The following is a 72089-nucleotide window of genomic DNA, read 5'->3' on the forward strand; positions in this document are numbered from 1 at the left end:
GTGATTTACTGACGTGTATGTACTTATTTCATTATTGTTTAACGAGGAGTCCGCTTCTTTGGCATTTGTCCTGGGTTGTTGGACCAATTACTTAATTCTATTATGGGATATAATTAGGCTTAAGGAGGTTGGAAATAGGATTCTAATTTCTTGTTTGTGGGCTTTGTTTTATTTTAACAAAAAGAAATTGGGTAAGTGGGTCTTCTTTATTTTAAAAACAAAAGAGAGGTAAAGGGGAAAATCCTAGCCCAAGTAGGTTTTTGTTTTAAAACAAAAGAAAAGGGAAGAGAAAACCCTAGCCCCCCAAACCCACCTTCTTCGTGATACACTCCCCCCCCCCCCCGTTTTCCTTGTTTCTGTCCTTCCTTCCATCGCCGACCCACTCTTCAGCGGCGTCCATCTCCAATGGACGGCAGCAGTAGGCACGCGGCTCCGAGCAACAGCGGCGCGTGGCATCGAACGGCGTTGGACGCGCAGCTTCGGGCAGCAGCGGTGGAGGTGCGGCGTGGGTGCGGTCCGAGGCATTTTCTGGCGACGCATTTCCCCCCCCCCCCTCGCGAGCGGGTTCGGTCTCCCTTGGTGGTCAGAAATCGCTGCGCGGGTCCTTGCTGCACACAGCGTAGTGGGTATCGATTTGGTGAGTTTTTGTTGATGAAATAGATTGAACAGCAGCAGTTTTTGCTTTCAGTGCCTACCCATAACCATTATAAGCTCGATTTACGCAACCCACATTTATTTGAGTTGGGTCGGAGTTACTCGCACCTAGACGAAGGCGATTTTTGCGGTAATGGATGTTGCAAGACCCCTTATATTGAATTTCGTTGGCTGGAAATTTTGTGTTAATTATTTCTATTGTTTATTGTTGATTAGGTGTTGAATTGACGCAAGATCTAGGTGCATAGCAGTGTGTAAGTAGCACCAGGGGGTGAGTGCGTGCGTTATTGAATGTTAATGGAATGGTTTTGTGCTGATTTTTGTTAGAATAGTTTACTTCGTGTGTATAGAAATTGTTAGTTTTGGTTTTGTGGACGCCTAGTGATTGTTGTTGAGTTACATGTCACTAATTCTATTGTTAGACATTATGAGCATGCATGGTTTCTTGTCATTGAATGTGACTGGTCAGTTCTGATTATTATGGTTGGGAGAAATTGATCTATGACGTTTGGAAACATGTTGGGATGAAATACATATGTTGATTGTATGTTATTTAGTTTTATGTTGTTTAGTTGGAAGCTGTTGGGTAGTGTTTTGTTTCGTACGTCTAAAAGTATGCTGAACAATTGTGTTGTGACTTGGAATGTGGGTGACTTTCAAGTTGTCTTGGAAGGGTTAGTGGGAGTTGACTAGAGTGATGAGACAGGTTAGCTATTGATATCATGTGGGTTGTCGGAAGTGAAAACGCATACTAGTCGTTGGGATACACAAGGCCATGTAGTGGATGATTTGAGGGTTATGTGGTAAAGTTTTAGCGAATGACGATGTTGCGAATGCATGGTTTATCTTGTAATGAAGTGGATCTACCGGTGTTGTGGCCTTGTGGGCAATGGACGAGGCGGTTAAGTCCCTACTGGATGTCAAGGCTCCTGGGGTAGAAGGCCTTGGGGATAAATGACAAGGCCGGACACCAAGTTTTCTATAAAGGAGTATTGGGGTCTTGGGGATAAATGTCAAGGACCAATACGCTGGTAGCCATCGGTACCTTGGGGATAAACGACAAGGTCGAACATCAAGTTCTGTAGAGGAGTATTGGGGTCTTGGGAATAAATGTCAAGAACCAATACGCTGAGTAGTCATCGGTACCTTGGGAATAAATGTCAAGGACCAATACGCTGGTACCCATCGGTACCTTAGGGACCAACGACAAGGTCGAACATCAAGTTCTGTAGAGGAGTATTGGGGTCTTGGGAATAAATGTCAAGAACCAATACGCCGAGAAGTCATCAGTACCTTAGATATAAATGTCAAGGACTGGTGCGCAGTTCAAGGCCTTAGGGATAAATGGCAAGGTCGAACGCCAAGCTTTTGTAGAGGGAGGTCGGTATCTTGGGGATAAATGTCAAGGGCCGATACACCTCAAAGAGTTAGACTTGGAGTACTAAGGTAAAGGGTAGAACAAATTTTAGCTCGAGTGGGTCACAGGTTAGTGGTCGTGTAGTCAAAGTCCTGGGAGTCCTGGTGTTTGGATGCTTTTATGGTAATGTTAATGTACTGTTATCATCTCTTGTTGCCTGGTTGTTTGTTTTGCTATTGTGTTTGATGTCGCTGTGATTACGAGCATGCTGTTGTGATTAGTTAGGGAGAGCTACTTACGGAGTATTTTATATACTCACCCCCTACCTTAATTGTTTCAGGTGCGAACAGGGCCCCCGACCGTGGTGATGACGTGGAAGAGGCTTGACTGAGGAGGGATCACTAGTTGTGTTGGTTAGGATGCCGGAAACTGTCGTTCATTGCGAGTAGCGTGAGAAACTTATAGTTAAAGGTATACTAGACATTGGGTTGACTCACGGAACGTTTTCTTTTTTCCTTATTCATTCTTAGTAGGCGAACTAATGTCTTCCGGTTATTGTTATTATTCGAGCCACTGATGCACTCTGGATTACTTGACTAAATGATTGTTTTTTTTTAATTTGGATTGCTAGCCACTGAGGCGAGCACGAACTTTTAGTAATTGATTGTGTTGTGAGTCTCTGCTTATATTTAAGGTAACTGTTTCACGTCTTTGTATTAAAGGGTGAAGGGACAGGGGAATGATCATATTATTTCAATATTTCAGGATGTATTTTCGAGGGCATTACACTTTATGTTGCCCTTAATGGGAGGGGGGAGTGAATAGGTAATATAGTGACGTCATCTCGTTAAGTAGTGAAATTTGGGGGTGTCACATGCGCGCCTCTTGTCCCGCATGCTCGCTCGCTTCAATCGCTTGCTCACATGTTGCCTTAGCTGCACGCACCCTGTAGTCGCCTACCTTCGCCCGCGCACATGCTTGCCAATCGCCTACCGCTTGCCCAGCACATGCCGCCCGTGCTTAAGCGCCTGCACGCCTTTGCCTTGCCAATGTCGCACTCGCCACCTACCTTGCCAAGCCCTTGTGCGCTCCTAGCCTTGCTGCCGTGCCCCACACGTGCGTCCACACCATGCCACCCGCGCCATGCCGCCGCTGCTCCATGGGCGCCACTCCCTTTGGCACCAAATTGGATGTTGCTTGCCACCCACTTTGTTCAATAAGGAAATTATTTTCTTTCTTTTTCCTTGGTTTTATTTTAACAAAATACATTTAAGGAATAACTTCCTTTGGTTGGTTAGCAAATTAGTGGATTTTAGAAAAGATTTTTATTTGATTTTCCTTTGGTTTATTTATTTTTATCAAAATTAGTTTTAGGAAAGAATTGCCTTACTTGATTAACAAGTTAGAAATTTAAGGGAAATATAATTTCTTTTTTTATTTATGTTTAGGTTTATTTTTATTTTACAATTTCCTTGTAAAGGTCATGAGCCTTAGCCTATAAATAAGTTTCGTCCCTCATGTTTTAGACATCTTGGAATCATCATGGAATAGAAAGTTGAGAGTTTTGTTACCTCTAGCCATATTGTTTTTCCTTTGTCTGGTTGAACTTAGGAATTTATTTTTTACCCTTAGAGCATGCTTGTTTTATTGGTTACCAAACTCGTGGAATCTTTGAGCATAGTGAGTATTATGTGGTAACGATGCAAAGGTAATCCCTCTAACCCTTAGTCTTTCAAGTTGTAACCATCCATACGATTAAGTTCAAGTGGCTTGAGGCTCGAGTAGTCCAATACGCTTGGGTTGTCACGTATTATTTGGTATCAGAGTTGGGACTTTGAGACTTCCAAGAGAGAGTGAAAATTTAAAACTATATCAAATAATTGAAACTAACCTCAAATTTCAGGCACATTTTCAATAATTTAGCCAAAGTTAGCGAGACTTTTGGTCCGTAGGAGATATAAGGGATACTTTGAAGAGAAAAATAGGAAATAAAAAACCAAATAAAATAAATTTAAATTAAAAAAATCTAAATAATTGAGTTCATAAACAAATTTGAAATCTAACATTGATTGGAAATTCGAGTCTGAAAGTATTGAATTACAAGAATTCCAAAATTAACTCATCTCCCGTTTTTTTTTTTCTTCTCCCTCCGACATTTATTCTTCCATTTTTCTCTCCTCTTCTCAATCTCTCCCATCTAAATTTTTTTTTACTTGTGTCTACGAAGTGGAATTTCTCCCTCCAACACTCACCAAAAACCGACTACAAACTGATCGACAATCGGTTGGAACAAACCTTAATATATTTTTAATTTCTGACCAATCAAAATTGAATTTCGATTTTGGGTGTCAGTTTTGGCACAAAACCATCCATCTATTGATGCTCTATCCCTAATTTGAAAAAAAAAAAAATGGAGGTTTTGACGTGCGTGGTAGAATGAGAGAAGAGAGACATTTTGAAAGGTCAAGAGGAGATATTTTTTTCACGTATTCTAGAGAAAAGTAGCTGAGAGAAATTTATTGAAGATATTTTTTCATTTAATTTTTAATTTCAAATTTATTATTTGTTTAGCTTTATGTCATTTTTATATGTTTGTGTTTTTTTTTTATAATGAATAATAATTATGTAATAGAATTTAAAATGACCGAAATAAAATTTACCTCGTTGATTAAAAATTAAAAGAAATTTTGTTTTCGTGATAGTTTTTAACTGTCACAAAATTATACGAAATTTGAAAGTTGGCATTTTTTCCCGCCAAAATCGTGCTTCACCAATTTGTGATTTTTAACTGTCATTGAGTCAAAAAAAAAATTACAGTTTTCGTGACAGTTTTTAACTGTCGTAAAATTTTAAAAATCTGGAAAGTAGCTTTTTTTCCGCCAAACAAGCGCCCCACAATTTGTGACAGTTTTTTTTCTCCCAAACTTTTTTACTATTCATAACTGTTATAGAAGCCCAGTTTTCTACTAGTGGTTAGAGAAAGAACGAAAAAATTATAGTGAGAAATAATTTCTAGAAAAATCAAGATATATTTGTTAGAGAAAACTAAATAACTAAAAAGAAAAATAAATGTTATAGTGAAAGAAAACTAGAAAAGAAAAAATTTAGAGGGAGAAAAGTTGGAGATATATTTGCTACAGAAAAGTACGTTAGAAAAAAAAGTTAAAAATTAAAAAATGCAAAACTTGAGAGAGAAAAATGTTTGAGAAAGTAGTAAATTTTTAGAGTGAAGAAAATGAGAGTAATATATTAGATAAAGATGAAAATTTTGAAGAGAGAAATAATGGTAAGTACTCGAGTTTGAAAATTTTAGATAGAGAGAGATTTTTTGGAGACCAAAATTTAGGTAGGAAAATTTTAGGGTAAGAAAGAATTTTGTTAGAGAGAAATATGTCAAAAGAAAAAAAAAAAGTAAAAATGATATTTTTAAAAACAAAAACGTATTATTAAAACGAACTTTTTTTATTTTTGAATTTTAATTAGAAATTTAAAAACATTTTGAAAAATATATAAAACATAAAATTGAATAATAAATGATTATCGAGCTCTTAATATCTTTTTCTAAGTACAACAAGGACAAAAATTTGAACCCATGACTTTTTTGGTCAGGATATAAGCTTGAGATAGATTCAGATCAGGCATTTAAAAAATAATAATAATTAAAAAGGGAAAAGAAAATGTCATTGTGAACATTTATATAAAAATGAATCTTTTTAGTACGACAAATGAGATAATGAGATATTAATTAGATACGTGTAGAATTTATATAAAAATGAACGTTTCAGTTATAGTACAATGATGTGTTTTTGTCGTTTTTTTTTTCAAAATATTACCAAATTTATAGTTAATACAATAACTGAAACTTTAGTAATGATAATTATAAAAATTTTTAGGGCCAAAATTTTGAGTGTCGTGGCCATAATAGATAGTCTTTCTATTAATGTCTAATAATGATATAAATAAATATCAAACTTTATTGTGCGAGATGATTAATCATTTTATTTATTTTAATTGAAAAACATCTACTACAATAGTACTAAGAAATTTTTCTGGTCGACAACCAACCTTATCATCTGGTGTAAGACTATACATAAAGGACATTTCATTTTCAACAATTAATAGCAATCGATATTTTAAACAATTTTGTGATGTATTGAATGCTTCTTTTTTTTAGGTTGAAAAATCAAGTTGAATATAAATTTGGCATAAACATGAAAAGAAATAGAATGAGGAGACATATATATATATATATATATTTTATTTTGCAAATAGTGTGGAATGATTAGAATTTTAATAACAATTTTCATTCCCGCAAAAACTAGAGCAAATAATTTGGAAAACCAGTTGGATGGATATAAGTAGGGCTAAAATTGGCCCATTTGACTCAACTATATGGCCAATTGAATATTTTTTAAATTGTCTGCAATTTTTCTAGTTCAATAATTAGGGGTGGGAATCGAATGATATCAAGGATGATGACAAAAAAAAGTTTCACTATTTGTTAGTCTGACTTGTAGTATTAATCATAATTTTTCTATTCATTTATAATCTATAAAACTACGTGGCACCTCTTGTATCAATAAAAAATATACGTGGCCTTATCGTTAAACTTAAAAAAAAAAAAAAATGAATGGGTGCACTGCATCTATCATTTTCAATGGCAAGACCAAGATAAGCTTAATTGAAGAGTTTATAGGATATATATATTTCTTTCTTTTTCAAAGTACAAAGTGGAAATTTGAACGTAGAACCAGTTAGAAAAGACAATGATACCTCTAATTTAAAAAATAATTAAGTTGCCTCGTTATTCCAATTAAAATTTTTATCTTAGATTGATTTGTTTGTTACCAAGAATGGTCCCGTATCTTTTTTTTTGAGTAGTACTTTTACTCAATGATGTGTTTTCATTAAAAAAAGCACTTATAGGTTAACAAACATAGTATAAAAATTCTAGAAAGTTTTTTATTTTTTCGAACAACTAGACATTAAACTTCTAATCTCTAAAAAAAAAAAACGTGAAAATGAAATTAAAGCTACCTCATTAGTCGAAAAAGGGAATTGAAGGCATCTCCTTTGTAAGAGAAATGAAATTAAAGCAACCTCCACTCGTCGTACGTATCTTTAATAAAATTTAGAGGGAGATTTGCTTTCACTGCTCCATGGGCAGACCCATAGGCCATAGCCATGGCTCCAAATGGTAAAGAAGCTATAGAAAGAAACTAATCCATGTTCATCCATGGTTGTGGGTTGGCCCAACAGCTTCAAAAGCTACAACACCATATGTGGTGGAGATGTTGCTAGTACTTCATGTGAATTGCCAATGGTATGACCATGCCCACGGTGAAAACTGACGTGGCACGTAGTGTGCGGAGAAAAAGTGGATGAAAGTCTAAGTATTATACCTCGCCATGAAGTATCTAATCTAAGTTCCTCTTACCATATGTAACCTAAGAGTAAGTCGGACCCAAAGCAACAAGATTATCGGTGAACTGCTCCTAAAACTCACCACCCACCCTCTCTTCGCAATTCACTGTGAAATCTACGTGACATGTGAAGTGAGAGGTGGGTGGGATCCACTCTTATACGCTTATAAACACAAAAAGTAAGCTTCATAGTATGATACGCGAATTTGATTGCTTGTCATCAGACAAGTAGATCTAAACTTGAGCATCGAAATGTTTATTACTTTTTTGCAGATCGTTCTCAAGAGTGATCATTTTTCGGTAGAAACAAGTTTTTCCATGGTGGTGGCTTACTCATTCATCTATGGTTTGTGATTCACCATCTATATCAAACAACTGATTTGTGCATCTTAACTATATCAAATAACTTTAAGATCGCTTTGTCAAACACATTGGCTTTTGGCTAATCCATCGGGTCCAAGAAAAGGGTTTATTAGAATTACATTATAATTAAAAGCAAGAAAAATAAATATAATATTACATTTATAGCAATAATTTTTAAAGTTATAAAAATAATTCAAATTTTAAGACAAAAACTTATTCTTTAAGAAATCTTTGTATGTGCAAAATTATTCAATATGTTATTTTAGTAGAAAATTATAAATATGAAAAGAAAAAATGACTTGTACAATATACTCTGTTTTGAGCTACTTTGTTTTATATATTTAGCTACCTCCTATAATTTGTTAATTATATTATTAAGTCATCATTTAATGATGCTACCAACGAAAACTATATAAAATCACAACTCAACATTCCTTTATAGAAACGTTTTAAATTTACCCATTCCTTTCTAAAAAAAACCCTTCCACTATCCACACCCAGTTGCCTTGATTTTGAAATAAATAAATAAAGCCAGTTTGTAAAAGGAAAAAAAACACAAAATCTAGAAGTGCCAAAAAAAAAAAAAAAACTGATAAAATCAAATCAATTTGATTGGAACAAATTTGGTTGATGTAGATCGGTTCAAGTTAGTTTTATAGATTCGTTGAATTTATATTATTGAGCAATATGTAAAGAATTTCAACATCAGATTTCTATGTACCTTGAACCAATAGATTGGATCTCCAAAGAAATCCGAAAAACATATCATCCTTAGAGCACACGAAGTTCGGAAGGTAGAGATCGAAGGCGCTCATAGTGTCGTGTATCAATATTCATGAGATTCCATCTTAAAATCAATTGACAATTGGAGTAGTTCAGGTCTATTATAAACCTTTGTTAGGTCTCTTTTCTTTTCATTGTGGAATTTTAACATGCCCTTCAAGATCGTAGCTCTTTTGGCTCATCGATCATCCGCTTTCCACCACTCCACTTCTCACTCCGTGATATCTCGAGTACGACACAATCTGGGGAGAAGATACTAAAGACGCATTTAATACTCGTGTGATCTCTCTTGGGGCGTGTCACGATCTTAGGAGAGAATGTCGTAGACATATACTGCCTGACTGTGAGCTACTCCATGCACATGTTGAAGGTAAACTCGCTTCCAGGTACCCATAAATCTCGACTATTTTTTAGATTAATCAACTCAGACCTCTACTAGCTCGAGCGTCGGAGTGCCCACGTTTCTTTTGCAGGTCTCTTCGCCACTGGGATTCACGAGACGTTTGAGTTCCAATTTCGTGTTCAAACAAATTCAATTCTGTTTTTGTTGATGTAGAAATTTGACCTCCTAGGATTCCGCCAAATTCGCACCAATATTCTAGAATAAAAGGGATCTACAAGACTTGCAAAACATAATAGTACTAAAGACCGGTGTGACTCTTGCCACACAGGCTCTGATGCTTAAGTCAAAATCGAAGTGGTTGAGTGTAAAGTGTAGGGTGTTGTGAGCATATCTAGGGTTTGGCTTACCCTTGTATTTATAGAGGTTGAGTCCTATTCAGGATCAACTGAACCCTAATCCTCCTAGAGTTTACATTCGTCGAATCCTTATGCACTCAGGAGATCACAGAGTGGGCCTCACGTTGTACTATTCAGGGCCGAGACCAAGTCAACTCGGACTGGGCTTGCACGGGGGTCCGGATTCGTTGGAGAGGTTCTAGGCCACTGGGTCGAGAACCCCTCGGCGCCAAGTAGTGCTCGGTGCCGACCTCGGCTCGGCCACGACTGGCCCGGGTCGCTGGGCCACGACCCACTTACCTCTTCGGGTTCGGTCCTTCTTCGGGTTTCTTTCCTCTTTTCGGTTTGCTTAATCTGATCTCTATTTTCTTCCTATAACAGTTTTCTTTATTAAAAAGGAGGAAATGGAAACTTTACTAAATGCCCTTTTATTTCTTTTGTATACATTCTTTTATCAATTTCTTTGCAATTTTCATCTAATTCGATCCCTGATGCAATTTTGAGATGAGATGCTATTAAACCAAGTAGTGCTATACTCTCTACCTCAACCTTAGCCAGCATTTATAATGAGCCTAAATCTTAGCAAATATTCGAGCAATTCTTTGCAGCTAGTCAACCTTCATCTCAACAAATATTCTTGCAAATCTCAGCAAACTTTCCTCCATTTATATGAGCAAAATCTGCTGTCATCCAAAGCTATTTTTGGAATAATCTCTGGCCATTTCATATCTTCATCTTTGGCAAATTCTTACCTAGGTAAGTGAATTAATCTGGGAAAGAATCTTTAAATTCCATAACCGTTGGACCTATGCAATGCTGCCATATTGCCTCATTATGCAGCAACTTTATTTTGTTTCCTTACATGGTAGTTTGTCTTTTTTACTTTTCTCTTGTGTCATATCTATATGTATGAGTTTTAGCCTAAGGCAAAGCCACAGAAAGGAATACAATTGGTTTTTCTCTTTTATTGATTCAAACTTTTTTAAGTCTCTTGCTAAATCGTTTATGGTATCAGAGCTTAGACACAGAATAAGAAACCAAAGGTCTATAACACGACTACAACTTCAGGTTCTTTGACAATCCAAACTTTCCACCAATGTTCTAACCTCATCTCACTAAAGTTGAACTTCTCCAATTATCTCTTGTGGAAATCACAAGTTCTGCCTCTAATTAGGACTATGAACCTTGAAGATCATTTGGAGAAAGAAAAGGCAACGAATGGAGATGAAAATGGAACCAAGGTGAACAATCTTCAATCCAACACATGAAAGAACAATGATGGCCTGCTGACATCTTGGCTGCTAGATATCGTTTCAAAAGATGTGTTGGCAACGATAGAGGAAATCAAAACTGCTCAACAGGTATGGTCTTCCGTTAACAATGACCGAGGAAATGAAATTCATCTCAATGAAGAACTACTAAGTTTGAAAAGGGGAAATATGTCGTTAGATGAAGATATGAAGAAGTTCAAACGTATTTGTGATAAGTTGGTGATCTTGAAGAAACCTCTAGATGATATCACAAAAGTTTTTCATCTGGCCAGAGGATTGGAAGTTAAATACAAAGAAAATATCTCGTACAGCAATGATCACAAAGCCACCTTATCCCACCTATAACCAATTTGTTCTTGGCTTAAAAAAGCATATGAATAGCAGTTGTCATTTGAAGAGGGAGAGGAAAAATCAAGCCAAATGAACTATAATCATGCTTTCTACTCAAATCGTGGAGGAAATAGAAGTGGAAATCGAGGAAGAGTAAGAAACTTCTCTTCCAAGGGTAGAGGATTTCAACATGGCAGATCTAGCTCCTCCCCTCAACAATTTAAATATTGTATTGTGCTTGTGGATAGATTACTCTAGATACACTTGGTTATATCCATTAAAAAGGATATCTGAGTTCTTTACTTATTTTTTGAAATTTCAAAGTATGGTTGAGAACCAATTAGAAAGGAAAATAAAAATTCTCCAAAGTGATGGAGGGGGAGAATTCAAATCTCTTACTCTTCAAAAACACTTGTAGTGGTTGTGGGCCCCCGCAAAATTCTTTCTTCTTGAACTCGCGAAATCTATTTTTAGTACTTTTGATAGGAAGTTAAAAACGAGTGTCTTCTGCGTGCTTTGTTCCCCATAAAGGAATAACAGCTTTGTCTTGATGGGCCTCTCAAAACAAAGTTGGCAGGCAACCCAATCTATGAGTAGGTACTTCTCACCTAGTTCCTCAATGTCGTACTCCTTGGGGTCACCATGCTCCTTCAGATATTTTTGTATCCTTTCGGGTACGGTGCTTTCTATATCACGCAATATCTTGAAAGACTCAAAAACCTCTTTTATCCTCGGGTTAAGATCCTCGTTTTCACAAGGTCATCCCTATACACTTGGTACCAATCTTCTAACCCCTCGAGACTTTCTAAGACTGAACTTTGGTTTCCCCTATTCCGGGCTAAGGCAATTTCCAGAAGAAAATGGAATTCACCATCAATTTAGCTGTTTCACACTCCTCAACAAAATGGGACAGTTGAAAGGAAGCATAAACATCTTATGGAAACAGGTTTGGCTCTATTATTCCAATCTAATACTCCTTTAAAATATTGGACAGATGGATTTCTTACTGAAACTTTTCTTATAAATAGAATATCATCAAAAACTATAAATATGAAATCTCCTTTCTTGAAACTTTTTCTCAATGAAGCTAGCTACAAAAATCTTAGAATACTTGGGTGTAGAAGTTTCTCATATCTAAAAGACTATGCTAAAAATAAATTCTCTAAAAACACATACCCTTGTATTTTCATTGGATATAGTCCATCAATAAAGGTTTTCGATGTCTTGATCCCAACACAAATCACATTTATATATCAAGGCATGTCATATTTGATGAAGAATATTTTTCCTTTGAAAATATTTGTGCTAACAAATCTGTGCAGCCCCTAGTAGTGACTGAATTTTCAGGCTTAGAAGAATGCATGGTTCAAGGAAATGATTGTATTTAAGACATTGCTACAAAAAACAAAACAAAAAATCCAATGTTGAAGTGACTACACGAAACTTGCAAGGACATCACAGTAGATGAGATAAAGCATTACCAAACAGCACCAGAAAGGACTCAATCAATTACCACAATAGGTATGTGGGAAAGAGAACTCTAATCAATCACTACACAAGAAGTAGAATCCCAACTATTCAAAATTTTGCACCAAATCAGGAAGAAGTAATGCACACTACCTATACAAGAGAGTGTTGATCATGATAGCTCTCCATCAAGAATTTTAGAAGAAATAAACTAGCAATTGACAAACACCTCGAGCGACATTGAAACTATGTTTCACACCAATGAGCCCTCAACTCTTCACTTAGTCACTCTTCTCATGAACTCCTTCACATTAGTAATCAATTGGTTATTAACTTGACTCCTTTATGTGCAGGACAAACGAAATCTCTCTCTGTGAGTGACAACCCTCAAAGACTTCATCTCGCTCAATGATAACAAGAAAAAAAATTGGCTTTAAATCCATCTCTTGATCCCACACTTACTATATAAATTCAAGCTATTGAAAAATACAAACAACAACCACTTTCCCTCATGGCTCAGTGCTCCATTACGAACCAAAAAAATTACAAAATTGCCTTGACCATTCCCCACTAGAAGACAGCTATGGAGGAAGAGATGAATGCCTTAAAAGTTAACAACACTTAGGCCCAATCACATCAATATCCTTGGATCCAAGAAATAAAACAAAAACTATTTTGACAAAAACATAAAGACAGAATTTAAATGCAGAAAACGAAAAATTGTAGAAATTAAAATATAATCTAAAAATGTAAAGACATTGGGGGGTGCAGTTGTTAAGGCAAAAAAGGAGGGTACTTCCTTTTCACTAGTCTAGTTGAGCTTCCTTCTAAGCTCTCTTCTCCCTCTGAAGAGTCGCCCATGGGCTTATATTCTTTTTCAGAGCTGCCAGACTGCTCCAGCAAAACTTTCAGGCCAGCAGGAGGTGCAGTAAATGCAGACGGTGTCGCTTCTTTACCTGATTGGCAAAGGCCGACTGCGGCTCTTCCATACGCATTAGCAGCTTTTGGAGCTTTGCAAATTGGGCCATCAAATGGCATTGCTCCACGCCATGTAGGGTCTTGGAGCATCAAACGCTGCAGCATATTCTTGTTTATCACCAGCTTGTCTTTAAGAGGCTTCTCATCGTCAAGGATGGGAACATCTCTGCGGAGGCAGAGCTTGGTGATGAAGTTGGGGAAGAATAGGCGGCTGGTTCGCTTTGCAGCACATTGGCGATCTCCCTGTGTATGAGTTGGCCAACGTCTATTGAGAGCCCCTCTAGGATGCAAGCTAATAGAAGGACCCTGTCCTTTGTAACAGACGAATCATACGTTGTCGGCATGATTCGGCTCTTAACAAAGTAGAGCCAAACGTTAAGTTCGGTAGTGAGCTGACCAGATTTTAGCGAGCGGGCGTATTTGTCTGTGACCTGCCGCGAGGCGCCTTCTACCCCTACAAGCTATAGGGCATGGTCAAGCTCTCTGATAGAGGACTATTGGACAAGCTCAGTAAACTCGGCTCGCGCGTTGCTTGGGAGCTTGAGGATTTTGTTGATCCTCTCTGGCGTCCAATCCACCTCAACCTCCCGTACCACTGTACGGCCCACCCTGTTAGCATAGTAGTTGGAGTAAAACTCTCGCACCAGTTCCGTCAGCACTGGCATAGGGGCACACAAAAATGCTCCCACTTCAGCTTCAATGCTCCCTCCTTCACGAATTGGGGTATGTCTGCCTTTAGAAAGCCATTCTCTAGGTAAAGATCTCTACTCATAATGGTTCTATAGTTAGCCCGCGTCGCTGAGTCCACGAACTTCTAAAAGGATACCTGGTGTGAAGGCACGATGTTGATGTGCTTGGTGAAGCTCGGCGTTGGTGGTACCTGCAAAACAAATGGCACGCTACTGCGCCGCTTCCCCTCAGATGGGGAAGCAAACTTGACCGATTTCCATCTGGCGGGTGGTGGTGGAGGTATTTTTGGGTCTTTTAGCTTTTTGGTTGGGCTAGGGCTAGATAAGAATGGTGATGGGCGTTTGGTTTTACGGGTTCGCGAGACAGGACCGACAGTGGATGCCGTTTTGGGGATCACCGGAGGGTGAATCTCCTCGACGACTATAGGGGCGTGGACAATGGAACTGGGAGTGGGATTGGCTAGGTTTTGTAAGACAGGCGATTGGGCAGGAGGAAGGGGTGGTATTTCCAGTAGTGGAGGCGGCAGGATGCTTGAGATTGAGGGGGGATGGTGGATTTAGCGGGTCTGGCTGGCGACTGGCGGAGGTGGCGGCGGAACCTCCGATTCGGTTGGAGTGTACTTCGAACTAGCCGAAGTATGCTGGGCAGGGATTCACTCACCGAAAACTTCTGGCGGCGGGATCGTCTATCGGTAGACAACCCGATGGTCCATCAGATGGGCAACCCGTTAGGCGACGGCGTAGGCAACCGAACATGCGACCCGATATGCAAAATGCAGGAATACCACAAGTGATCGTTAAGGTACACTTTAATGTCATAGATTGTGCTTTAGGTTAGGTTGAGCATGACTGAACTCACGTTAAATTGTGTTTTAGGTTGAACCTGACATTCACGAGACTCCAACTGGCCGGGGGCTACGGAAGCGTTATTACACGTGGAAGCTTAAAGAAATGTACATACCAACTGGAAAGCGTGGGATGAAAGTGACGAGCCCAGCATGTGCCATTCCTCCACAGTTGGATGAACAGTTCCATAAATGGTTGGATGACCCATTTACGGACAGGAATTCGCAGTCTACTGCAGCTAGAATACAGACAAAGGAATGGTATCGCAATCTACTAGACCAAACTATCGAACTGAAGGATGAAGTAAGGACTTCTTACTCCCTGATTATTATGCATGTTGTGAATACGTTAGTAACATCATTGTTAATATATTAAATCAAACAAGTGATCAATGCGTTGGTGTTGCTTACAGCGAAGAAGTTGGAGAAGCGTCTCCATCTATGTCGCAGGAGATTTGCCATAGGTGACGTACTTCTCTCTGTAAGTAATTTTTACCTTAATATGCCCACATATAAAGTGTCTATTCCAATTATTTATGAAAGTCTTATGTAATCGTATTTATGTACAGACTTTGCTAAACCGTAGAGATAGTTCGTACGCTGCTATGAATTGGGAATCCTAGCCTTGAGGATCAAGTATGAATGGGCTAAGAAGAAAAGCATCTTCTGATACGTGTTCGGTAGACAATCGGACCACAACACAACATGGAGTGATGCAGACATGGTATATACCTCGATTAATATTGGTGGGAACCATTAGGTGATGCTCAGCATCAATCTTGTGAAGGGCGACATAACTGTATGGGATTCACTACAGTCTATCACACCCCACTGGAGGCACTCGAGAAGGAGCTCAAGCCGATGTGTACGATGCTCCCACCGGTACTTCACTACGACGGCATGTTCGCAGTAGACCGGACTTGCCAATTGTGCCATGGAAGATGCGCCAGGTTTGCGCATCCCTACAAAGTAGCACGACAGATTATGGGATATTCTGTGTGAGGTTCTTCGCGTACGATTTAATCGGGTCGAATATGGACTCTCTGACCCAAGAAAATGTTGTACTATTTAGGCGTCAGTACGCTGTACAAATGTGGGTGCGTCGACCCATTTTTTTCTAATAATATATATGATTCAGTACGTGGTTGTACTATCCACTGTCAATCTTCTCGTGCGACCACTGACATAATCTTTTTCACTATCGTTCCATTCTCCACCGAATTTTAGGCATCCTGCAAATAGATAAAACCAGGTGAGATAAGAAAATTTATCAAAAATAAAAGTCATAAAAAATGAAAATAAACAAAATAAACTGTCACTCTGGACCGTCTCGGACCAATCTTGGTCCAAGACAAATCCCGGACAGCCTTGGTTCGGGATTAGTTCGGGATGTGTCCCGATTCATGTCCTGAATCAAAACATTAAATCTCGATTCTCGAAGTCTTCAATCCTGGAACTACACTTGGTCCGAGATAACGATCTGAAATTTGTGAAAATGTAGGAACAATAATTTTGGTCTGTGAGGATTTTGGATTGTTTCAAATTCAAAACATATGTAAAATATTAGTTTAAAGTTTGGTGAAATGGTTGAGTGGAAAGTTAATGTATCATAAATGCTAGGTAAATTCGTCAATCCCAATTTTCCGTACTTTTACATTAAAATATCATATTTCATTCTATTGACTATCACATCAATAGTATATCAGACAATTATATCAGTAATAAATCAAACAGTCATTTCAATAATATATCAAATACTCATATAAGTAGTATATCAAACACTCATATAAATAATATATCGCATTTATATCAGATATACATATCGATTTTGGTAGGACAATATTGTCGTTTTATATGTGAGCCCCGATTTTTTCTTTTTTGGAAAAAATGCTATATTTGAAAACCAAAACATAGTTTCTATTTTACTAATTTTTTTTAACATACCTCAAGTTGGCCTAATATTTATTATATTCTATTACACTAATTTAAGTTTGATTTTTAAAAAAATTAAAAAAAATTAAAGAAAAAATAAGTGTATTATTTAAAATAATAAAAATAAAAATAAAAAGGAGAATCTCCCATTTTATCGGGGGCGAATTCCACAGGGAACCGATCCCCACGTTGGGGGAATCCCGCCCCCATCCCCGCAATTTTGGGATCCCCCCACCCAGCCATCCAGGCACAACCTAAATTAAAACAAGAAAATCAATTTGATTCAAATAAATTTTCTCCATTTCGACCGGTTCAATCTGTCTTTGGTTAGTTTTTATAGATTCTTCAAATTATATCGAGCAATGTGTTAAGAATTTCAACATCAAATTTCTATTTATCTTGAACCAATAGATTGGTTCAGAGTTGGTTTCGCTCAAAAACTAAGTGAAAACCAACCCGCTTACACCCGAGCGGGATGTCGAGAACAGCTGCATATTGAAGAATTCACATTAATGTCCAGAAGCTTTTATACACACACAAGGACCAACAAAAGTAGATGAATCCTCTCAGTAATAGTAATATTATACAAACAGCAAAAGAACAAAGGAGAAAGTTTCATGGAAAGCAAACTTGAACTGTCCATTTTCAACTCTCAGCAACCAAGGATTCCTCGGAAATTGCTGATTCCCCATCACCAAAAACAATTTTGAGCTTGAAGTTAATGCAAGTCAACTGCCGGTTCTTGTTATCTTTCAATAGTATTTTAACCGAATACGAACCCTGTTATATATATTCCAAAATTCAGACAACATTCACGAAGCATTAGAATAAAAGAACAATACTTAGACGCGGACCACTCACTAGGTATCCTCCACAGACCATCATTAAAAAATTGACCGTAGGAAAGATTAATGCGTAAAGGAAAAGAGAAAAGATACTTTTTCTTTTTTCCAAAAAAATAATAGCCTGCCTCCTAACAGATCAGGACCTAAATATTACTCAAGTAATAAGTCAACATGACAATTTACTAATGAGAAGAAACATTAATCTATCAAACAAGACTTACTGGTGGTGTAAAGGGAGGTAAGCTTTGGGAGTGAGCTAAAGAGAATTTCCCAGGTACAACAGGACATGAAGTCACTTCACAGAGATCATGAGCTTCTGAGTGTATATGCATACCAAATAAAGAAACCTCAACCCCGAACTTCCCACCAGAGAGAACCTTATCTGTATGAAAAACATTATAATTGTTAAATGAAACTCAAACCACGTAGCATTCTCGTCCTCTCCTATCTGATTAGGCAGCCTAGTTTATGTTTATAACTTCCCATTAGGCTACCGTCTTATTCGAACGATGAAGAGCATTCGACCAGGTGACTATAGGAAAAATAACTAAATATACTATGTAAGACCAGTTAGTTTCATAAGAGGGATTGCACCTAGCCATTCGAATAAAAATGTAATATCTCTTGCTTTTACTGGATCTTCCTTAAAGTATTCTGAATAAACTACAGTGTAATGAAAAAATTTTACCAAAACAACAAACAACTGGTGCAATATGTATATCACACGCAAGCTTCGATAAACATGTTCAATTATCAGGATACTGCATGAACTCGGTAGAGTTTCTAAATGAGGATAAAAATTGATCAAAAGACGGTAACACCAATGAACATATATGTCAGAAAGTACATATTGGATTAACATTTCTCAGTAAGTTCCACATTACCACATAACTGGGGCAATGAGAAAGTAATGGTGTGTGTTAATGGAGAGAATATCACTCGTACATCAATAGAAATTTTCAGTATCTTTGCAATACTGCAATAATATTAATGAATAAAAACATAATCAGGAGTCTTGGTGAGATTCACATAACAATAACAGAAGGTAAGAAAAATATGTTCAGCTTCCTAGTTATTCAGGGCTTGTCACACAAGGTCGTTCAAAGACAATGTTTAATTCTTCAGCAAAATTGATGAGAAACAAAAAACATCTATTAAAGAAGAGTATATTTGTCGGTCCAATAAATCCAACTTTAAAACAGCAACCTGCGAGAAACCCCTTGATAACAGTTCTCATAAAATAGATTGTAAAGTTTCCCTTTCATCATTCAGATTTTCATCAAAGTCTCGTTATCAAACGCAATCAATCAAAGTCTCATTATCAAACACAATGTACAGAATCAAGCATTTCAAAAATCGTAATAAAAGAATAAAAGAAAAGGGACTTCTTACATAGTTTGTCTCACATGCGAACGAACAACCAGAAAGGACCAGGAAGAATGGAAGTACAACCAAAAGGATAATATATAAAAACATTGGCTACAGCCGAGAATTGATGTGAGCAAAAATGTTCACAAGAAAGTTCTCCAACAACTAGTGATGGAAAAACAAAGTTTAAACCAATGTTTTTAAAGCTTGAGGCACATTAAAGCGCAATAGACTCTAACTTCTAACTTCACCTCCACTACATTCATTCAACCTTGATATTTGATAGAACCCTAACATGAGATTTAAGATCGTGAAAATAAGGGCTCATAATGTCGAATCAAAATACAAAAATTAATTAAGTCTGGATGCTAGAAATCCACAGTTTACATTCAGTAACTTGCAAGACAATAAGGGATCCTGTGATAATCAACGTACAACGGGGTAGTGCTGACCAATAAAACTATGACATCCAAGTCACTGCTAAGAATGAGATTCAGTTGTATGACAATAGGAAGAATATATTAGTCTGTTAGAATATACCTACTCCCGACGAGGTAGTGTTTAATTCTTATAGTTGAAGAAGGTCAATAGCCATCAAAGGAAGGTGGTGGCAAGATTTGCACAGTTAGGGCGTAATTCATTCCTAAATACACAACAAATGTGGATACAGAAGTTGGACCAGATCCATGACAAAGTGCTTCCATAAGCACGTCATAAGACATATCTGATTTGTTTTTGTTGAATGTGTAGAGAGCATTTAACATTGGCTCCCAATACAAGTCGAGGGTTGGATCATTGCAAGCTTAAGTTGTCTTTTTGCTCACTAGAATTATACTTGACTTCCTCAAATTGTTATAAAAAATCTGACAAGAATTCTGCTTCAATACTATATGTTATTTAGTTTTCCATTTCCTCACACATGAAACAAAAATTAAATAAATCGATATGAAAAGAATGTTAAGATCCAAATCAAAAACTAAATTTTATCCCATAATTAAAGGGCAATGGTTAAAGTAATCCTCTTCAATAGTGTTAGGCCATAGTTACAGTATCGAATTAAGGCACACAAAAATTAGCTATACATAAGTTTCTGGGTATCCTTTAGTCTTTACTTACCAAATATAAATCAAATGCTAAAGGCAAGGTGAGATTAAGCATACTATTATGAAGAAAAGTAATTAAAACAACTGGAATATACAAAGAACCAAAGCTTACCAGTTGAGGCTGAAACGGTAAACGTGGCAGGCTTGCCACTCTTCACTGGATCAGGAGATACTTCAAGTGCAGCGACCTTCACAGCATAATTACCTCTCTTATCTAATTTAAATCCACAATCAGATAATCAATTGATCAAATAAAAAACTACACAAGGTCAAAATACAACAACAGTCATGAATCGCTTCTCTTCCCCATAACTTATTTTGCCATGGAGAATATCTTTCTTACTTTCTAGGAATCGCAGTAATCGGAAACCAAAAAAGGGCTAATTCGCGGTTAGGTTTTTTCCGATTAGAAAGAAAAGCTAAATGAAGTGGAAATTGAAACTGAGAGACTAACCGCAATAGTTGAATTTCGCGGCGAAGATGGCCGGAAAGAGCAGATGAACGGCAAAGAAAAGAACAAGGATGCGATCGAACGAGAGCCCTCCGGCCATGGTCACGTCGAACGATCTGAAGAATAAGGAGTGAGAAGACGAAATGGGAAACCCCGCTGGAGAACGATACAAAAATGCATTATGCCGACCAAACGAATCAATTAAAATAATGATGTTTGAAGAAAACAGTAAGATTTTTTAACAACTTACCGTAAAATTGAAATCTCAAGCTGTAATTCATCAAAAAAAAAAAAAAAAAAAAAAACTTTGGAATCAGATTTGAAAATCTATAGTGAGAGTTTTTTGTTTATTTAGTTACGGTTGTTATATTTTCCTTATTTGTTAGTTTTCGCCCTAGATTTTGGGATTTTTTTTACCCACACCTTAATCTTCTTCTTTCCAAAATCCATCCTCCGTGGCACATCTTTGAATCCATACTTCCCTCGTCACAATGATATCTCTAATATTGTTCGTGTTGTTAGTCACTCTTTCCTTCCGAAACAAACTCGATGTCATCGATGGTACTCTTCTGAAGCTAATTATCGATGATCTGCAACAATCATATTGTCGTTGCTTAGAACTCGAACTCTATTTCTGAGTCGATTTCACCTAGCATCATTTTTTTTATTTGATGCACTTTATTTGTATTGATTTGAAGGATTGATTTCAAAAACAAAACGATTCTCGTCTTCGTTGAATTTTGACAAAATATTATAAGAGTGAATTGTCGCGTGAGAAAGTTAAATGATGGGTGTACACCAAGTATTATAAAAGGAGCCTAGCTATGATCTTGAGTTTTAATCATCCCAATTGAAATATAACTCTGGTAGCTTTTATTTTGAGAGAGTGTTTTGTATAATTAGGTCCGATGATAATTTTTGAGCCATGGTTTTTAATATATATTATTGGTTAATAAATTATCAAGGATCCTCTCTTGGTACAGTGGCACGTGCTTGCCTGACTTCTCTGTGCAAGTTGGATTGTTCTTATTTTATATAATTTTGCATTTGACAACCACATAGTTTTAGTGGTTCGGTATTGTCTCATCTCAACAAAAAAAAAAAAAAATTTTAAGTTTGCAGTCTAAAAAGTGACGATTTGAAGATTAATTATCTAATAATTAGCATATATAATAGGGTTTTGGTTTTGGTTTTTTTATATCAAATATAAATAGGAATTAATAAAAATATTTTAAGCTTTTAAATATTTTATTTTGAAAGACTTAATTGCATACAAAAACTATAATTCTTATAAATAACAAATTTTATATTTATTATCTATTAACTAGTAAATTATTTATACTCAATTTTAAGTGAAACCCCTAAAAAAATGTTGGATTCGTTATTGAGACTACAACAAATGTGAGGATGGAAATTCAAACTTCTAACCTCAAAAAAGAATTAAGACACTTCGTTGAACTATGATCATGTTAATATATAAAAAGATATAACAACATCCGGTGCATATTTTATTTGAACTATTTTAATCAAGAATTTGACTTAGGTACATTTTCGGATTTTGACATTCGATCTGTTTATATATACATATGTTATATTAAATTTATTCTTATTACAATAATATACGGTAGAGATGAGTTTGAGACCTAAGGTCGGGGATTTTTTTTTTCTTCAACATAGTTATTTTTGGATAAATGACATTATTTGGCTATTTCTTTTTAATAATGTCTTATCTAACAACACTTAGTAATATTTCTTCATTTTAGGAAAAGAACACACAAATTCAATACCCTAAAATTTTAGGTATTAATTTCTATAGCTTTAATGAATAAGATATTTATTTCTATTCAAATATTTATTTCCAACTTTAACCTTAATGGTAGAACAATAAAAATTAGTACAGTATATTAATAACAGTCTCTAAACTTTGAACATTACAAATATAATCACTAAATAAGATTTGTGCCTAAATAATTTTATTACTCTAATAATTCCATATTATTGTTAGGTTTCTACTTGACTTGTCTACTTTGCCCACAAATTTCAGAAAAATATCAAATTGATGAAAGTCTAACAAGCCATATTGGACAAATTTAGAGACCTAATTTAATTTAAATATGAATTTAGAGACGACCTATTATATTATACCCCATTCAAATTTACTTGAAATATCTATTTGGACACAATTTAGAGAGTTGTAATTTAACCTTAAAAAAATATGTGAATCAAAATGGCTGGCAAACAATGAGCTTAGAACTAAAACTATATATAAATTATAATAGAGCACTTAGTTCAGAACCAGATTGGTTTATATATTGCGTCTGTAACGGCTTTCGGAATCTGAAAAATTCCAAATGCCACAATTAAACCACCGTTCCATTAACAAGATGGAGAGTTCCCAACTATTCATCCTCAGACAAACACTACTACATTTTGTTATTTCAGGTTAATTTCAGCTCAACAAGGATCACTGCTGGGCACACTGTACCCGCTGTGCTCCACCGTGCATATCGTCGTCTTCCTCGTAGGCTTCGGCTTGTGCCTGCTGCTGCTTCCTCCGCATCTCCTCTTCAATGTTGACATCATGCATGGTTGTCTCCTCGCACTCGTCCAGCTCCATGTCAGTCAGTTGGGATGATGGTTTCGATGGTAAGACCGCTTCCAGAGCTTTGATCTGCTCTGGGCTTAAGAAATCAGGGAAGTCCACACTGAAATGGATGTAGAGCTTCCCTTTCATGAATGGCCTCTGGTACATTGGCATCCCTTCGTCGTTAATCGCCTTGAATGAATCTGGAGTTCCAAGCACAAAAACTCAGTGGGGGAATTCGGTATAATGTAATATATAAGTCTGTCTAAGAGTCACTTGATTCCATTGTTTCTAGAATTTCTAGACAAATTTGAAAATGTCTAAAAACAGGAATGTGAAACAAGAAAACGAGAACGGATGATTCCCTCCCCATGGACTAATTATTTTCTACTAATTAAACTAGAAAAACATGGCTATTGAACTCAAAATCATCTGTCTGCTATGGTAACAAGTTAAAATGTCACTGAACTTAAAAAGTTTTATGAGCTGATAAATTAGAACAGAATCAATGCTCTCCTTACCAGGTTTTACAACTTCTCCAGGATTTGTTTTGATGAGAAGCTGCCTGCCATCCAAGTGAGTGAGAACAAACTGTAAGCCACAGAGGGCTTCAGTGAGCGACAAACTGTGCTCCACAAACAAGTCCTCCCCCTTTCTCTTGAATTTCGGGTGTTCCTTTTGCTGAAGAACAAAAACTATATCTCCAGTGACAGTATCAGGCTGTACAAGAACAGAAACACAACCAATGAATACAGAACCATTTAAAAGGAAAACAGAAACAATGATGCAGCTGAAGAATGATTCATCCACAACATACAGCTTCATCTGCTTCTCCTGGGAATGTAATTTTCTGTCCATTCTGCATACCCTTCTCCACAATGACTTCCAAAACCTTCTTCTCCTGAACAACTTTCTCCCCCTTGCACTGTGAGCACCGGTCCTTGTCGCTGATTGTTTCTCCAGTGCCCTTGCAATCATTGCAAGGGTGCTGCATCTGTTGGATCATCGACGGGCCGAGTTGCCTGATTGTAACCTTCATTCCAGTTCCTTGGCAGCTAGAACAGTTCATTGAAGCACCTGATTTTGATCCCTTACTGAAACAACACCACCATCATCAACAAACGTCAGAACCCATTAAAAAATCAGAGCACAACAAGGCTGAAATCCGAAAGAGGACTAGAAACAGGGCTAACCCATTGCATTTTGAGCAGATGACATTCCGCGACAGAGAAAGTTTCTTGGAAGTTCCAAGGTAGAGATCCTCAAGGGAGACCTTGAGGGGATGAACCACATCTTCTCCCCTTCTCTGACGTCGGCCTCTGCTGCTACCACCTGCATACCAACAATGAGACTTAAGATTCTTCTTCTATAATAGGTATCAGAGGAGCATTTCAGTTCTTGCATTATCATGTGAACAAAAGTTAAAAATCATTAAATTTTCAATTTGTGAGCTTCTTCAATCTAAGAGCTCGGTATCTTCAAACATTCCAAGCCCTGACCACCGTGCCAAGACTAACAATGAAACTTATCATACTACTATGATTTCAGAAATAATACAACCAAAATCACATGGTATATGTTCATGACACTCACCACCGAATGGACTCCCGCCAAAGAAGGATTGGAAGATGTCAAAGGGGTCATGACCACCTCCACCACCCATTCCTTCTTTAAGCGCGTCCTCACCATACTGATCATAGATCTCACGCTTCTCAGGATCGCTAAGAACCTCATAAGCCTGAGCCAACTCTTTAAACTGCAATAACAAAGGCGTTTTCCATCAGCACATACACAACGCATCCCATCAAAAGTAGCTTAAAATGAATCAACGGCAATCAATCGTACATTAAACTCGAGTATCATAAGCAAGAACCACAAGTCGAAGCACCCTAAAGTGTAAATTATATTATACTAAAGTCCCAGTAAATTCTGAGGTCTGCCCAGTTCACAGCCTCATCCTTCACGGCGGATAATGACGCTAGAGGGAGAAATAACCTTTAAAACATAGCAATTTCGAAATCCATGGCAATTTACACAATTCCAGATTGTTGAGTTACAGTATCGACACTACGATCGTGATCAACAAAAAACGCCACAAACAAAACCAGTGTTCACACAGATTAATTGAAAATCCACATTCAAAAGAAGAATATTCTTGACATCATGATTCAGTAGCACCCTCACAAAATTCCGAGTAACATTCAACAGAAACTGGAAAAAAAATAATAAAAAAAATCTCAATAAATTCCGGTACCTTCTCCGGATCACCGCCTTTGTCAGGATGATTCTTGATGGCAGCCTTCTTGTAGGCCTTCTTCAAATCATCCTGCGACGCGTTCTTGGAGACTCCAAGGATCTCATAGTACCGCGTGTTGTCGCTCTTCTTCGGAGCTCTTCCGAACATCCTCGCTTCGTCTCAGATGATGAAACCTTCTCCGAGTCAATTGAAACCCCGATCGAAACTCGGAACCCAAATTTCGTGGAATCGAAGCTTTCAGTTTCAGCGATTAAACGAAGGTTCTGAACAAGAACTGCAAACTTTGTTCACTTTTTCTTCTTTTGTTGAGAACTCTTCCGAGAGGAATGGAATTTATATAGAAAGAAAGGGTTGTGAAATGGACGGTTCAGATTGAACCCGGATCGTCCGCGTTTAGCAAAGAAGGGTCTAGAACTCCGTCTCTCTAGCCTTTGTATTGTTCGTTATGGAATGTGGGCCGTTGGATGCTTCCACTGCACGGAGATGTTCTAGATGCTTCTTTGTAAATTAGTTAAAACTTAATTTATTAATTTATTATGGTTTAGATTTTTTTTTTATATATTTGTTATTTTGGCTAAATATGCTTTCATAATAGGGGATTTTTTTTCAATGGTGTTTCTATTAAACTTATTTTTAAAATAATGTTGATTTATTAGAAAAAAATGTTTCTGGCGCCACGTGAAAAAAAAAAGGGGTTTGGTTGTCTCATGTTTTCCCACCTGGCGCCACGTGAAATTTTTTCTAAAACGGAAGTGTGATCGTCTCTGGATAGCAAGTTACAAATTTTGTCGCGATAGGACATGTATTTCTATTACTATGAAATTCATAAATGAAGTAGTTAATGGTGGGGTTACTATTATCCTTTTTGCAATGACGAATCTTGTATGCCTTCCGAAGAAAAGTTGTTCAATTTTCGGGTCTCGAAGGGGCGTGGAAACACATAAAAACTCTGGAATGGAAATGGAAAAGAGATGTAACTCGAACGTATGTTCCAAGAATTGAACCTGGATAGAAGGGTTGACTAGGCAACAGTACAACCACAATTTTTTACCTTACTTATTATATAATATAAAACAAAATTTTTTTTCCAAAAATCAACCAACCATCTGGATAGTCGTCTCTTGTCTCATGTGAGATGGTCAAAGACGACCATGTAAGATGGTAAGACGACGACCACACTTTCGTTTTAAAAAAAAAAATTGACGTGGCGCCATTTATGGTCGAGAGACCACCATCTAGGCGGGAAATGGTCGAGACGACCAAACTCTTTTTTTTCAATAGCAATATTTTTGGAATAAGTTTCCAAAGTTGCATTTTTTCCATTTTTTCTAATAAATCAGCATTATTTTAAAAATAAGTTTAATTAAAAACAATATTAAAAAAACATCCTTCATAATAGTGTATGTTGTTCGCATGTTTTTATAAATTTTAGTTTAAAAAGTTGTAACTTAGCTATTTATGTTTTAACTTTTAATTTTTTTATTTTATTATTAAAATTAGTTGAGAAAAAAATTACTGGATGTCTGGTGAATTAGAGATTTTCCTCCTTCAAATAGTCTAATTACTGGTTTAAATTTGTTTCACTCATTAAAATATATGTTATTTAAATTTATCATCAGCGACTTTTAACTTTTATCCACGATAAAAATATAATGTGAATCAGGACATAGCTTAACAGATTAAACCACATATATCCAATTATGAGGTTGAGAGTTCAAATCCTCATTTCCACACATTATAACTAAAAAACGGGAATAATATAATGACAAAATAATATAAATATAATATGAGGGATAAAATAAATGAGATAGATAAAGTTGGGGTGAACCTTCAACCTCAAAGAAATAGTAGGTATTAATTATCTCTAAGTTATACTTATGTTAGTGGATGTGATTAATTTAGAATATTGTAAGTTTGTAAAATAAATAAATAAAAACTATAATCATAATTTTAAAATTAAAATATAATATGCTGGATTCTCTAATGTTGCTACATATAAATTTGATGCGCGGATGGAACATAGTAATAATATAGTTTAAACTGATTTTTTTTTTCATTCTTTCTTATTTTATATAGTCGGCCTCCGACCTAGGTCAAATTATCCGAACTGTAATTAAAAATCTTTAAAATTTATAAACTAAATAAACATAATAACCAAAGTTGATGAACTAAAATTTCAATTAAACTAAAATTATTTTATCCCTAACTGTTTATTATTTAATCTAAATATGAATTTATTTGAATATATGTCTGACCTATTACACTCACGATAGCTTTAAATACTTGTTCATCTCAATTTTTAATTATCAAATAAATAGACACAACACATGCTTATGAAAAGACACAATTAATAAATAAATACATTATTTTATTTCAATAAACCGAAGCTTTCTAAATAAAATTTCCAATAGCATTATTACCAGTGGTTGAATATTAGTAGGAACATATACTTAGGATAATTTTTTCCAGTAATCTTGATTAGTCTTTGTTTTTAGTACATTTGAATTACTTCTGTATAATGATAAATAGAAGTAAGTATGGAAAAAACATAATAAGATACCATAAATTTTTTTTCATTGGGAGTCATTGTATTTGAATAAAATCCATGTAGGATGTTTATGCAACAAAATTAGGTTGGGTCAAAATCTGATTGAGGCATGACGAATCTTTAGCACCTTAGTTGGGAAAGACCTATACAAAACAGTCAAACACCCCAACGTCCAAGTTAGTTTAAACTTAGGTTTAATAGGGAGTTCAAAATAGAATGCGAAACCTGATACAGAAGTGAAGCTCTTTATTTATAGGTTGGGGATTCGACATACAGGGTGAACATGTCGGATGCCTAATGTCAATCCGTACGACAGCCACACTGCTATAGGGTGTCTCCGTAATATTTTACAACTAGAGATGGCATCTCTCTGATCCACAGGGCAAGACCCACACAAGGAGAACCTTCCCCATCCTCTGCGCGGCAAGATGATTTTTTTCCCTCCAACGCATGTGTGTTTAAATATATAGTAAATTATTATTTTAAAATTAATTAAATCAATTAAGTTTCATTATCTTTATTGTAATTTTATACTGATAATTCAATCGTTTTTTTTTTCACAAAATTATATTTGGTTTTGAACACACTAATACTAAATTATATTATGCATACATAAAGTGAAAGTATTAATTAACAGTCTTCCATTGAAAGCACAGTATTAATTAAGTCTTCTGCGGGTTTAAAAGCGAAAGAAAGGGTAAAGTAACCCTAGTACAGTACCCAATCCTTTTGCTAATTTCAATTGAGTCCTATAATTATTTCAATTCTCAATTTTATTTAAATTTTTTTTTAATACAAGCCACATAATTATTTCTAAAATAGCAATTAATACTCAAACATGCCATTAATGATAACTAAAAGTTAATTGCATAAGTTTAATAAGGGAGGGTGAGAGAAAATAAAATTTACAACATTCGTGTACTCCCTGTCATAACATCTCTTAAATATTCGACTAACGATCCAGACTCTTTCCATGTTTTAGATTCCTACTATTATTATAACATTCTTTCAACTCTTTTTTTCGAGTCAATAACGGCTCGAACAAACTTACAAACCCACTGAAAAAAATGGATTAACAATTTTAATACAAAAGATTTTTAAGTAAAATTTTTACCGATTAAAACATTCAATAGCTGAGAAAATTAATAAAAATTAGAAGCTCATGCAATCCTCTCAAAATAAAATATATCTAACAAGAGATTAAAATAAAGTTTTGAACTGATCAAGTTAGAGAGCAAATTTTCAAAGAAATAAAAACCGTCTGTTTCTCTTATATTAATAACAGTTTTAAATCAATGTTTGTTTCTGAGTTCTCTAAAATTTCAAACTAAACAAGCAAAGTTTTAGATGGAAATTAATTTTAAATAAAATAATCAAAATTATTATATATATATATATATATATTTTTCGTTATTGAATTTTTATAATATCTATTTTGGTATTAATTCTATTTTGACCTGCCAAAACGAGCGAGTGATAATTGACATATACCTCAGGTTGTGAGTTCGAATCTCCTCCCCAACATGTGTTGTACTTAAAAAAAAAAAAAAGTCTATTTTGACCTTAAACTTTTGGATTTATTTAAAGGATATTAACTTGACCTAAAATAATAATAAAAATTGCATGAGTTAAAAGAGATTTATGGAACAGTTTTAAACCAAAACCAAATATAACTTTTAAAAGTTTAAAAGGTCCATTTCATTGATATATCTCAACCTTTATTATTGAAAGCTTATTATTGGTTTACACCTTTCAATCTATCAGCTATGAAATAACAAACGTTTACCTATGAAATTGCAATAATATATTTGAAAAAAGAAAAACTATTTACCACCCATTTTAATTTTAATTTATTTAATAATTGGTATTTAAACGTTGTGAATTAAGATCACTATTTTGACGTTCATCTTTATTATTATTTAAAAAAAGAAAAAAACGTAACTTTTGAGTAAATGAAAAATTATTCTATGATGTTAATTAGTAGCACCCTAAATGTTGAATATGGAAAATTAGAAAAGAATACAAATATGGAAAAGAAAATCATAAATCCTTGAAAATGTAGATTTTAAATTAAATACCATTACCAATATGGAAAGGGAATAAGGAGAGATACTAAACTAAACAGAAAATACAACCTCTCTCTTTACCAATATGGGTTTAGTAGTAAAACAAGGCACTTTAAATTAGCAAAACTCACCTTTGTACTTGATAATTTTTTACGTGATAATCTGGGTACCTTGGTGGAGATTTTCCCATTTGGCACAAGTCGCAAATGGACCACTGTTGGCTATTTGCCTTGTGCCGTTGACGAAGATGGTGCATACTTCAATGGAGGCCTCTACTGGATTGGATTTCGCCTTAACTCACAACATACAAAAGTCATATATCGTTTGGATGTGTAAGATGAAGAATTCCGGGAAATTTCCTTCCCCCAAGATGGCACTGACAGTGGGCTTTGGAGTTTCCTCGGAGTCTTTAATCACACCCTCTATCTAACTGTTTGCATCTTGAATTACAAGTACCATGTGTGGAGGATGGAAGAAGATTATTCATGGAATAAAGCATTTGATCTTGTCATACCACAAGAGAATTTTCCTCGTATGCTGCCGCAGCCTGCCAGATCATTTTACCTTCAACTCCTCAGTCCCTGTGAAGATGGCAAGATCTCGTGTCTTGTTGCTAGACTCTATTTAATCTTGTACGACCCAAAGACTGGCAAGCTAGAGTTATTGAAGGATCAAAACCTTGAATTAGAGAAACATTTAAGGGCTCATCGGATCGGCTCCACAACATTTTTGCAGGGGCAGGGGACGCTTGAAGGCTGGAAGATGGTTTTTATTCCTCTTATTTATTTATGTATCTTTTAAGACTGGAGAAATATCTATGTTCTAATTTAGACAGACCACTTTGTTGTTAAATTAGCTTTAACTTTTGGTTTTTGGTTTTGTCACAATAAACTGGCCATGATGTGCTTTTGGTTCTTTATACCACCCTCATCTTCCTTACTTTCTTTTATTTTTCTTCTTCAAATATTTAAATTTCTAACTCAACGAATCATTTTCTTTTATGCTCATTCATGTACATACATTTTAGATTTCGTCTTTACCACCACTAAACAATCAAATGAAGTTATCCTCCCATAGCTCAATGGGAATGCTCAGTAAAAGACTATTTGCATGCTATTGGGGAACTTGCAATTTGAATTTTTTGTGACTTTACAAATGCTCGCAAAGAAGTTGAACAATTTAACAGTCAAAATAGGTGGTGGAAGCATGGCATTGCAATGGTTCCTACAAAGTTTGGTATATCATTCACATAATCGTGCTACCCTTCCTATCATTTTGATGCTTTTGCAGAGGCAATATGTGATGCTTAAGAAGTCTGAGCTCATACATTTTTATTTATGACCATAGGCAGGTGCTCTATACTGATGGACTGTTTTAGTTTCTCATGGAGGTGTTCAAATGGGGCAGGTTGCATACAAAAGTTGCCCAGTTGCCTACTTTTGCCTTCAATATTCCTCTTAGTTATGTCTTCATATAATCATATCATAAACAAGTAAGGACAAGGTAATATGAGATTTATTTCTAACTTTGTTCTTACATTTTTCCTCGCTAATGCATTATATACCATTTAAGAGGAAATTCAACTTGATTTTACTTTGTTATATATAAAACATTTGTTCATAGATCCACAAAAGTTATATTTTTAGAGACATTACTTTCAGTTTTTTATCGCGAAGGTAGTGAATTTGATTCTAGGATCATTCAATTTAAAGATTTCCAAAATTTCTAAGAAGCCACTTGTCACTGAAGAGTTTCCGACACATCTAAAACTCTCTTTGGAACGAGAAGTTTTCTTTGCTTAGCAATTGTTGTCTTTACTTTATTCTTACCCTTCCATGGTCGAGCGGTATCCAACTAGTGTAATTAAGTTTGACTTGAACTTTGCCTCATAGGTTTCCTAAGCACGGCAATGGCATACGTTTGAAATTCACCTTGAGAGCACTTTTGTGGTTATTTAGGCTTCAACTTTTGAGGTTGTTTGCTGATTTTTCTTATCATGTAAGTTTGTACTGGTAGATCAAATAGCATTTGAAGATATTTTCATTAGTGGAACTTTTTCTCCGTTTTATTTTAAGTTTGTTAAACATTTAGTTGGCCTCTTTTATTTGTTATTGTTACTATTATCATGTTGAAGAAAATAAGACTAGCAGGTTTCAATTGCTGGTCCATTATAAGAAGATTGGTGGTTTATTTTACCCTTTTTCTACTTTTTTGGAAAAACAGGTACCTAATGCATCTCCTATTGCAGCTTCTGCAAGCTCTGATATGTATGGAGCTGCAGTTTTGGATGGATGCATATGAGCAAATCAAGGCCAGAGATTTCAGCTCTTTTGAAGAGGTACAAGTATATCAAGGGTTTTTTTTATAGCCTTTTCATTGATATTTCCACATTTTTCATTTCCTAATTCTTGTCCTTTTGTTCTAATTTGGAGTGGAGCTCATTGATTTCAGCTCTTTTGAAGAGTTACAAGTATATTTGGAATGGAGCTCACATTGAAGGTGTAATAAGCTCACTCTATAAGTTGTAATCTTATAATTATTGGAAAATTGCGTCCACACTGTCTCCTTATATTTTTTAATGTTTTGTCATAACTGGTTATAGACATGGGTGCCTGCATGTTTATGCTGTGGAGGGCTACTTCGGAGAGAGCGGAGGAAGTCTTCCCTGATTGAGTACTGCCATTTTCCAAGCCTTATTTCTCAAAGGTTCCTTCCTTCTCTCTCTCAATGTATTCTAAGGGAAGGGTGAAAATGATCTCCCGAGTTGATTTATTTTGCCTTTTGTTTGGTTTTTTTCTTGAGCTCTCAAATGGCATGTTTCTCAAAGGTTCCTACTTTGGGCAAGTATTGCAGTAATGTTGTTGGATAGTTATTTACATCATATTTTCCTATTCTTAGATCTCATAGATGTAAATTTTTTTCCGCAAATAGATGGAAAATTTAGTTTTGCCTTTTTATTTGTAGACATAACGCAATCCAGCCATTGATGTTGCGTAGGTACTCGTTTTTCCTCTCGCATTCCATCTTCATCTTTCTTCAATTTTTTATGACACCTTTGTTACATATGGGTTGAGAATGTAATGATATATCCTTAGACACTTAGGAAACCCCCTCCCTCTACCGTTGAGATATTAACGAAGAAAAATAACTACAAAATATTGTTGACAGTGACCAAACCAAGTAAGTCTGTCATTAGAAGTCGTAGAAGTTATTCCTAAATTTATATTTTAAAGCCAAATCCTCCTATAAAGAACCTTGGAATAGCATTATGCCAAAGAAAAAAGAATTATGACTCAAAATCTTGTGAAGAAAGGTATAAAAGTACTTGGGTGGATATCACACCAAGAGACACCAAAGATGTTTAAAGATTTGCCATGAACTAAAAACATGGGAATAGGAATTCATCACCCTGTTTTGTTATTATCAATATGCAAAATACAGGAATCAAAATTCTTGACAATGTGGGTCAAGTTGGAGATGAAACTTCCTTGGTCTTCCTTCCCGACTTTAATTGCAGAGAAAGAGATTAGCTCAACTAGCTTTTGAGGTAAATACAATTGATGAGTTGTACAATTACTTGAAAAGGGATCAATTAGGTCCTCGATGTTTCGACAAAATATTCAAGGTCGAGATCGAGGTTACCAAACGAAAATGTTAACATTTTTTAGTTTAAACAAGAAAAGAAAACGTTAACAAATGGGCACTTAGTTAAAATTGCCCTTCTTTTAGTTCATATGTACTTTCAAATATTATAGAACCTTACATGCTCCTTCTTAAAAAGTTAAAATTGATGATGAAAGCATGAATAAACATTGTAATCAAATGATCACCCTTTACAAGTCAAAATATTTTGTGATAGAAAACATACAGGTCATGTGAGTTAAAGAATGACATCTACGAAAGCTTCTTCTACTTTGGGCAAGTATTGCAGTAATGTTGTTGGAGAGTTGTTTACATGATCTTTGCCTATTCTTAGATCTCATAGATGTAATTTTTAATATTGTTGGACAAATGAAAATTTTAATTTTGCATTGTTGTTTGAAGGCATCGACTCAATCCAAGCATTGATGTTGGGCAGGTACTCCTTATTTTTCATTTCATTCTCAACTTTCTTCAATTTTTTATGACTCCTCTGTTAAAGTTTATAAGATCTTTGTTTATATGTTGAGTGTTGCATATCCTTAGACAGTTAGGAACCCCCTCATTCCTCTGCACAGTTGAGATATTAGGGAAGAAAAATAGAATAACTACAAAATATTGTTGTACCTTTAGCAAACCAAGTAAGTCATCGAAAGTCAAAAGTCGTACAAGTTATTCTAATCCCCCTATAAAGAATCTTGGTGTGTAGCATTATGCCAAAGGAAAAGTGATTGATAATGACACAATGCAGTGAAGAAAGGTATATAAGTAATTGGGTGGATATCACAAAAAGGGAAGAAAGGTATACAAATCTTTGAAGATTTGGCGTTAACTTGAACATATGAGAATGTGAATTCATCACTTTGTTTTGTTATTATCAATATGCATGATATAGAAATCAAAATTCACTGTCTTTCTCAACTTTAATTACAGGGAAAGGAGAGACCATAGAGACTAGCTTTTGAAGTAAATAAGTTGTACAATTACTTGAAAACATATCAGTTAGATCTTTTCGACATTTTGACAAAACATTCAAGGTTGAGCTGATGTTTCTCTCCTTCCATGTTACAGGCATTACAACTTGCAGTTGCTCGAGAGGTGTCTCTAGATCAATCAAGGTATGTTATAACAATATTAGCTATTTAATTTTGATATATATCCAATATAGTATTGTTTTGTGTTCCCCTGCTTTTTAATGTCATCTTATTCACCTGAACAAAGCAGTTGTTCGGGTCTCCCTCTTTCAAAGGAGGGGAAATCTTCATATTATTTAAGTAAGTCATTTATGAAATGTAACTCTTATTTCTTTTTTAACTTTTCACGAGGCAAAATTTAGGAAGGTGTGATTTTATAATTATTTACATCTCAGTTTTTGAAAAAAAAAAAACTTCTAGATTTGTTTATGAAAATGAAAAGAATGAAATGGAGGGTTAAAATGGTAAAATGAAAGGGAGGATAAAATCGGGAGGGGGTTTGGTTCGTCTTCTTCCTTCTTCTGATTACTCTCTTCTTCAATCGTCTTCTTTTGATCTCTCTTCATGCGATAATGAGATTTTCAATCCCTCAAAACGTCGAAAATGATTCCTAGTAACTACTCTGCCTTCCTCATATTCCAGACCTTCTAACAAATTTCACAAGGAACGGTCGGTTCCGATTCGTCAGAATGAAGATAATTCTTAGACATCTTGCGAGAATGGGAAGAAGTCGAAGATGAAGAGGAATCTCGAATTCAACCACCTTGCAAAGGATTTGAATCCCAGGACCGCCGAGTGGATCTCAAGATCACCCAAGACCGCTGAGTGGACCCTAGGTGGGAGAAAAAATACCTGAACAAGAAGCCACTGAAGTTCGCAGCGACTCATGCTTTCATATCTTCGAGAAGGGAAGACGGAAGATGACTGAGGAAGACGCATACAAGGATGATGACATTGGCGATTCTTTTTCTGAATTTCTTTAAGAATTTTGTTCTTGGTTTTATCGATGTTGAACTAGACTTTTTTTATTTCGTTTTTGTTCTGATATTGCTCTTATTATTTGTTTGTTTAACTTCTCATGGATTCTTTTTTTTTTCTTTTTTCATTTTAGTTTAAATCGAAGATTTTAGATATTAATCGCTTGTTAAAGCAATATTGCTTGAGTTTTAAATTGATAGATTTTCATTTTTTTTCTTGATGAATATATGTTGTTGAATTAGTTTAGCTTCTCTTTCTGTTTTTGATTTACAAGTTGAAATAGTTCAGTTTAATCCTTATTTTATCAATTACAATGAGATTGAGGTGTTACTCAAATATTGATTGAAAACCATTTTACTATTAATTAGTTATTATTATTAATCAGTTAATACCAAATCTTTACCATCTTTGGTGCATTAACAAATTTAAGGAACACCTCAATTCCGATAAAATGGTTTTTTTTTTTAATTATTTCAACTCGTAAATCAAAAACAAAACGAAAAACTAGACAAATTCAATATCATATATTCTTTAAAAAAGAAAATGAAATCCATCAAATTAAAACTCAAACAATATTACATTAAAAAACAACTAATATATAAAATATCTCATTCAAACTAAAGTGAAAAAAAAAATTCCATGATCCGAAGTCAAAAGAAATCAAGTTCAACATGGGAATTGATAAAATCAAGAATAAAATCTTTAAGAGAGATTTAGAAAAAGAACCGTAAATGTTGTCATTCTCATATGCATATTCCTTAGCCATCTCCCGTCTCCCCTTTTCAAAGCAAATGAAAGCATGAGTCGCTGCAGACTTCAGTTGCTTCTTGTTAAGGTATTTTTTTCTCCCATCGGCAGTCTTTGGTGATCTTTAGATTCAAATCCTTTGCAATGTGGTGGAATTAGAGTTTCCTCCTCGTATTCGACTCCTCCCCATGTCGAGGACCGACGAGACTTATAATATTTGTGATTTGAGACTCCACATCCAACCCAGAGTTGCTAAGACAGCCAGCCGCCTGAACCTTGTGAAATTTGTTAGAAGGGCTAGAATATGAGAAAGGTGAAGTAGTTCGATAATGAGACACATGCGTCCCACAGAGGGACAACAGAGCAGGATCAAGAGTCGGAATCAGACTTCAATATTTTCAGTGATTGAAAACCTCACTCGCGCACGAAGAAGAGAGAAGAGAGAAATCAGAAGGAAGAAGACAATTGAGAAATCAAAAGAAGACGAACCAAACCCCTTGCCCTCCCTATTTCTCAAACCGTCTTACCCTTCCGTTTTTACCATTTTACCCCTTCCTTTCATTTTTACCATTTTATCCCTCCCTTTCATCCAAAAGTCTTTTTTTAATTTCTTTCATTTCCATAATTTTATCCTTTTTGACATTTTTCTTTTCATTTTTATTATTAATACTTTTTCATAAACAAATCTACCTCAAAACTGCAATAGGAGCTCCATACATATCAAACCTTAGGTACCTGTTTTCACAAAAAAAAAAAAAAAAAAAAAAAAGTAGAAAAGAGGCTGAAATAAACCACCAATCTTCATATCATGTACCAGCCATCGAAACATGCTAGCCTTATTTTCTTCAACATGATAATAGTAATAATAATAAGAAAAAAAGAGGCCAACTAAATGTTTAACAAACTCAAAATAAAATGGAGAAAAAGTTGGACTAATGAAAATATCTTCAAATGCTATTTGATCTACCAGTACAAACTTACATGATAAGAAAAATCAGCAAACAACCTCAAAAGTTCAAGCCCAAATAATCACAAAAGTATGCCATTGTCGTACTTAGGAAACCTATGAGGCGAAGTTCCTTCCGAAGTCAAACTTAATTACACTACTTGGATACAGCTTGACCATGGAAGGGTAAGAATAAAAAGTAAAGACAACGATTGCTAAGCAAAGAAAACTTCTTGTTCCAAAGAGAGTTTTTAGATGTATTGGGAACTCTTTAGTAGCAAGTGGCTTCTTAGAAATTTTGGAAGTTCTCCCGTTTTAGGTTGTCAAAGAGTGGATGAAAGATAATTCTTAAATAACAATAGACTTTCGAGAGGGCTATCTCTCCCCCAAGAACTCTCTCAAGTTTGATGCTAACTATTTCCCAAGATGTCTTCCTTCCTCCCTTTCTATTTATAACAAACTCACCACTAACTAATTACAATAATGCCCCTAACTATAATACTAATACTATCACATTACTCCGCCCTTCCAAGACACCTTTTCCTCATGGTGTGCATACTAAAAAAACAAACTTTTAACACCAACAAAACTAGAAACTTAGCTAAATAGCAACTAAGAAAACCCTAGCTGGATTGGCCGCTGTGAGGGAAAATGCGTGTAGGTCGGTAGATGGTATCGATGGCGGCGCCTGACAAACGGTGGTGGCGGTGGTGTGTGATGACAGTGGTGTACACACGTATGGCAGATGTTGGCAGCGGCAGACGGCAGACGACAAATGAAGATAAAAATCGAAGGTGGTCGGCAATGGTAAGACAATGGAGGTGCATGTTTGCAGCGGCACCGATGGTTGAGTGGAAACACTGATGGTGATAGCGGTAGTCCACGACGTTGGACGCATAGGTGGTGGACGATGGTGGTGACTAGTGACACAATCTGCTACTAAGGGGTGGGTTACTATAGTGGCTAGGGTTTCTGTTTCCGCATAGGTAGGGTTATGCCACTTCGGGTCGGGTTCTAGGTTTGGGTTTAAAAGAGATGACCCAGTTCGTAACTCATCTTGCCCATATGCTTATGAAATTGAAGTAAAATGGACCTCATCCAATTTATTTAAATGTGGCTCATCCAACAACTGTGATTTTCCCAGCCCTTGACCCTTGGCCCTTATTACCGCTATATTAGGGCACAAAACATTCACAGACCCTCTTTTCTTCAACATCCTTCTGAAACGCAGGCGGCGACACCACCACTCTTGCAACTCCGACCACTCCAACAATTGCCGGCAAAGTCTTCCATCCATCCCGTTTCTCTTTTCTCTTTCATTCTCGTCATTTCCACTTCCCCGAGCTTCACATGTACTCGATCCCCTTCCCCTTCGACTTTAGTTTCTTGCCACAAAACCATCCATGGTCGGTCTCTCTTCCGACAGACTGTTGGGTGTGTTGCCTTAAACTCGTAGTTTGTATTTTGTAAAAACAAATGTCTATTTAATAAAGTTTTATTAAATAAAATTTGTCGTTGAACCATAGCTTTGCATTGTCCAAAATCCAATAAACTAAACATCCAAGGTTATTTATAATGTAATCGGGACAGTATATATACTGGGTATATAGTTGATATACGGGGTATATATTTGATATACCTCTGATATATGAATGAATAATGTCCCGTGAATAACCTAAAGGGTCTACAGTATATGGATAAGGCCGGGTACCTTATCCTGACAACACTATGGATACAGCCCACTCTGTAAAGGTTACAGACGACTCGATCCAGGTCGTTCGTGTGGAGACATGCGAGTGGGGGTATCCTATACAATGAGTTTGTATAAGACCGGACCACGAAATAGGCAATCTTTAGATGTAACACCGTTAACTAATAAGTTGCTACTTCTTAGGATGACCAGACAACTCATTCTCAATCCTGAGTGAGTTATGGACTCTTGGCCGTGAGGGCTCGTCATTTGATTTGTATGGGTGAGAGTGGCCTGAGTCGCCGACTCAACATTCCTACCATTTTGGAGATGAGACCGAGTGGGGAGCTGGGAACATAACTTCACAAGATGGAATTCACTCCTCCCCGACTTTAGGGGAGTAGATGAGTGTTCCCTTAAATGCTGACTCCGGGACTTGAACAAGGGGCCCCACCCTCTCATTGGCCGAGAGGGACTTCCGGTTATTGACTGGACCATAACCGGGTTGTTCATTAGAGGAGCAGTGGTGTTTAAGGAGTAAGATGTAACTCAGGGGTAAAACGGTAATTTGACCCAACTTGAGTTACGAACACTCGTGAAGGATTGACTCGTCATTAATGGTCGTATATCCATGGACACGAAAACATTCTGCAGTGAGAAGAGTGCAACTGCGGGTCTTTAGTGGAATGACCCATTAGTTAACGAATCTAGATTAACTCGATCAATGAGTTTGACCGATTAATCTTGCATCGTTCGAGCTTCAGATCTGTAGGTCCATTAGGTCCCCTTGCTAGCTCATAACGGGTAAAACGAGGATCAAGTTTTTGGAAGAATTTGAATTGTTCAAATTACTTAAGGGATTATATGTATATTGATATGTTATAATATATAGTTAATTGTAAATTAAAACTATATATTATGAGAGATATTATTTGAATGAGATTCAAATAAAATTAATATGAATAAGATTCATATTAAAACTATAGGTTAAAAATAATGTGCATAAGATGTACATTAAAACTATAGGTTATACGAGAGAAATGTTTTAGAATATGATTCTAATTTTATAATAAATAATTAAGTGTTAATTATTTATGTATATATATATTTATTAATTATTAATTGGATTAATAATTAATTTTATTTATTAATTAATTTTATTAATTAATTATATATATATATATATTAATTATTATATATATATATATATATTATATTATTATTTATTAATAATAATAATATTAAACTCCCCTGCAAAATTGCAGGGGAGTGGGAGGTGTTGTGACGTGGGGAGTTACCCCACGTCACCCTTCTTCTTCTTCTCCAAGTGTTGGAGAAGGTGAAGAAGAGTTTTTACAGAACAGAGAAAAAAAAGAGGATCTCCCATCATTTTCTCTCAAAGCGCTCTCAATCTCTCCCTCTCGTTCCAAAGGATTGCTCCCACCAGCACGATCCCGAGACCCAAGAGGATAGCGAGGAAGACATAGTGGTGGTGTTCGAGGGAAACTCGTTGAAGAAACGTTCTACAAAGGTAGAGTTTCCTCTGTATTTTCCTTCTTTCAATTTTGATTTTGTATCCCGAAAATCAGCAACAAAGATCTGCTTCCGCTCTGGGATTAACATCCCTTCAATTGGTATCAGGTTGCTATTCTGATTTTTTGGGATCAAAATCGCTAAGTTTGGTAGGTGATTTAATATTTTCGAAATATGGGTTTGCGGGTTGGAAAATTTCCAGTTTTTGGCACCTAGATAGTGTTTTACTTCGTGATTTGATCATGTAAGGGCCCGGTGTTTTGGGCATTAAGTTTTTGCATTGTTTCTGTAAGTCCGGGTCGCTCGAAAGTCGTTCGTGGCATCGGATTGGGCGAAAAGTTGCAGAAAACAGCAAAAAAGACGAAGCAGACTGCGCAGACAACACCATGGCGCTGCGGGACAGCCCATAGTGCCACGGCGCTGCTGCTGCAGCAGCGCCGTGGCACTGCCCTTAGGCGTCGAGGCGCTGTCCCGGGTGTCTTTCGTCGCGGTTCCAAGGCTCCGGTTCGCGGTTCGAGGGCGGATGCAGTCGGTTTTCTTATTTTGTATTATTTCGTTTTCTTAGGGTGCCAAGAACCGTTTCAACTTTGCTATTTAATTATTTTATGCATTATGAATGTATATTTTAATTAAAATCATATAGCATATTGTATGCCATATAGTTTTAAAATCCCACCATAGGTTACATGCATAATATGTATGTTTGATATATAGTATGTATGTATGGTCATGCATCATATAGTTATAAATGTTATAATGTATGAATGCATGTTTTATTTTCATAATTAATATAAGTGTTGTATTAATTAAATGAAAATAAAGTTGCATTGAGCATGACATTATTTTGGATAATATAATTGTTATATTAATGTATGCTTTCAATGCATGTTTATAGTTTTAATTTCTTAAATTTTATAAGAGTTATAAAATGTGGTAGATAGAAATTAAAATCTATAATAAAGAGTTGCATGCAAACATAAGGTCTAAGTTAATTAATTTTAAAGGGGTTTCAAATTAATTAGACCTTAGGTTATATCTTCTAATGTGATTAGGGGGTAGTCTTCTATTTTGTTTTAACTAGGTTTAAAATGAAATAATAAAAGACTAAATATAAAATGTTGTCTATAAGGGAACCCTGTCTAAGGAAAGTTTTGTCTAGGTTGAGGTATTTAAGCTGACCGTAAGGGAACACCTCTACCTGGGAACCGACCTGGGGGTTGAATTAGTCAATATTTTATATACAAGCAATAATGTCGTTGGTTTATTAAAGTGTTTAACGAACTAAAACATTATTGTACAACTTCCGATATAATAGTTATATTGGACCGACTAAAAATTCACTTAGTTAATTTCACTTAGCCGGGATTTATCTAAGTAATATACCCTAGTCTTAGAATACTAAGTGGAAGCAAAAGAGAATATGTAATATACAGCGTATATATTTGATATACAAAGTATATATAACATACTTTACTCTCTCTCTCTCACGTTCTCCTTTAAATTCACGTTGTGAGTTCCATGCTCGGCCTCGTGTCGCCCTGGGCGCGGCCTCCCTACGGAAAGTGTTTGCATGGTTCAATATCGAGGTGAATGGAGATAGTGTTCATAGTAAGTGGGAGAAGGACGTGTGACAACACATCCTGCAGTCTCTGCCATTGGTTTGCACCGTGAGGTTTCATACATGACCTGCGTGTCGTCCTGGAGCGACCATCCCTACGGAGGGTTCATTGTATGGAAATCAAAACCAAGGCGAACTCCAGAAATGGATAGGAGTCTCTTAGGTTTTGCTCCAATATTTTCCTTCCTTACAGCAGAATTATTGGGGTAGACCTCTGAGGTCTGAAAATGTCGGGTCACACTTACGAGGAGTTGTTAAGTTAGTTAGCAATTTCCTGACCAAATAAACGATGACTAAAATTTATAGGAATATGAGTTATTCTGGTATAAAATTTAGTTGAGAATGTCTCAATTCAGTGAAGGAGTACCTGTCCGCCCTACGGTGGCTGTTGCTCTAAATCACTGAAGCGTCGTTGCAAAACAATTTTGTTAGGGTGCTTAATTACTTTTGTTAAAATTTTGATTGGGTTTAAAAGGCTAATGCATGAAACTAATATAGATTTGTTTTTACTTTCAGCATGTCTACTTCTATTATTGCACTCTTAGCCGCGCAAAGACTTAATGGCGAAAATTACAAACAATGGAAGTCAAACCTAAACACTATTCTCGTGATAGATGATCTTAGGTTCGTCTTGCAAGAGGATTGTCCTCAAGCTCCTGCGCCTAACACCACTGTGGCGGTGCGCAACGCCTATGACAGGTGGATCAAGGCCAATGACAAGGCCAAGGTCTACATCTTGGCGAGCATATCTGATGTGCTTGCCAAGAAGCACGAGGACACGGTCACCGCTAAGGAGATCATGGACTCGCTGCAGAGAATGTTTGGACAACCATTCTCACAGGCTCGACATGAAGCCCTTAAGTTCATTTACAACTCCCGCATGAAGGAGGGTTCATCAGTGCGAGAACACGTTCTCAACCTGATGGTCCACTTCAACGTGGCTGAGTTGAACAGGGCCGTCATAGAAGAGCAGAGTCAGGTCAGCTTTATTTTGGAATCTCTTCCGAAGAGTTTCCTTCCATTCCACAGCAATGCGGTTATGAATAAGCTGGAGTACACTCTTACCACGCTCCTAAACGAGCTGCAGACCTACCAGTCTCTTATGAAATGTAAGGGACAAGAAGGGGAGGCAAATGTTGCCACCTCAAAGAGGTTCAACAGAAGATCGTCCTCTGGAACCAGGTCTGCGCCCTCTTCTTTTGAAAGTAAGACTTTTAAGAAGAAGAAGGCTGCTGGTAAGAGGTCTAAACCTAACTCAGCTGCTGCTGCCCAGAAAGGCAAGGTCAAGGTTGTAGAGAAAGGAAAATGTTTCCACTGCAACATGGACGGGCATTGGAAGCGCAACGGCCCAAAGTACTTGGTCGAAAAGAAGAAAGCCAACGAAGGTAAATATGATTTACTTGTATTGGAAACATGTTTAGTGGAGAATGATGACTCCGCCTGGATACTGGATTCAAGAGCCACTAATCACGTTTGTTCTTCATTTCAGGGAATTAGTTCCTGGAGGCAGCTTGACGCCGGAGAGATGACTCTCAAGGTCGGAACGGTAGAGGTCGTCTCAGCTGTGGCGGTAGGGGAGCTCAAGTTGTTTACAAACAAGAATATGTATATATTATTAGATAATGTGTACGTTGTTCCTAAAATTAAAAGGAACTTAATTTCAATTTCTTGTTTGTTGGAATAGATGTATCCAATTTCATTTCATTTAAATGAAGCATTCATTTCAAGAAATGGTGTTAATATTTGTTCAGCTTTACTTGAAAACAACTTGTATGTGCTAAGACCAACCATAACTAAAGTAGTTTTAAATACCGAGTTGTTTAAAAATGCTAGAACTCAAAATAAAAGGCAAAAAGTTTCTCAAAAGGAAGATATCTATCTTTGGCACTTAAGATTAGGTCATATTAATCTCAATAGGATTAGGAGGTTGGTTAAGAATGACTTTCTAAGTAAGTTAGAAAATGATTCTTTACCACCATGCGAGTCTTGTCTTGAAGGCAAGATGACTAAAAGACCTTTTACTCGAAAAGGTTATAGAGCCAAAGAGCCCTTAGAACTTATACATTCAGATCTTTGTGGTCCGATGAATGTTAGAGCTCGAGGAGGGTATCAATACTTCATCTCTTTTATCGATGATTATTCAATGTATGGTTATTTATACCTAATGCAACATAAGTCTGAAGCCCTTGAAAAGTTCAAGGAGTACACGACTGAAGTTGAAAATCAATTAGGTAAAACCATTAAAACACTTCGATCAAATCGGGATGGAGAGTATATGGACTTGAGATTCCAGGACTATATGATAGAACATGGAATCACGTCCCAACTCTCAACCCCTGGTACACCTCAACAAAACGGTGTATCAGAAAGGAGAAACAGAACCCTGTTGGACATGGTTCGATCAATGATGAACTATGCTCAGTTGTCTAACTCGTTTTGGGGTTATGCAGTGGAGACTGCAGTTTATATTTTGAACGTAGTTCCATCAAAGAGTGTTTCTGAAACACCCTTTGAGCTGTGGAAGGGTCGTAAACCTAGTTTACGTCACTTTCGCATTTGGGGATGCCCGGCACACGTGCTCATGACTAACCCGAAGAAACTGGAACCTCGTTCAAAAGTATGTCTATTCGTAGGTTACCCTAAAGAGACGAGAGGTGGTCTCTTCTTCGATCATAAAGAAAACAGAGTGTTTGTATCGACAAATGCTACTTTCTTAGAAGAAGGCCATGTTCGAGATCATAAACCACGAAGTAAGGTAGTAATTAACGAGATTTCCAAAGAGGCTACAAACACGTCAACAAGAGTTGTTGATCAAACTGGACTACAACAAGAGTTGTTGATGAAACCAGCACATCGCGTCAATCACATCCACCTCAAGTGTTGAGGGTGCCTCGACGTAGTGGGAGGATTGTGTCACAACCTGACCACTACGTGGGTTTAACTGAAACTCAAGTTGTCATACCTGATGACGACGTCGAGGATCCATTGACCTATAAGAAAGCAATGGAAAATACTAACAAGGACAAATGGGTCAAAGCAATGGACTTGGAAATAGAGTCGATGTACTTCAATTCCGTTTGGGAAGTTGTAGATCAACCTGACGGGGTAAAACCCATAGGGTGCAAATGGATCTACAAGCAAAAACGAGACTCCGAAGGAAAGGTACAGACCTATAAGGCGAGACTTGTGGCAAAAGACTACATACAAAGGGAAGGGGTGGACTATGAAGAAACCTTCTCCCCTGTAGCTATGCTTAAGTCTATTAGAATACTTTTGTCCATTGCCACATATTATGACTATAAGATATGGCAAATGGACGTCAAGACTGCTTTTCTGAATGGCAATCTTGAAGAAAGTATTTATATGTCTCAACCCGAAGGGTTCATAGAACAGGGTCAAGAGCAAAAGGTTTGCAAGCTTAAACGGTCCATGTATGGACTCAAACAAGCATCTCGATCTTGGAACATAAGGTTCGATACTGCGATCAAATCTTATGGTTTTGACCAAAACGTTGATGAGCCTTGTGTATACAAGAAGATCGTCAACAACACCATAGCCTTCTTAGTGTTGTATGTGGATGATATCCTACTCATTGGGAATGATGTAGGATACCTCACTAACATAAAGAAGTGGCTAGCGACTGAGTTCCAAATGAAAGATTTGGGAGAAGCTCAGTATGTTCTTGGCATCCAAATTCTAAGGGATCGCAAGAACAGAACGTTAGCCCTGTCTCAAGCAACTTATATCGACAAGATGCTTGTTCGATATTCGATGCAGAATTCCAAGAAAGGTTTGTTACCCTTCAGGCATGGAGTTCATCTGTCTAAGGAGCAGTGTCCTAAGACACCTCAAGAAGTTGAGTATATGAGACGTATACCCTATGCTTCAGCAGTGGGCAGCCTGATATACACTATGCTGTGCACTAGGCCTGACATTTGCTATGCGGTAGGGATAGTCAGTAGGTACCAATCCAACCCAGGATATGATCACTAGACTACTGTTAAGGGAATCCTCAAGTATCTTAGGAGAACGAGGGACTACAAGCTCGTGTATGACGCTAAGGATTTGATCCTTACAGGATACACTGACTCTGACTTCCAAACAGACAAGGATTCAAGGAAATCTACGTCGGGGTCAGTATTCACTCTTAACGGAGGAGCGGTAGTTTGGCGAAGTCAAATTTCACATTTTATAACTTTTCTTTTTTTGTCTAGTCCATTTTTCCTCTAAGAAATATATATCTTCAATTTTTCTCTATTTAAATATTTTTTTGTTCAATTTTCTTCCACTTATATCTTTCTCTTTTTATTTATTTACTTTATTTAACAAATATATTTTAAACTTTTTCTTGTCCAAATTTTTTTCTCACTATAATTTTTCCTTCTCTTTCTACTTTTACTCTCTCTAAAATTTTTTATTTTTCCTTTAATTTTTCTCCTACTAATTCGTTTTTCTAACTTTTCTCTAACTAACTAAAATTTACTATTTCTGAAATTTCTCTTTCAACAAATTTTTTTTTCTATCTAAACTTTTGAAATGACAAAAATTCTCATAGGGTCATGTCCTCGCTTTAAAAATAGAGAATGAATTTCCCACCATCTCCCGTCTCCCATTCTATTTTTCTAATAATTAATATATATTTTATTACTTGTTTTACTAAATTATGAATAAATATTAATCTAATTATTTATACTAGTAAATAATAATATTTTTAGTAAATAATATAAATTATATATCTTTATTACTTTTTATTTTTTAAATCCTAAAAATATTAAAATTAATTATTAAACCAATAATTTTTCTCGTGAAGATCCTCGCTCCCAAATGAGGATTCTTGAACATGGATCTTGACTCCCGAATTAGAGAATGAGCTGAAGATGAGAATTAAAAATCTCATGGAAGGGGCATCCCCACTCCTACCCCACAACGTTGTCATCTCTAATATTTTACATAGTTTTTTTCTGTCTCTAACCTATATTTTCAATTTGGACAAAACTTCAATCCTGAAGATTCAGAAGGAGCTTCCTGCTGAATCCATGCATGGTCCAATAGCATATAAACAAGTGGATTTTTTAATTTTGTATAATTCCTATGTGATCCACTTCTCTATATACTACTAGACCATATACGCATTTAGGAGGCTCCTGAATGTTCAGGAGGGAAGTTTTTTCCTTTCAGTTTTCAAACTTTTTAAAACATAAATGATTATCAAAACTGCCATAAACTTTTCATCTAAAAAATTAAATACTAAACAAAAAAAAATCTAATTTTACCGTCTCTCCCCCTTTTCCTCCTCTCATCGTCTCACTTTCTCTCTCTATTGGTCTCCCTCCTCTACCTCTATACATCGACGAAAACAGCTTGAAAATCACAGGCGAAAATGATGGCTAAAGAGACGTTGACTTAGATTAAAGTCATAAATCAAGAAGAAGCTCTTTTGAAATTAACCTAAACTAGCCTGAAAATCACTTCAAAAGAAGAGGATGAAAACAGAGCAGAGAAACTCGACACAGCGTTGTACGCTTGCCAGAACCAATGGTGCCCCTAGAGCAAGACAATAATGGGAATTGCAGGCAAGAAAGCAAGAACAGAGCATGAGACGCAATGCAGAAACGATGTCGTGGTGGGGACGAGCATGCTATCGACAGTTATCTAAAGAGTACAGTCATTATAGGTAGATATAAGTGGACTAAAAAATGAATAAATGAAAGAAGGATTTTTCCATATTTAATATCATTAGGTTTTCATCCCCACAACTTTGAGTGATTATAGATGGATAGATCAATCTAGTAGAAATTTTAGTTTTTAGGGGTAGGAAGTGATTGAAGGAAGAGGTAGAGGAGGGACAAGAAAGTGAGACTACAGGAAAGGGGGAGAGATCGTAAAATAATTTTTTTTTAGGATCTAATTTTTTAAATGGAAAGTTTAGTTGTGAATTGTTTCAACCATAAAAGTTTAGGGGTTCAAATTTTATAATTAAAAGTTTATGAGTACAATTTTTCCACTTATAAAAGTTTAAGGGTTTAATTTTTACCCTTATATAAGTTTAAGAGTTCAATTTTACATTTAAAAAGTTTAAAGGTGAAATTGCAACAATTACTATAGTTTAGGGGTGGATTGTACAATTTGTGTAAAAAAAAAAAAAGACTCAGACAAATGGCAAGTCTATTGATAAAGTCTTCCATCAAGAATAAAAGTATTAATCAACCGTCTTCCATGGAAAGGACAGTTTTAATTAAGTGTGTTGTGGCCTGTGGGTTTAAAAGAGAAAAAAGGGTAAAATAAACCATAGGTATCTCTTGGGGGCTTTGATCCACATCTTTATTTTATATTTTTTTTAAATAGGTTTTTGAGTAAATGAAAATGGAACAAACAAATTATGAATTCCACTTAAAAGTTGACATGCTATCAAAATGTAAAAAGAAAAATTATTCTAGCAAACATGACCTGACCAAGAGTTAATGAGTTCGAATCCCCTACCCACTTGTTGAAAAAGTTTGCCCCCTCCTGCTCCCAGTAACGACCTAGTCGATCATGTATATTAGCAAGACACCGCATCGGCGTCGAGTTTTCTAGTTGCAGGCTCATTTATTCCTATAGGAATGCACTCATCCAAGGGATGTGTGGAAAACTTTCAACCCCGCGAACGAGAATGGGGGCATCGGTGAGACCGCTGGAGGGGTTCCCCAGGTCATGTCAAATGAGGGCCCCATCGATGAGGACCCCCTCGCAGCACTTGGACTCCCCGAAGGCTCAAGGGACCTCAAGGACAAGATCGATGCCAAGCGATACAGGGACAAGGTGACCGGCTCAAACGTGGAGTCCCAAACTAGCAACGAAACATCCAGCCACCCGAGTGGGTCAGATCGGCCCGAATGAGCTGGACGCATCAAGGAGGAAATCTTCAAAACTGAGTGCGAACCGAACTCCAGATAGGGATTAAAGGATCCATAGTTTACTATGAGCCTCTGAAGATAGCACATGAGCCCTTCACTGCCAACGTTTTGGCTGTGGAACTCCTTAAAGGCTTCAAAGGACTACAGATCGACCAATGACAAGTAGATAGATCCCGTGGATCATGCCACATCCTACCACAATGCCATGAGGGGGCCAGGGTACAACGATGCCGAGCAGTGTTGGGGTTTCTCCAAAACACTCGTTGGTCCTATCCAACAATGGTTCCAAAACCTGCCCCAATATTCTATTGCAACGTATCAAGACCTCGTGCGAGAGTTTGTCGACTAGTTCTACTACTCATGTGTCAACAGGCGAATGGAGACCCACCTCATGTCCGTAAAACATAAATCAGACAAGGACTTAAAAACCTACGTGACCCGGTTCACCAAGGAACGCCTGCAAGTATGAAATTGTGATGATAGCATATAGCTTGGTGGGCGCTGACAACTGGGATAAAGGATAAGAGACTCATCCGGTTTTTGGGAGACTTTCTAGCCGATACCATGGTAAAACTCATGGCCAAAACACAACGACATATAGTGGGGAGGAGCTGCTCGATGCACAATCCCTAGGCATGAAGCGTGTGGAGTCCTCATAAAGGGACAAAGGTAAAGCGTTCGACTGAACCTCATCCGTGCGCACAGAGTCAAGCTCAAGACGGGCCAAAGTCAAGGCAGACCAACCAATCAAGTTCGGAAAATATACACCAACCGCATCCTGGTGCATCAAATACTAGCACATATCGATGGGACTCTGCCTGATCCGCTTCTTTAGTGGCCCAAATAACCAAAACATGACTTCAGCAAGCGAGATTAAAACAAATATTGCAAGTTCCACCGTGACTATGGTCAAGACACAAAGGACTGCCACGACCTCAAAGACCAAGTAGAATCGCTGGTCCAGCGGGGATATCTGAAGATATTCATGGGGCAGAGCGCCGCTCCCAACTGAAGGACCAAACTATACATCGATCGTAGGAACCCGAAACCCAAGTCTCCCAAGAAGAACGACCACCCACAGGTTATCGTGACGATTTGTGGAGGACCGGCAGGAGGGTATTCGAAAAACAAGCGGAAGGCTCTAGCTAGACAGGCAAGAAAAAGCCCAGTATCCCAGGATATTCGAGCGGCAAGGGCTGCCGAACCCAGCCCTCCGGTGACCTTCTTGGACGAGGAAGCCATCTCGCAGCACTAGCCCTATAATTATGTGCTGGTCATTGCCACTGACATCGATCATGTCTTTACGCATCAGATCCTGGTAGATGGGAGCAGCTCGACAAATGTCTTGACCCTAGAACTGTTGAAAACCCTGGGGAGGGACCAGACAATGCTAAAACGATGCCCTATATCGTTGGTCGGTTTCTCAGGAGAAAGAGTATACCCCGAGGATGCATTGAATTGCCCCTAACTTTGAGAGGGCAAGGAAGCGACGACGTGGGTCGAAGAGTTCGTAGTTGTGAAGGGCTCTTCGACATACAACACCATCCTTGGAAGGTCTGCCATACATAACTTTCGAGTAGTCCCCTTAGAACCTAAATAAATATAATTAATTATATTTGTTTGGGTTCTAAATGTAAAAGAAATTGTTAACACTAGATTTTCGGAGAAATTTGATTAGTGGACTGAATATATTTTGTATTGATATTTGGAGTTCGTATAATCTCTAATATTTATCATTTTAATTTTATTCTTTCTTTTTAATTCTTGGATGATCAGATCGACCCTCCGACTTTTTAATCTTGTTCGGCTCTGCTTTTTGATCTTGACCAACCTTGTGATAACTTTTTATTCTTAATCGACCTCTGAACTTATTGATCTAGATTGACCATATCTAGCTTGTCAATCTTGATCAATCTTTTGGATTTGTTGATCTTGATCGGTCCTTTAATTATGATCATTAATGATTAAAATTAAAAAAATTTAGAATTTTAATAGTTGTATAACCTCCCTCTGACTTCTAACACTAAATCAAAATCTATCTCATCTATTCACTAAGATTTAAAAATAAAAATTAGGACGGGCAAAGGCACATGCTAAGATGCTAGTTAGTTAAAAACTTTAAAGCCCATTTGAACTTTTAATTTAAAATATTTAATTAATAAAAGTAAAAAATAAAAATTCATAAATTTTAGAGGTTAATATTTTAAACAACTAATCCAGATAAATTTATTTAATTTAAAATTAAATATTTAATGAATGAAACAAAGGCTAAAAGGTTGATTTGACTGAATTATTATGAGCTGCTATTCAACCCATGTATTAATAAGAAACTTAAATAGCTAACATGAGTTTAGCTCAACGATAATTAATAAGGTCATGACTTCGAATTCTCTCACCCCTCTTGTTGTACTAAAAAAGATGATTTATAAAGGAGAGAAGAACGTCATAGTGGGTGCAAGATGATTTTAAATAAATAATAATAATTTAATAACGACAATGTAAACATTATTTTTAGAACCAAGAACAACCTTGTCCAACAAAAAAAAGTTGATTCAATAATTGTACTTTTATATATATTACAGATATAGATACTTGTTTTTGCATTTGATTAACGAATCATATTCCAACTAAGGGTAAAAACAAGTTCACCATCATATCTAGTCAAATAAATCCCATCTTGTTGAGCGCTCCAAATACAGACCGAGACGTCGCTTGACTCGTTGTCTGGGTCGTCACCACAGTAGTTGAGCACAAAGTCAGCATTATCATAAAACGCATCAAAATCTATAAACCCTCTTTCCCACTCCAATCTACAATGGAAATCTGTTGTCCCATCCCAATTCCCTTTGAACGACCAATTTTGTTGCTCGTCCGGGAACAACACGTGCAACCCAAAATTGTCATCTTTGGAGTAGCATTTGCTATCCAACAAATACATATGCAACTCATTGTGAATCTCCACGCGGAACTTTCTAAAGGCGACAAGGGGTTCGCCTGGTGCTGGTATATGAGCCTTTGCTGATTTTTTCCTTGCCTTGCATTCGACCATTGATATGTTGGAGAAAGCAATGAGTAAGAGCGCTAGCAATAATATACATTGATTAATCACCATTGTTTTAATATATCGCTCAACGTAATATAGAAGTACTTACGGAGGAATAAGTCGATCTTATGCATACAAAGAGGTACGTGTTTGATTATTTATATTGTATGTTTGTTTGTTTTTGTTATGTTAAGTGTTTCGAAACAGCTGGAGTTTTGGATTAGTATTGGCTGTTTGAGAAATATGAGGTTGTCCGAGAAATCCCAAAAATGGTATTATTTGAATTTATCAAAATCTTGTTGTTTGAGAGAGAATCGTTTAATTAATTTATGATGATAGGCTTCGGTCCCATTGTTGGTCATATATCATAATGTGTTAATTTGTAAGTAGAACTAGTACTACAAATTTTCCCATGTTTTGAAGGCTTTCTTTTTCTTTTCTTTTTATTTAGGCTACTGAAAATTTATGGTCGATCATTATTAAATCATTGTTCTTTTAGAATATTATGTATTTGGTTATTTTAGTCTTGGAAGTGTTTAATGTATTGACTTAAAAAATATAAATTAAAAGGATCGTGTGGTTCGTATCTATTTAGTCGCTATACTTTTAAAAAGTTTCAAATAAGTTTTTGTTGAAAATGTATTAAAACTCTCTTATTGACTGATAAGAGGAAGATCATACCAAAGATTCTAGTTTAACTTTGATTAATAAAGGGACTGAGACCAAATAAAATAACCCACCTTGACAAGTTAATTATGGAAAAAATATTTTTCTGTTTTAAACAAGAAAAAACATCAAAAGAACAATAAAATGTTGTGGTTTATGACATGACTAATGCATGGATGCGCATATGACCCTATCTTAAAGTTATTATAATTTTTAAAGAAAAATAATAGCTCGATTCTCAAATATTAGCGCTGAATAGCGCTTAGTTGGATCATGTAATATTGGGTTCAATTCATTATGTTTGTTTTTGTTAAAAAATGTATTATTCTTGCTAGAAGATGAAGAAAGATATCTAATGCAAAGTGGATATTTAATCGATAATGGACAACAAAACTTACTCATATAAAATGTCAATAACAATGGGATATTTATGCATAGACCCACTCAATTCAAAAAGAATAAGAGAATACCTATGAGTTTATATGGATGGGAAGAAAATGGTGCTTTTTGCCATTATCTTGCTTGTGTCTGTCAGCGGACTGACTTTATTGCTATCGAAACTTTTTCGATAGTACGAATCACTATACTTCGCTTGTTTCTATATGATAATATAAACATTGGTTGCTGCATTCCTTGCGGGTAATAGCAATTAGAGAGTGAAGAACGAATGATCCTCCAAACAAAAAGAGTGATTGAGTCCAACTCAAGCGAGTGAGTGAAAAGCATGGCAAGAGAGCAAGTTCGATTTGCAAACGATCAGCAAGTTAAGGATCGATTCTTTTGCACCAGTAATGTTGCGAGACTGGCACTTGGCGGTTCACGTGCAACATATAGATTAACGGTTCACTCACTCGGTCTCTTTTGAAGGTCCTTTCTATGCTCTTTCTAGTATGGTACCAACAACACAAATAATTCCCAACAATACAACAAAAAATGGGACAATTATTCACAGTAACTAGTGAGAAACAACACCTATGGTCGGAAAAATTCAAATATCCTTAGGTTAGTCATTAAAGATTTTGATACAAATGACATGTCACTAGGGATGGCAATGGGGCGGGGTGGGACTAGGGTGCCATCCCCATCCCTTCAAGAATCGGTCCTCACAAGTAAGGAGTCAAGTATTTTCCCCGAATATATTAAAAAATACATCCATTTTACCTCCTATACGAGACATCCAACATAATATCAACCTACTTTCCGAAGCTTCATTATCTAATTTACCACATTACTGAATGAGTGATGTAAATACCGTATTTGGTTCGACTCAATTTTATTTATTTATATAATTGTTATTATAAAAAAATAAAATAATAAAAGAATGCAACAAGCATTTGTGATTTTCTTAATAAATAAAATATAAAAAATTACTTTCTTTAAATTAGTTTTTGAGTCAAATTCAAAGATTTCAAAAACTAAATTTATTTATTTATTATTATTTTTTAAATTTCTAAACTTAGTACGATTAGTTTTTTTTTAATCCGGAGAAGAAGCTTTGAATAATTTGTTTTTTCTTTTTTAAGTGAAAAATTCATTGCCATCACTGTTACCTCTCTTCACAATCAAAGTACAATAGCCTTTATTTTAGCCACCCTTGTATCGTACTGTCATTTTCCTCCTGGAGTGACAGATCCGTCTAAGAGCGAGCATCGATCGGGATCGGTTTTTAACCAACCCCAACGTCGGAAATCGGAAATCGATCTAGTCGGTTTCTAAATCTGTACCGGCGGTTTTTTTAACTATCTCTACTCCGGCCGACCAACTATTGGTTCGGCCGGTCGGTTTTGTCAGAAACCGACACTGAAAAATTTTAAAAAAAAAACAATGGGAAGAGGCGCTGGTCGTGGGCTGCGAAACGAAGAAGAAGTCAATGTGAAGGTGGGATGCACGGTGAAAACCACCTGAGAATGAGAAGATGAGAAGACGAAGAAGAGGATAGCCGTTGAATAGGTGCGCCACTAGGAAGAAGAAAAGAAAAGAATGGAGAGGAGAGATGGAAGTGGGAAGAAAAAAAGAAAAGAACAGAGGAGAGGAGAAAGATGAAGAGAAGAATGTGGAGGAGAGAAGAGAGAGAAGAGAGGATGTTGAAGAAAATAGATAAATTAAAATATAAAACTAAAAAAAGGAAGAAAAAGGACTGCGCTAGGTTTTCAAAGCTGCAGTGGAGGACTGCGCTATTCCGGTCAGTCGAAAATCACTTTTCTTATAAAACCAACCAAAGAAATCTTTTAAAATAAGGTTAATTTTTTTTAAAAGAAAATAAAAGATTTTGATAAATAAAATTCGTTTCAGGAAAACCAAAATGAGACTTCCTTTTTAATGGGAAAGAAATTAAAGTTTGATTTAAAAAGGTAGAATTTTGTTTCAAAATTAAAGTTTTATTTAGATAAGTTTCTCTAGAAGAATGAGTAATTTTTTTAAAATTTAAAATAAAGGCTATTGTTTTAAAAGGTTAATAAAAGATGGGTTTTAGGAAAGAAAGAAACCTTTTAAAACAAGGTTAACTTTTTTTTAAAGGAAAATAAAAGATTTTGATAAATAAAATTCGTTTCGAAAAAACAAAAGGAGAGTTTCTTTTTAATGGAAAAGAAATTAAAGTTGATTTAAAAAGGTAGAATTTTGTTTCAAAAGTAAAGCTTTATTTAGATAAGTTTCCCTTGAGTAAATTTTTTAAAATTTAAATTGAATTTTTAAGATTAGTAAAGGTTATTAAAAAAAATGTTTTAATTAAAGTCTTTTAACGAAAGTTTTTTTTAGAAAACAAAATAAAAGTTCTCTTTTTTTTTTTTAAAGAAAACCAAGTTTTTCTAATCTATGGTTGTTTTTAAATGATTTTCTTTTAAATCAATTATTATTTCGAGTTTAGTTAAAACAAAATAAAAGTTTTTTTTCTAAGAAAACCAAGTTTTTCTAATCTATTTTTGTTTTTAAATAATTTTTTTAAAATCAATTATTATTTCGAAAACTCTAGTGATGGAGATTGGAAATGATAACCTTCTAATATTATTGAAGTTATTAATTTTATCCTAATTGCTTCTGTGCCACTCATAATTATTAATTCATGTTTTATTGTAAAATTTGAATTAATAAATGTAGGACATTTAAAATAAAACACAAAAATATTTTTCTTTTGGACCAAATAAAATAACAGGATAATTTATGATAAAATTTGGTAAACGTTTTTTAAACGGGGTTATAGGATGCTAACATCTTTCCTACATTTAAATCGACTCCCGAACCAAAAATTTGTTGTTGCGCAGACCGTTTTTTATTTTTAGGAGATCAATCACACCTCGTGGATAGTTGGTGGCGACTCCAAACCCTTATATCGAAAGAAACCCTTTAGGGGACGACGTTGGTCGCTCCGTGTCGCGATGACGTTACGACAGCTTGGCGACTCCACCGAGATTCTAAGAGAGGCAAGCCTTTATTTTTATCGTTTATTATCGTGTTAATTTGTCTCAGTCCATTTTGTTTGTTATTAGTCATATTATTGTAAATATTATTTGACTATATGGTTTATTTAGTTATGTAATCATCATAAAAAATTTCACACATTTCACACACGTTCGTGAGTCTCATACCTGGGCTTTATCCTTTCAGGATTAGATCAAAATACTAAGTAGTATGACCTTTATGGAATTCGGGTTCCCGTGCAAGCACATGAATTTGCATTTATATTCTAGCTTTCTTGAGGTATTGTTGAAGTGTGTAGTAAACATTACCTATGGATTCAAACTTTTTATTACTTGCTACAACGAGAGTGTACACTTGCACGTAAGGAACACATTTTTGTTCAACACTAGTTCTACTTACAAATTTACACATTATGATATATGACCAACAATGGGGACCAAAACATATCATCATAAATTAGTTCGTGATTCTCTCTAAAAACAACCTGCGAGACTTTGATAAATTCAAACACTACCATTTTTGGGATTTCTCCGACAACCTCATATTTCTCAAACAGCCAATACTAATCCAAACTCCAACTGTTTCAAAACACCTAACAAAATAAAAACAAACAAACATACAATATAAATAATCAAACAGGAACCTTTGTATGCATAAGATCGACTTGTTCCTCCATAAGTACTTCCATATTACGCTAGGTGATATATATTATAACAATGGCGATGAATCGGTGTATATTACTAGTGCTCTTCCTTGTTGCCTTCTCCGACATAACAATGGTCGAAAGCAAGGCAAGAAAAAAATCAGCAAAGGCTCATATACCAGCACCAGGCGAACCCCTTGTCGCCTTTAGAAAGTTTCGCGTGGAGATTTACAATGAGTTGCATATGTATTTGTTGGATAGCAAATGCTACTCGAAAGATGACAATTTTGGGTTGCACGTGCTGTTCCCAGACGAGCAACAAAATTGGTCGTTCAAAGGGAATTGGGATGGGACAACAGATTTCCATTGTAGATTGGAGTGGGAAAGAGGGTTTATAGATTTTGATGCGTTTTATGATAATGCTGACTTTGTGCTCAACTACTGTGGTGACGACCCAAACAATGAGTCAAGCGATGTCTCGGTCTGTATTTGGAGTGCTCAACAAGATGGGATTTATTTGACTAGATATGATGGTGAGCTTGTTTTTACCCTTAGCTGGAATATGATTCGTTAATCAAATGTAAAAACAAGTATCTATATCTGTAATACATATAAAAGTACAATTTTGGAATCAATTTTTTTTTTTTTGGACAAGGTTGTTCTTAATTCTAAAAATAATGCTTACATTATCGTTATTAAATTATTATTATTTATTTCAAATCATCTTACACCCACTGTAACGTTCTTCTCTCCTTTATAAATTATTTTATTTATTTATTTTTTTAGTGCAATGAATAGGGTGAGAGAATTCGAATTCATGACCTTCTTCATCAATTAGCGTTGAGTTAAGCTCACGTTGGCTATTTAAGTTTCTTATTAATAGGTTGAGCAGCAGTTCATAATAACTCACTCAAATAAACCTCTTAGCCTTTGTTTCATTCATTAAATATTTAATTTTAAATTAAATAAACTTATCTGCTTGTTTAAAATATTAACCTCTAAAATTTATGAATTTTTATTTTTCACTTTAATAATTCAATTATTTTAAATTAAAAGTTGAAATGTGCATTTAAAGTTTTAAACTAACTAGTATAGTACGGTTTGCAGGTTGTAATCTTTTCTTAAATCTAAGTGAATAGATGAGACAAATTTTGATATAGGGTTAGGAGTTGAGGGAGGTTTGGACCAACCCAACCGGCGATTTCCGACAAGTCTAATTCTAAAATTTTTAATTTTTAATCATTAATAATTATAATTTCTTATTTTTAATTAAGCAATGCAGGTCACAGTGCTCGGTGTGCTCGTTCTACGATAGAGGTGGAGGCGCACTCCCCTACTACTACGTACGGTATGTAACCGTTCGTGGTCCCATGTCTTGCTCTTGCGTAGTAGCCCGACGCATTTCCTGCTCGGTTTTACCCTCAATAAGTAATATTTTTATTATTGCTTATTTTTACAAGTTTTAATGAAAAGCATTTTATTTCAGTTTTAAATATTTGAACGAATTAATTATTTAATGTTTTAATTAATTAATTAATTTTGTTTTATAACATTTTAATTAATGCAGTTAAAACGTTTCTTTTGTTTCCCTTTTTAAATATAAAAATCGAGTTTTCTTTTGGATATAGAAGATCCAAAACTTTGAAAAAATTTATGAGTGTGTTCTTATAATGAAAAATAGTGATTGTTGAGTTATTTTCTCTAAAGAAACAAGAATTATTGTTGATGATGCAGTGGAAAATACACAAAAATTTTGATTTTTTTTTATAAAATAGAAATTGATGAGATGATGTTATGCAACTAGTAGGCCACAACTTGAGGGGAAAAATTGTTGAAACTTTATGAACATACGGTGCAATGCATGCGAAAGATAATATGGACACATGTTATATGGACATATGAAATGATGGTTGAGAACGATAATTTTTTTTAAATTTATGACATGGGCATGTAAAATGATGCATGAGAGATAATTTTTCCTTTATTTTATATAGACATGAGAATGTTTAAATATGATATGGACATGTGACATGATACATTCAAAAAATAGGTATTTATTTATTTATTTGATGATATCATGGATGTGAAAAATGATGCAATGAAAAGATAATTTTTTAATTCAATTTCATTTTCTTAAAAAAAAAAAGTCTAAATATGCTACAAATTGTTCCAAATGATATGATATGTAATCACTAATAGAGTCTAAATGCATGTAAATGTCAGACTAGACTCTAAATCAACCTAAGAGATATATGAATATGCACGTGACTTTGAAACTCTTTTGAAACTCTAAGATTATAAGGCTAAACTTCTAAGTTTTGAAAAGAATTTAAAAGCATTTGGTGGGCCTACATGGGAAATATTTGTAATCCTTGTAAACCTCTTCTGAACTTAGGTACGCCAAATATAGGACTCAAACAAATTAGAAACACTATTAGAATTTTTGGATTTTGTGACGGTACTGAACAGTAAAATACTGTTCACGATTGTCTAAATACGTCACGAAAGGTTAAAACGCATTTTTGGAGTGAAAAAGCGGAGAATTCCGGATTTTTGACTTTTTGTGACGCTTTTTTTCCGTCACAAAAACCTTGACGCGCGTTTTTGGCTGGGAATGACGAAGTGTTCCGGATTGTCGTGTTTTCGTGACGAATTTTATCCGTCACGATAAGTTGGCCAGAACTTATTTTTCGTGACGTCTAAAAAACGTCACAAAAAAATTGAGGCGCGTTTTTGGCGGGAAAAGACGGAGTTCTTCGGATTGGCGGCTTTTCATGACGCGTATAAAACGTCACGGAATATTATTTTTCGTGACGGTTTATAATCGCCACGATACGATAAGAAGATTCCAATCTTATTCGTGAAAAGGTATGACTTTACGTGACGTTGTTTATATGTCACTATAAGTTGGAAAACTGTATTTTAGTGACATCTGATAAAACGTCACTAAAAGTTGCTTTTCGTGTTAAAGTCAGTTTTCCATGGATTTTTTTTCATCAATCCAAAAAGATTTAAATAATGCTTACATTTTCAATACAATAGATTGCAATTTGATATTGCAAATCTTAAGAAAAATAAAAATGCAATTTTTTGTTGAAATTATAAATTACAAAACTGGAGAAAAAAAATAAATAATTTAACTATTTTAAGTTAATTTGTTGGAATGTAAGTTAAAGAAAACATAAAAGTCTAGAAGCCTAAAATTTATTCGAAATTTTGCTCTCAGGATATTATTTAAGTTTTTCATTGTTTTTTTCATCAATCCAAAACGATTTAATTAATGCTTACATTTTCAATACCACGGATTGCAATCTGATATTGCAAATCTTAAGAAAAATAAAATACAAATTTTTGTCGAAATTTGTAAATTAGAAAACTGGAGAAAAAAATAAAGGAATTGATATTTTAAGCTAATTTGTTGGAATTTAAGTTAAGAAAACATAAAAGTCTAAAAGACTAAAATTTATTCGAAATTTTGCACTCAGAATATTATTTAACTATTGAAGGCCAAGTAATTGCAATTTTTTTTTTTACTCTATAATTTTACCTATATATTTTAATACCCAAAATTTTCATAGATTTTTTTCCTTCCATCCAAAAAGATTTAATGTATGTTTATATATTACAAATCTTGAAAAAAATGAAATTTTGTTTGAAATATGTAAATTTCAAAACACAGAGAAAAACTAGAGGAAAAATTTAAAATTAACTAAAAACATCTTTTAAATTCATTTTTTTGGAATTTAAAAATTATTTTGTAATATCTAAAATCCTTTCCCCTTTGTAAAAATTCTCAAAACTCACTAAATCCCTAATTTTCAATTCACCCTTGCACGATTTCGACCTCCACGCCGCCATTGCCACGCGAAACCCGTGTCTTTCTTTCTCTCTAGAACACGCGATGCTCCCAATCCCTTCCGCTGAATCCTTCTGTTGACGAGTAAGACGCCATTCCGTTGTTCGTCCAGCGATTCTCTGTACTCCTTCCTTCTCCTTCCCTCCACAATCAAGTAGCCCGAAGGGCTCTTGTCCCCAAATCGAAGGATTTTCTTTCCTCCCATGGCTATTTCTCAAGCAAGTCTCCCCCTTCAAAAGCAACTTAAAAGGTTTAATTCATTCGATTCTTTATCCAATTTTTGTAAATCGACTTTTCTCGTAGGGTTTATCTGGTTTGGATGTTCCTCTGAACTGTCTTTTCTCCTTCATGGCTTTCGGATCTCTACTAGAACCCCGTTTATGGATTATCTGCCAGTTTGGTCGATGAGAGCAATATATTTGGGTGAAGCGTAATGGTTATCAGAACCCTTGGTATGCTTTAATATGCGTATACTGCTTAAATTTTTTACTTTTTACTTTTTGTTTTGTTTTGCAGACACCGCCCTTGGTCAATTTTTAGGGTTTATAGTATACTACTCATTGTGACTTAGTAATATAATAGTTTTTATGAATTTGATAAAGCTCTTTGATTGTAACACGAGGATCTTCGTCGTCCTTCATTGCCCGTTTCTGTTTCCTCTTATTTTCTTCCGTTGTTGAAAAGAAACCCCCCTAAATTCCAATTTACGAATGTTGGGTTATTTTAGTTGTTTTGAAGTTGGGTGTGTTATTCTTGTATTGGTTCATATTTGAATGTGTATCTAATAAAAACTATCAGTATAACAATCTCACTGCATAATTAACTACACTTCAGAGTGTGGATCTTTCTCCAGCTAGTTGGATGATTGTTTCTTGGTAAACATCCCTTTGCTCGTATGGATCAATGCTAGAGCTTATTTTATGTCACTTTTCCTTTCTTCTCTTAGTAATGGTTTTGTTCACTGCCATATACTTAAATCAGGTTCCAATTTATCACATCGTAAGTCAGAAAAATGACAAAGGCTTCACCACCTGATTTCTAATCTATCATACATTGTCTTCATCTTTCCATGATGGGTGATTGTCTATACTTCTTTTCAGGTATGATCTTAGGGAGACTTGTATGAAAATAGACATTAATTTTGATCAATCTTCTTCATTTAGGCATTTATATATGGTCGTAGGGTTTTAGTCCATTTGTGCACTATGACACTTGTTTGGTAGAAACAATCTAACTTTTCCACCCATTTTCAGAATATGAAACCTATTTTCCTAATTTTGCCACTTTTCATTTTGTACCTCGATAAAGATCTCGACTTCCATGCCTAGAGACAAAAAAATTTCACCATTGAGACTCTTCCCAACTTCCCTTATTTTGAAACTTATATGCTTTCAAGGTTTAAATTGTGCTCGGAATTGGTTTTAGGATTTTATTGCTGAAACTTAAGTTATGTCTATATAATCAGAGGAATATGAGATTTCTTGAGGTGGAGTAATGGTTTTAATGTGCAGAAGATGATTGCAAAATATGGAAAATTCCTCCTTGGGTTTTTTAGTGCAAAACAAGGTGATTAATTCTCTTCCATTTTGAACTATTCATTTATTTTGATGAAATACTTCAACTTACCTTCAGCTGTGTTTATCCACAAATGCAGCAGACTTTCTAAGGAAAGTGCATAATTAATTCAATTTCTCATTATCATGGAGAAATAAATCCAAGATCATCCATAATGATTTCAACCACTGAATCCCCTCCAATCATTCTCATTTCTTGGCAAATTTGTGTGCAATTATGTTGATTGATCCCTTGTAATTATCTTCTTGACGTTAAAAAATTCATGCCTTAAAAGTGTCTCTCAATTTAGGTAAGTGTATATTTTATACCTTCAAATTCTTTGCTTCTTTGCTTAAATAAAAATTGTTGTTCAATATGATAAGGAAATTGCATTGTATTCTTGCTTATTTTTTTTCCTTTTGATAAACATTCGTGTATGTTATAATGAGGATGAATCCTCTTATAAGTACAGGTCCCTTATTGATTATGTTTGTGAGACTTTGAGGGAGCATGGGGCAGGATGATAAAATTATAATTTTGATATTCTAGCTTTTTATTTGAATTGTATTTGAAACTCTGAGAAATTTAGTGTTTGGTATAGGCTTACAAGATCTCCATTGGTTCAACTTTGTAGAATTTCTTAGGCATCATACACTACAACAAATTATAGATTCACAGCTTATCTTGCATAAATTAGTTTCTTTTATGCTAATATGTATTTGTCTTGTTGTTCTGCTTAATATATCCCGATATATAGGCTAACCAATGTTGTCTTATTTGAATTCTCTATGATTTTCTTATATTCAGATTCATAAATAATGCAAGGCTAGAATTGGAAAAAGGGTCAACCGCTCTCTGGTATATCTTCAATTCTTAATATCTTTATAACTATAATAGCACTTATTAAAAAATATTATTGAAAGTAGATGAAAGACAAATCCTATAAAAATTGTAATTGTAGAAGGGGTTGTGGGGAGCTCTAAAGGATTTGGGTGCTTTAACAAATGAAGTTTCCGGATAAAACAATAAGGACTTCCTTAATGAAGTTAATCTGGGTTAGTTTTTCTCTGAAAAATATATCTTTTATCAATCATTGTGTCTAAAATGCTGCCCATAATACATGAAACTGCATTCATAATCATAAGAAAGTCTAATGTCTACCTCCCATGATTTTTTTTTTCCTAAGATGCACTTGCCAAGAATATCAAGTTCGTAGTCTAGGTAATGAACTGGCCTGCAGGTAAGAAAGAAAGGCTTTTATAAAGCCCTTGAATTTAAATTGACAATTGCATTGATTCCAAATGTTGCCTCATCGTATGTTTAATTACAAATACACCTTATAATTCAAGATATTCGTATAAATAAGTAGGCTCGGATATTAGTCAGTAGACTTTTAAGCTCTATAGACTTATGAATTGAAAGATTTATGATCCAACACCTTAAGAATTAAAAATCCTAAAGACTAAAGAATTTTGAAATTGTGTGAAAGATCAAAAGATGGATATTGAAAGGGTAACACTGATTAAACAAACGACAAAGTCTTATCTTTGACATTTTTATGTGCAAAACATTGATACCCTTTTGATATGAACTATAATGTCTTAAAAATGGAGGCCAAAAAGAGAATAATAATCCAAAATAAAACCTCAAATTTCTTCCATGAAAGTGTACCAAGAAAAAGATAGAATATGAGTTTGATTTGTAAAAGAGAATAAAGAATAAGACTTAGGAATAATGCTTACACATAAAATCAATTTGCGCATCAACAAAATATAGTAACACCCATCAACCACTTTTGAGATAAACAAAGAATATCTCAAAAAAACAAATAAGATTGCATTCGAAACCAGCAAAAGACTTTTATAATTTTTATAGTCGGAGGAGTGTTTGCTTTTTTGTGTTGCTTCCTTAAATCAAGGTAAAAGAATGTGATTTCTCTTTTGTCATTTCAAAGGAAAGTAATGCAAGAGAAAGAGTAGTTTGATTAATTAAGGCCCATTCATGAGGGAATTGGGTACCTCGATTTGTTCTTCTTTTTTTTTATCAACAAAAGTTTTGGCATGAGGAAGAAGACAGTAAATGTTCAATGACTCACAACAAACATTCACCATTTTTGTTTATTGTTTAAGCTAGTTGGCGTGGGTGTAATATTCTTTAAGCTTGATTCTCTTGCCTTGTTTTATGTTGTTTATTAGTTTTCCTTGAATACGACAATTATTGTGTTTAGTCCAAAAAGTCTAGCAAGTTAGATATAGTTAACCTTGGAACAACTAGCACTCGTCCCTTTATAACACAAGTAAGTTGACAATTTATATTTTTTTTGCTTATGTATTGTGTTTATTTTATTCATAACCGATAATATTATGCAAGTACTATGTGTAGGAGTATTTACGAGAAATAGTGTAAAATTCTAGTACCCCATGAGTGAACTTATACGTATAATGATCTATCTTTATGTGTTTATGTCAACTTGGTTCTTATGCTAGTATTATCTTTCTCTATCTTTGTAGTTAAACACAAAAAGCGCATATCACCAAGAAGAAATTGACAGGTTCGAACTGAATAGGGAACTTTTGTTGGAAGATTTGCGTAGACTTACTTACGGGTTTTGTTTATTTGATGTTAAGCTAGTTGGATTACTTTTTGTTTTAGTAGAATTGAAATACGAGAGATGTTGGATATGTTGCTGGATACAGTTTTTGTGGACGGATAGGTAGTCCCATTATAATTAGAAATGTTGGATGTTGCTAAATATAGTTTGTGTGCAGGGATGTGTGGTCTCATTATATTACAATTATTATGTTACATGTGTCGAAATATTGGATGTTTGCTAAATGTAGTTTGTGGAGGGACGGGTGGTCCTATACCTATCATGTTTAAATGCGTTATTTGTATCATATTTCAGGTATGATTTTAGGATGTTATAGTAGAGGTTATGCTGAAATTTTGACATTTTTTTGTTTGAGCTTGCACAATGTCATTGCTATCGAGGTAATTGAATTAATTATGGTTAAGTTTGTTGACTTAATTTTGTAGTGTAAAAATATAATCCTATTGAGAATATATTTTGTGCACAAGTTGGGAACTATTAGGATATTAATGGAAGCGTGTAGTAGATTTACAGCAATGGAAGTGGGTGATAGAGTTAGAGTCATGGAAGTGATGGATGCTCATCAACATTCATGCCTTGTTGTATGCATAGTATCCAAAACAACCTGGATCAACATAATATGAGTATTACGTTATACGATATTACTAAAGATATAGAAGATATGTACATAGGTTGGTTTTTGTTTAATCAATTCTGTAACGTTGGAATAGTATTTGCAAACAATACTATTGTGATAGGCTCTTAGTTTGTTTATTTAAGAATGTTATTTGCAAATATCACGATCCTTTGTCATTTTTAATAGATAGACATGTTTTTTAGAAAGTGACTTTCCTTAACCTTATCTATCTTTCGTTCGTCATTTATCTAACTTGGGTATTGTTTTTTCATTAGGTCTTTCTTACCCCAAAGATGTCGACAATTAGGAATGCAACTAATTGGTGGCTGAGCATCGTTGTTGGGGTTGGTGTGTACAGAACATGTTTAATTCTGCAATTATGTAATTTGTGTTTGAAAATACTAGTACATTCTAAATTAATATATTAGCTTCCTTGTTCATGTTTAATATATTTCAATTTTGTTATGGTAAATTAATATATTTGTGTGTTCGATCGACAAGTTGTCAATATGATATTTATATTTCGCGACATCTGCAATCAAAATTAAATGCATATTCAGTGACCCTCTTTTTATCATCACAAAATAAAATCATTAGTGATGTTTTTAAACCGTCACCAAAATAATTTTTAGGACTATTATCAAACGTCACGGAATAAACTTTTCATGACGTTTAAACACCGTCACGAAATACACTTTTCGTGACGTTTAAACACCGTCACGAAAGGATGTCACGTGACCTCTCCTCCCCTGTTCCATGTCTTTCCGTGACATTCTATAACCGTCACGAAATCATTTTTCATGACGGTTTATGAACGTCGTGGAAGTCCATGTCTTTCATGACGCTAATAAACCGTCACGTGTGCTAATTTTTGTGATGTTTTTTAAACGTCTCGTATACCTTTCGTGATAGGCGTATACGTGACGACGTTAAAAAAGTCACGAAAGCTTTTTGTGACGCCAAAAAAACGTCACGATAGACCGAATTTCTAGTAGTGAAAACAAATGTGACATAGATGTACGTGGAAAACAAATAAATAATGAAACAATGGAGGAAATAAAAGGTAAGTAGTTTTTTATTTCCTTTTTATTGTTTTTAAAAAAAAAGTGGTTACTTATAAAACCTTACGATTAAAACTCCAAATTAATCAATTTTTTATTAAAAAAAATATGACCATTAATAACATAACAACACACCAAAAACATAAAATGTCATATGTGTGAAATTATGTTCTAATGCATCCTAAAGAAGGAAACCGGTCCAAATCTTCCATATACCTTCACAATATACTCAACTTGACTGGAGAAACTCATGCGCCTGCATGAGAATTAAAATTCCATCAAGGTCACACTACTTAGTCTCCGAGAAAAGGATCGCGAACGTGTGTGAAATGTGTGGTGATGCTAGATAATATTACATGACTAAATGAACCATATAGCCAAAGAATATTTACAATAATATGACCAATAACAAACAAAATGGATCGAGACAAATTAACAGGATAATAAATGATAAAAATAAAGGCTTGATGACTCTCTTAGAATCCCCAGAGGAGTCGCCAAGCTGTCGCAACGACCGACGTCATTCCCTAAAGAGTTTATTTCGAGATAAAGGGTTTGGAGTCGCCACCAACCATACACAAGGTGTGATTGATCGGGAAGGTGTTAGCACCGTACAACACCCGTTTAAAAAATATTTACCAAATTTTATCCTAAATTATCCTCTTATTTTATTTGATCCAAAAAAAAATATTTGTGTTTTATTTTAAATGTCCCACATTTATTAATTCACATTTTACCATAAAACATGAATTAACAATTAGTGGCACAAACGTAATTAGAAAAATTAATCACCTCAAGAATAATTGATTTAAAAAAAATTATTTAAAAACAACATAGATTAAAAAAAACTTGGTTTTCTTAAAAAAAAATTATTTTTTCCCCTAAAAAAACTTTAGTTAAAAGACTTTAATTAAAACATTTTTTTTTACTTTAACCTTTACTAATTTTAAAAACTCAATTTAAATTAAAAAAAATTACTCATTTTTCAAAAGAAACTTGTCTAAAAAAACTTTACTTCGAAACGAAATTCTTTTTTTTTTAAATCAACTTTAATTTCTTTTGCATAAAAAAGAAACTCTCTTTATTTTTTTTAAAACGAATTTTATTTATCAAAATGTTTTACTTTCTTTTCTTTAAAAAAAAAATTTAACCTTATTTTAAAAGGTTTTTTTCCTTTCTAAAATTCACTTTTTATTAACCTTGCAATTGTAAAAATTCTATTTATTTTAATTACAATACTGGAATACTTTTCCTTTAATTAAAGAAACAAAAATTAAAGATCCATTTTTAGGAAAAATAAACATGAAAAAATAATCTCACAAATTTCTCAAATTTTAGCAAAATAAACAAACCCAAAGGCCTCAAGTTTTGACAAACACAAATATAATTAACACAACAACCATAAACAAATTTAACCCACATTGCTCACTAATATAGGAAATGGTGTGAGTCTATTCGTCGGAGTGGAGGGAGATTTATCGACTCTATTGTAGGGGGAAAAAACAGAGATGTAGTGTCATGCTGCAAAAGTTGGATTGGAGGTCGCTACAGACGGATCTATCACTACCAGAGGAAAATGATAGTATGATAATAGGGTGGCTAAAATAAATACTATTTTACTTGAGATTGTGGGGAGAGATAACTGATGACAATGAATTTTTCACTCAAAGAGAGAAAAAAATACTCAAAGCTTGTACTCCCAATTAGAAAAACTAAATAATAAATAAATAAATAACAAAATTTAGTTTTTGAAATCTTTGAATTTGACTGGAAGACTAATTCAAAGAAAGTAATTTTTTTTATTTATTAAAAAAACCACAAACGCTTGTTGTATTCTTTTGTTATTTTATTTTTCTATAATAACAATTAATTAAATAAATAATAAATAATAAATAAATAAAATTGGGTCGAACCAAATACGGTATTTACGTGGCTCATTCTAGGGGTGTTCAAAAAACCCAACAACCCTACGAACTTGGGTTGGGTTAGATAAAGTTTCGGTTCGGGTTGGATTGACATCTTTCCAAACCGAGTTGTTCGGGTCGGGCTATCTCAAGGATATTGAACACATTCATCCTTTTTTTTCTTTTTTTTTTCACAATTTTTTCTTTTTTTTCCACTTTTTTTCATCTTCTTTTTTTTTCACAGCTTTTTTCTCTTTTTTTTCCCACTTTTTTTTTATTTCCTCAAAGTGACTTACTATCAATATCAATATCTTATCTCATCGCGCTCAACATTTTGAATTATTGTCACATGCTTTTGGATCTCATCTCTCATATCCCTTTAGCTTAAAACTTTGATTTTCATGACTTATCTCAATAAATTTTAATTCAATATTGTGTTCTTCCATATTATTCCATGTACTCTTGAATGAAAAATACATGGTTATTGAGCTATTTTCTCTAAAGAAAGAAATAAGAGTTATTGCTGATGATGTAGTGGAGAATGCACAAAATTTTTTATTTTTCTTCACAAAATAAAAATTTATGAGATGATATTATGCAACTAGTACGCCACAAATTGAGGGGAAATTTTGTTGAAACTTTATGAACATACGATGCAATGCCTGCAAAAGATAATATGGACAAATGTGATGTGAAAAATAGTTTTTTTTTTAATTTATAACATGGACATGTTAAATAATGCATGGGAGATAATTTTTCCTTTATTTTATGTAGACATGAGAATGTTTAAATATGATATGGACGTGTGACATGATACATGCAAAAGATAGACATTTATTTATTTATTTGATGATATCATGGACATAAAAAATGATGCGATGAAAAGATAATTTTTTAATTCAATTTCATTTTCTTTAAAAAACATCTAAATATGCTACAAATTGTTTCAAATGATATGATATGCAATCACTAATAGATTCTAAATGCATGTAAATGTCATGTTAGACTCTAAATCAGTCTAAGAGAGATATGAATATGCACATGACTTTGAAACTCTAGGATTATAAGGCTAAACTTCTAAGTTTTGAAATGAATTTAAAAGTCTTTGGTTGGCTTAAATGGGGAACATTTGTAATCCCTGTAAATCACTTCTAAACTTAGGTAGGCCAAGTATGGGACTCAAACAAATTATAAAACAAAAGTGACCTAGATGCATGTTGAAAACAAATAAATAATAAAATAATGGAAGAAATAAAGGTAAATAGTTTTTAGTTATTAAACCTTAGAGTTAAAACACCAAATTGATCCATTTTTTATTAAAAAAAATAGGACTATTAATAACATAACATAACAACACAACAAAAACATAAAATGCAATATGAATATGAGTCTGGAATTATGTTCTAATTAGGGGTGTTCACAGTTCAGTTTGGTTCGGTAGAGCCAAACTGAAACCGAACCGAAGTTTAAAAAATAAAAAATATAGAAACCGCGCTGAACCAAAATTAATACTAAAACCGCATGGAACCTTAGCGAAAACCGACGGTTTAGTCGATTCGAGTTGCGGTTTCACATGCATGCAGCATAAATGGAAAGCTCTAGCAAAGAACTGGTGTAGGGTGAGGCTGATTCGAAGAAGCCGCCGAAACGAAGGATTCATCGTCCAGGGAGAGATCATGCTCGTGGACTACCGTTGGTGTTTCACGAGTCGCCATCGACTCAATGAGTTCTGTTGTGCTGCAAGTGTGGAGTTATGGCAAAGAGACAGAGATGGGAGGGCTTCCTTCAATCATCGCCAGTTGAGTGCTACTCGTTGGAGAAGAACTATATGGTGGAGGGAAAAAGTAGATAAAGAGAGACGAGGCAAACTTACACAAATGAGGTGCTGAACACACAAGAAAGAGAAAAATTATTGGGCTACGGTCTTGAAAGGACAAAGAGACCTCATTAAAAATAAATAAATAAAACAGATTTTCGATTCGATTCGGTTTGAGTTCAATTTTTTACTCTAAACCGAAACCGAACTGCATATTGCGGTTTTATAATTTTGATAAACCGAACCGAACCGACGATCGCTCAAAATCGAATTTTGGTTCAGTTTTTATTTTTTTCGGTTTCAACCATTTTGGTGTGCACTCCTAGTTCTAATGCATCCTAGAAAGAGAAAATGATCCCCAAATCTTCCATATGCTTTCAGAACATGCTCAACTTGATTGGAGAAACAAATCTTGGGCAACGCAAAACAAAAGAGTTTCATATAAACAAAAGAACTATTCTGAACAATGACTATTGTAAATCCACACCAAAATCAGGTTCAAATAGCTTCTAATGAAATGGTAATTAGTGAATAAGGTTAATTAACTTCTTTTTAATAAGGTAAGGGGGAAGGTTGAATGTGGTCTTTTTTCTTGGTTGCTTAAACAATGTTGTAGCATTAACAATGTGAGTACATGCCAAACAGACATGGAGCCTTTCCAGATTTCCCAGATTTTCTGCTGTTAGGGTTTATTGACAAACTTACATAGTATTTAAAAGCAGTTTATAGCTATACTAGGTGAGTCGTATTCCTAAGCACTCACTCTCTAACACAAACATAATCTAGCACAAGTTGAAGTTTATCGCTCCTCATTACACTTTTCCAAGAGTTAACAAAGAGATATTACAACAATGATGATCAAGCATGTTGAAAATAAAGTTAAGCATAGCAACACCTCAATACCCATTCATCATTAACGCCAACAGCACAGTATATAGCTCAAGAAAATAGTCACAACCTTTCCCCCTTACAAATAGGTTTAGCTACGCACAGTCATGGGGAAAATAAAAAAGAAAACAGTGAAGTGATACAAGGAGAAAATGAATGCAATAGTGAAACAGAGGAGTTGAAATTTTAGCTCCTTGTGGGTATTTCTCTCTTTCCTCTACTCTAGCAATAGCTTCGAAACTCACATTCTTCTTATCTTTCTTGAACTGGTTTCTTGGGAGAATATCTTGAAGTGAGGGATGATTGATGTGAAAAGTATGTTTGGAGGCTTCCTTAAATGATGTTTTTATACCCTATTTGTTTTTAGGGCAACAAACAACATTCGTGTGCCCCCAACTCTCACTTCCAGGTGATTCTTTATTTACTGCGGTAATTCCCCTTTTTACAGCTCTGTCACTATCACTGTCAGACTATTGTTCTTCTGTACTTTTTCTGGTTGCGATGTTGTAGCATAGTTGATGCTGCATGCAACAAAGAACCAAAAATTAGAACTTGTAACAAAATTCGCAAAGCTAAGAAGAATGACAAATATTGAATCATTTCATGCAACACTTAGTTTATAAAGGGTGATCGTGTGGCTATCCTTAGCTAAAATATATTAAAGTTCAAGCCCAAATAAACTCTCTTTTGGAGAGTTATCAACTAGTAACTACCAATTTTATGTTTTGAAGGCTTTCTTTTTCTTTCCTTTTTGTATAGGCTAGGCTGAAAATTTGTGGTCGATCATTATTATAAATCGTTGTTCTTTTAGAATATTATGTATTTGGTTATTTTAGTCTTGGAAGTGTTTAATGTGTTGACTTAAAAAAATATAAATTAAAAGTATCGTGTGCTTGCGTATCTCTTTAGTCGCTATACTTTTAAAAAGTTCCAAATAGGTT

General features: G+C 35.1%; 5 protein-coding genes across 7 annotated transcripts; 2 read left to right on the top strand and 3 right to left on the bottom strand.

The window, feature by feature from the left end:
• The first annotated feature begins 8453 nt into the window (after positions 1-8453).
• LOC148210679 (uncharacterized) lies at positions 8454-17507 on the top strand. Its single transcript, XM_088125557.1, has 4 exons — positions 8454-14855; positions 14930-15202; positions 15312-15379; positions 15468-17507. Exons 1-3 carry the CDS (start codon positions 14808-14810, stop codon positions 15360-15362), a joined length of 372 nt encoding a protein of 123 aa, XP_087981683.1. The 5' UTR covers positions 8454-14807; the 3' UTR covers positions 15363-15379; positions 15468-17507.
• LOC111012235 (uncharacterized) lies at positions 17334-20774 on the bottom strand. The gene is made up of 4 exons (XM_022286307.2): positions 20601-20774; positions 20259-20360; positions 17897-18057; positions 17334-17610 (listed from the first exon to the last, which is right to left on the bottom strand). Exons 1-4 carry the CDS (start codon positions 20695-20697, stop codon positions 17476-17478), a joined length of 495 nt encoding a protein of 164 aa, XP_022141999.1. The 5' UTR covers positions 20698-20774; the 3' UTR covers positions 17334-17475.
• Positions 20775-22881: 2107 nt separating this feature from the next.
• On the bottom strand, positions 22882-25758 carry J3 (DNAJ homolog 3). Its single transcript, XM_022286267.2, has 6 exons — positions 25436-25758; positions 24775-24937; positions 24375-24513; positions 23999-24275; positions 23703-23901; positions 22882-23384 (listed from the first exon to the last, which is right to left on the bottom strand). The coding sequence occupies exons 1-6, from the start codon at positions 25583-25585 to the stop codon at positions 23062-23064; spliced, it is 1251 nt and encodes a 416-aa protein (XP_022141959.1). The 5' UTR covers positions 25586-25758; the 3' UTR covers positions 22882-23061.
• Positions 25759-30849: 5091 nt separating this feature from the next.
• LOC148210680 (uncharacterized) lies at positions 30850-35818 on the top strand. Of its 3 annotated transcripts, none has more exons than XR_015791277.1 (7): positions 30850-32390; positions 32504-32551; positions 32655-32758; positions 34097-34130; positions 34625-34809; positions 34916-34965; positions 35308-35818. XR_015791277.1 is itself a non-coding variant. In XM_088124823.1 (7 exons), the coding sequence occupies exons 2-7, from the start codon at positions 32534-32536 to the stop codon at positions 35403-35405; spliced, it is 351 nt and encodes a 116-aa protein (XP_087980949.1). In that variant the 5' UTR covers positions 30850-32390; positions 32504-32533; the 3' UTR covers positions 35406-35818. The 3 variants fall into 3 exon arrangements, 2 of the variants coding, with proteins under 2 accessions (XP_087980949.1, XP_087980950.1); XM_088124823.1 differs by having other exon boundaries at positions 34763-34809; XM_088124824.1 differs by lacking the exon at positions 34916-34965 and having other exon boundaries at positions 34763-34809.
• Positions 35819-51681: 15863 nt separating this feature from the next.
• Positions 51682-52122, bottom strand: LOC148210681 (S-protein homolog 24-like). Its single transcript, XM_088125145.1, has one exon. It carries the CDS (start codon positions 52120-52122, stop codon positions 51682-51684), a length of 441 nt encoding a protein of 146 aa, XP_087981271.1.
• Between the last annotated feature and the right edge of the window lie 19967 nt (positions 52123-72089).

This window comes from Momordica charantia (assembly GCF_013281855.1).
Source record: "Momordica charantia cultivar OHB3-1 chromosome 6 unlocalized genomic scaffold, Mcharantia_2.0 BLBB01000006.1, whole genome shotgun sequence".
Classification (NCBI taxonomy): domain Eukaryota; kingdom Viridiplantae; phylum Streptophyta; class Magnoliopsida; order Cucurbitales; family Cucurbitaceae; genus Momordica; species Momordica charantia.

Coding starts and splice junctions, on each gene's coding strand:
- LOC148210679 (XM_088125557.1), top strand. CDS start 14,808: ATGCGACCCGATATGCAAAATGCAGGAATACCACAAGTGATCGTTAAG. Junction 14,856..14,929: donor TACCACAAGTGATCGTTAAG/GTACACTTTAAT, acceptor ATTGTGTTTTAG/GTTGAACCTGACATTCACGA. Junction 15,203..15,311: donor CTATCGAACTGAAGGATGAA/GTAAGGACTTCT, acceptor TGTTGCTTACAG/CGAAGAAGTTGGAGAAGCGT.
- LOC111012235 (XM_022286307.2), bottom strand. CDS start 20,697: ATGGCCGGAGGGCTCTCGTTCGATCGCATCCTTGTTCTTTTCTTTGCC. Junction 18,058..20,258: donor TACCGTTTCAGCCTCAACTG/GTAAGCTTTGGT, acceptor TTTTTCATACAG/ATAAGGTTCTCTCTGGTGGG. Junction 17,611..17,896: donor TACCTCCCTTTACACCACCA/GTAAGTCTTGTT, acceptor TATATATAACAG/GGTTCGTATTCGGTTAAAAT.
- J3 (XM_022286267.2), bottom strand. CDS start 25,585: ATGTTCGGAAGAGCTCCGAAGAAGAGCGACAACACGCGGTACTATGAG. Junction 24,514..24,774: donor TGGCGGGAGTCCATTCGGTG/GTGAGTGTCATG, acceptor GTTGGTATGCAG/GTGGTAGCAGCAGAGGCCGA. Junction 24,276..24,374: donor ATCTGCTCAAAATGCAATGG/GTTAGCCCTGTT, acceptor GTGTTGTTTCAG/TAAGGGATCAAAATCAGGTG.
- LOC148210680 (XM_088124823.1), top strand. Junction 32,759..34,096: donor CCAAGCCTTATTTCTCAAAG/GTTCCTTCCTTC, acceptor TGTTGTTTGAAG/GCATCGACTCAATCCAAGCA. Junction 34,131..34,762: donor CAAGCATTGATGTTGGGCAG/GTACTCCTTATT, acceptor TCCATGTTACAG/GCATTACAACTTGCAGTTGC.
- LOC148210681 (XM_088125145.1), bottom strand. CDS start 52,122: ATGGTCGAATGCAAGGCAAGGAAAAAATCAGCAAAGGCTCATATACCA.